A 72,089-nucleotide genomic window follows, 5' to 3' on the forward strand; every position below is an offset into this window, starting at 1 on the left:
CATCAAGGTTTTGTATGCAAGTAAACTTTGTCAGTATCTTTGATAGGACCACATGGAGTAAAAATTCCCATGTCTAGAACACATGAGATTACAATGATGACAACCACATGATTACTTATATGTTATTCTCATGTAACAAATGGAAAGTTAATGAAAAATGAGGTGTAGATTAGTACTTTGATAAAGTGCATGCCTTTACAATTCTTGTTTTCTGCATTATATATAATCATGCAATATGGAAGCTATAATGATTTGCATTTTTCTTTGGTTGTAGCTGGGCTTCAATTTTTAATGGAAGAAAAGAACTTGAAGAAAAAACAAGGATCTTGATCCCTTAAGAGTACAAGGATTGTTGCATTACTAAGGAAATAGAATTAAGTGTAATGCTTTCATGTAGAGCAAGAGTGAGGATAATAAAATACTAGCTTAAGGACTCAATTGTGGGAGACACTTTAGAGCCATTCTGTAAGCTATGCTCTTTATCTTGCATGATATCATGTGCGTTCACATGATGACAGTATTAAGTACACAATATATATGTAAAAAAAAGGGTTATGCCTCCCTTGAATTATTTATACTAGTAGGTGGATTCTATAAAAATGATATAAGTTCACTATACCCTTTTTAAGTCTAGTCCTATACATGAGAGCTATCATAAACTACATGAGGAGTATTGTAAGCCACCTAAAAAATGAAAAAGTGGCTTTTCAACAAAGCCTTGAATGCAAGCGATAGGAGAATTCACTAGTGAGTTACCATGAAGAGAGATGCTATAGGGAAGCTTAGATAATCGATGAAGATCGATTACTAGATGGTAATTTGGATATTTTTAAATGACATACATGCCAAGAAGAAGGGGGAAAGAGGTGCATGTGGATTTGGAAACATAAATACAATTGATGAATGCAAGTACATGTGGGTGAGAGTAAAGTGGTCACATCAATACCCCATAAATGATTTTGTTGATGTGGCCAGAAGTGCATTTGATCTGATGTGTGGAGGTAGGAAGGTGGCTTAGGCACATTTTATATTGAGGGACCACAAGAAGTTGCAAAGCACGAGGGCATGCATTTATATACTTTGTTGTAAATAGATTGGTTAATCATGTTGCTACATTGGACACCTTGGCCTATGCAAATAAACAAGATTCCAACTTTGAAATATGAGCTTTAAAAGTCATATATTTATGCTATGATTGAAAATGGTCAAAGATTTTAGAAGCATTAGATAAAGCTAAACTCATGTTAATGCATGCCCTAAACTATTAAAAGGCTTCTTGCACCATTAGGATGCAGATTTGCAATCACAAAAGTGAAATTTGCACGATAAGTGTATAATTGAACTTTACCCTTCAAGTTCATACCTTATACATTGTCCAATGAGTGAGTGGTAATAGAAATATGGTTGCACAACCCATGGTATGGATGGAGATTTGTCGCCTTATGCTAGTTGATCATTATAGTGTGCCCTTGGGGACCACCCCCTCACCTTTTGAACTCTAAAGGAATATGAGCACGTTCTTGAGTCGTTGAGATGTGTTCCATCATTTGAAAGCATTTTGGATGATGGAATAGGCCCTCACTTTTTGAGCTTCATTGGAGTTGCTAAGGTGTGTTCCATCATTTAAAAGTATTTTGGCACATGCCTCTCATGCACCTCACCATAAGAAAAAGTTCAAACACTTGGCCCCTTTCCTAGTGGCTATCTTTAATTTTAATAGTTTCATTAGAGTCACACATTCTTTGGCATGAAATCGTGTGTATTTGTGATTGGAGTATCTCTTCGTGTTTGAAGTAGAAGAAACTGTACTTGTGTTGACTAGAGTGGATATGTTTTAGTTTTGAGACTCAACTTGATCCTTGTTATCACCCTCACTCATTAGGAGAGAGGGGCTAAGATTGTCATCCCATGGTGGACAATTCCATTTGTTTTGCAGTGATAATAGAAGAAAAGAATTAGCTTCGCTATTAACCTAGGTATGTTTTGGCTTTGGAGCTCTTGCAATCTACCCTGTGCCTTGGAGCAAATGAGGACCTATGTAGTAGGTCAAAATGGTATAGATTGAAATGAGTTTAAGCTCAATGAGGAGGCCATGTTTAAGTTGGCGACAACTCATCATGCGCCTCATGTACGTGAGGATCCTTGACCCCTTCTCATCCTCAATGATCTCTAAATCTATGAGGAAAAGGAAGGCCTATCTCTTGAACTTAATTGATTTCAACCTTGAGTTGGTTGCTTAGATTAGTGAACAATCACATGAGGCTATCCACTATGTGCCATTGTGAGTATGTGATGACTAATTAACTCCACAAATTCCATCATGCTCAACACTACCATATGGCTTATAGGCTATAATATGCTTGTCTGTAGTGGAAGTCCCTTGTCTAAGTTGAGTCTTCATAGAGGAGCACATGATTTGTTAACAAAGGACAAATCTTGTCAATTAGCCAAGCCATACACAACTTTTAGTTATTGGCTTGAAGATTATGGTTCTAATTTGGAGTACATATCGACCTTGTCTCTTGGGTAGGGATGGTGTTACTATTAGGAGGGGACTGGTATGAGAAGCCTCTATACAAAATCGAAATTGCCTCCAAATCAAATGGATTGTGTGAATAGAAAGGATAGCAAGTGCACACCAGCCATGCACCAGAGGGTGGGTTTGGCTTGACTCAATAGATCATCTCTAATGTTGTAGAATACAACAATAAATGTTGAGTTTTGATATAAACGGCCAAGTCACACATACCAAGGTTAGCAACCTTGGTATCTAGCTAGTTACATAAAGTAACTAGCTATACAAGTTAAATAGCCAAGAAGAGAGAATGGCTTTGAAGGAAACCTCCTATGTGTTTAAAGATTGGCCTTGCATGCTTGCAATAATATGTACAAAGGCAATTGAAGCCCCTCAAATTTGAAGGGCTGTCCCATAATTTCTTTTGAAGGCCAATTTGACACCCCTACATTTGCAAAGATATGTTGAAAAAGATGCCTTAATAAAATTTGCATTTCTTTTGAAAAGTAAATGTTTGCCTCACTCTGCATTCAAGGGTAAAATGCCTCGTGATCAAATCCGTGGCACATAAGCATAGACGAGGGTCCTTAAAAAGATGAAGGGTTCGGGCTTTACAAGCGTTGAGACATGGAATGTGGTTCCAAATGCTTTGATGGTCTCATCAATGAGGAGATTAACTCCATAAACTTTGTTTTAGTGAATTACGTAATTTCCAATTCAATAAACTTTGTTTTCAATAGTGAATTAACTCCATAAACTGTGCCTTCTAAGATCTCACACATGCATCAGTTACAATTGATTGCAAGTTGTAACCTCTACAAGAACGTGTGTTCATTCGGAATAAGCAATTCAATTCTTTCTGCTTCCTTTCTCTCCTCATGCCCCCATTCTCTCTTCCTTTTTTCTTCCTCGTAGTTCATGCATCTTCACAACTTCACATGATTTTGTGAGCAAGTGGCTTGGAAGTTGGTCCTATGTGCCCGATGAGATTTGACCCAAGGGTTTGTGTCACACTGATCACGTAAAAATAGTTTAAACTTCAAATTTTCGCGTTTATTGGAGAGATTTTACTTTTTTACTTGGAAAATTTGTAAAACATTGGAAAACATTTCATGTTTTAGTTATATTTTGGCCTTGAAAATTGAAAAGTAATAGAAAAACATGTGAGGTGGAAAGTTGTAGGTTTCTTTAAAAACTTCTCTCTGAACTATCGCAGCCCCCAATGCCCCCGTTGAAAAATCGTATGTCACATGGGGAAGTTGTAGGTTTCTGTTTTTTTTTTTTCAACTCACGCACCCATTTGATCCTATGGAGGAGCATTCGTCTTGGGTCTATGTTGCACACAACGGGACTTGAATGTAGGATGCCGTCCTAGGAGGGAGGGATCCTTGGGCGAGTTATAGGTTTCTTTTAAAACTTCACCCTAAAAGGGGAAGCATTTAAAATTGTTTGTTCTTTCTTTAGTAATGGGAGTTTCAAAAGTGTAGCTTTGCCCCCTCATATTTATCCCCTTGGGCCTTTGACACAATTTCATCATCTAGCCACGCATGTATGCCAGTGCTAGAAAAAGCCGCCCTTTAGTGGATGTTGCACCGGCTAAATTTGAAAAAAACTGACTAAAAGTTTGGGGTGCGTTTAAAATCCGGGTGAGGTTTCGAATAAGTTAGTGTAAAAACCGGCAAATGTGTATGTGATGAGACTAAAAAACCGGGTGATGTGGAGGGTGCCCTGAATTGGAGTGATGGGAAAAGATAATTGTACTAGAAGTGATGATGCGATGCTGTGTTGCCATAATGGCCTCTCATGATCATAACGATGATGTATGATGAGTTGCCATAATGGCCTCTCATGATTATATCTATGGAGTTTGCTCTTTCCCTTAAAATTTCATCCTGCTTTCCTTACAATCCGTGACTTGATCCAATTCATATCTTGGCCAACAGCTCCCTTTCTTGCTGCTTTCCAAGCTTCGGCCTTCATCTTGCGTGATTGCTCGCAAAGCCTCTCCGTTGCCCAGTCTTTCTAGCTACAACACTTCGCATTCGTAGCTCCCTCCTGTCTAACAGTGATTCCTCGCTCTCCAATGCTGCACTCGTTCCCTATCGTCTTCCACCCGTGAGTGACAGTAACTTTACTGTTCAGTTCACTCAACAAATGAATTTTGAAACGCAAACTTAACTTTCCAATTTTAGTTCCCTGAAATTTTCTTTTGCACAGCAGGAGGCCACATTCCGGGGCTGCGCGACTGCGCGCGCGCTCTAACATTGGGTGTTTGTAGCGTGGTGCACTCGATGATCAAAATTCACGGAGTAGCGCACAATGCCTTACGTTCAAATGCGTTTGTGGAATGTCTCAATCGTCAGCGAGACGTTATCACGCTGCTGTTTACATGTTGAAATCCCATCTTCTATTCATCGAGCTCGAAGACGGCAATTGAGCTGTTTACTCGAGGAGTCACCGTTGGCTGTTCAACAATAACCACTACGCCGGGTGAAATTTGAATCTGGCAGGTTATCGTACGCGATCGCAATGGTTAATGTAGGTTGCCCAACTTGGCAGACTTCCATGAACGAATCTCACGCGAAACTGTAACATGGTTATTGTAGGGAAAACTAGTTTCAAAAAGTCTAGGAAACAATTTGTGCTAACTAAGAAAAATAAGGAGTGTCTAATCGCAAGTCCGGTGGATTTTTTACAAACGACAAACCAATTAGATCAGAGGCAATGCTCTCTCTCTCTCTTTCTGTCTTCATATAGGTAGCCTTATAAGTTGCTTTATGCACTCCTTGGGAGCTTCTCTGTGCCCTCCCTGAACGGATGTATTAGCTGGGTTTTGCTGTCCCATAGATCTGTTGGTTTCCCGTGGACATTAATAGTCTCTCTCTCTCTCTCTCTCTCTCTCTCCACATAAAGGTCGGTCTGTCTCCCCGCCACACACGCACGTGCGACCACGCATGCACTCATGCACGCACTGTTCTCATCTCCTTTTTAAGGAATGGCCAATTAGAAAGATGGTATATATATGGGGACGCAGGCCAAAAGTTAACACTTAAAGTACAGACGTTGAAGAGTTTGAATTGAGAAGATTCCATGTGCAGAGTTTCTCTTCCTTTGCAAAACGCCACCACAACTGTCCTTGTGTCCCTCTCCCTCCCATCTTCTCCCCTGCATTTTCTTCTTTTTGTGTTTTTTTTTTCTTGCTTCTGAAATTTCTGCTTGTAAATGGTTGCTTTTGTTGAGTTTCGTATCTTTTTGGGGCCGTTTCTTTTGCTTTTGTGTGTTTGTTTGGCTGATGCAGTCATTTTAGCTGCCTTCTGCTCCCATCTAGCTCTATTTTGCACAACTTTGAGTGTTGTACTTGTTTGTTAGTGCCCTCTTCCCGTCTATTTCAGTTCCAGAGTGCTTCTTTTGGTATGGCTGTCTCTGTGTTTATTCCAGCTGTTTGGTCTCTGTATTTTTGTTTACATTCTTGTGTCATGATTTTTTGTTTCTTTTGTTTTTTCTGATCAATTTTTGTTGCGAGTGGCATATACTAGTAATAAGCATTCTCCATTCAGATTTTTCCTCGTGTCTGCGGCACATTGAGATCTTGGGGCTACTAGGCATGCGACACTTAGCTCGTGACTGCAGGAGGGGTCTGGGCAGGGATCCCCCACGGCCACACCAGGAGCAGGGGGATGCTCAGGAAACAATCACAGGAGAGACTGAGGAGGGAGTGCTTGCTAGAGCAAACATCCGCCAAGCTATGACTGCTGAGTGTTAAATTGAATGGAGGGAGGGGGGTTTATGTAGGGCCCTAGACTAGGGGAGATCAAACTGCAATGCCCAAACATTTCTACTAGACAACATGTCTTGACCCACCATTGGAAGCTCAAAGCAGGAAGGAGAGAGAGCATGTTAAGAGGGGATCAATGTTCCTTTTCTCTGATCAAGCCCTTCTTTTCTTGCTGTACAATTTTAGGTAGGAGCAGCTGGTCCTTTTCTCCTTTTGTCTTAGCTTTGTCAGCCATCTGTATGTGCTCGTTTGGCACCTTTTTAGAGTTTTGCCCCTGGTTCTCTCGACAAGATTTGAAGCCTTGGACAATCAAGAAGTATGAAGAGATTATTACTGGTTCTGGAGTCCCTGGTTTTGTTAGATAATTAGCCTTTCCCTCGGAGAATCATTAGATTAGGATAGCTGTATAGTGCTCAAGGGTTCTTGCTTGTATGTTTTGTTCTTGCTTTCAATATGTTCAACACATAGGGCCTTGGGCTTTAAAGCATGTGAAGGCAGAAGAAAACCAAGAAACAAACTGGGTAAGATGTGAAACTTTTTGAGCTGCCTCTAGATTTCTCTATTAACATTTCTCTAGAAACAAGTTGGCTAAGAGGGGAAACGTTTTGGAATGCCTTTTGATTTCTAATAAAAATAGAGAAACGATTGTCCAAGGCTTCAAATCTTGTCGAGATAATATTTCATAATATGCAAATCACCTTATCTCCTACGGATAGGCTAATCTAACATTGCCACCAGTCGTATTAGTCTACAAACCCTATTAGGGTATTCACATATACACATTAAGGAAGCAATGCTTAATTTTAACGCTCCCAAACAATGCTTAATTGGAAAAAATCACCCATGTTTGGGTCTGAAGTATGAAAAATATTGTCCTTGCCTAGAGTCTTTTTGACACACCTTGCTCCTCTCCCTTAGTCACATGCCAGGTTGCTTTGCATATTGCTCCCAAATGCCAAGAAGGTAATGTCATATTTGGGAATGGACTATAGCTCTTGTCCAAATGGTTTCTTTATAGAAAAGAGTATGCAACGTGGTGTCCCAAATGTGAGACATTCCAATATAGGCAAGACACAAGGGGATAAGATACCAATAAAGGTCGTGTGACACATAACCATTATACCCCACGATGAAACACGTGTTCTACTATCCCTCATTGGCACAACTTATGGATTGGTATGCTCAAAATTGCTCGGCGGATGACACATTGTGGATTCCCACAATTGGGAAGTCTTGGAGGCATGTGGAGAGTTGGTAGACAGCTAGCTCTCATCCTTACAACTATACTAAGTCTCACCTCCTTGCTTTCAGCCTACTCATCATCTTACATCCTCTTCCTTCATATCCTGGTTTGTTGTCATAGCATACTCTACATATAGTAGCTTATACCATTATACCAATTCTTTATCAGTATTTAGCCTTAGCCTTACTTCCAGCCTCCCAGCTTTACTTCTAGCCACCATCACCTTATCTTTTCTCAATTGTATCTCAATCCATTGTCGGAGCATACTCTACATAGTAGGCAACATGCCTCCATTAACATTTACGTTAAAGTCACATTCTTGTATCCTTCTTTTTACCATGAAACTTGCATACTTGCATCCCATCTATCATGAAGATACACAAAAACCATGTACTTCAAGTATGCTAGGGCATTGAGTCAGACAGAAGACTCTATCAAATTTCAAAATACAGTATATGTACAAGCTGATGTAGGTCTTGCTTGGAGAAAGCTTAATATCCCGGGCTTCCTTGGAGGATGACTCGTAGAAAACTGTTGTGCAGTCTAGAAGAGAGTGTAGGAGAAGATTTGAGAATGGGAGAAAGGTTGAAGAGGAGAGCATGAGACAAATGGTTGCTGCAAGTGTTTAAGAATTGACGGTTAGATGCTCACCTGCACGGTCCCCAAATGAGAAGAAGCCATGAGCTAGCATAGGAGGGGGATGGATGCATCTGGCATCATTGTCCTATATATTATATAGGAGCTGATGTGTAGACGGCACCAGCCACAAAACAGGCTGACTTTCTTTGAAAAAAAAAAAACGGGCTGACTGCTGCTGTGGCTGCCCTGCATGTTGATGTAGCATGTATGGCTGCAGACCCACAGCAATGATGTCGCATTTTGACATGTGTCAGGTTGGCAATAGGTCAGCTGGCTGACCACGTGGCATGTTAACTGGCCACAGGGCAAGTTCGGTGATGATGTGGCAGCTATGGGCTGACTAGCTCACCTTTTGGTCGGTTTCTTCACTTGCCAGGTCGGCCAAAATGGGTCATGCAGTGGCCTTTGAGGGAGAGTTGTACTTGCCTCTCCACACAACATCTCAGCAACTTCACCCATGCAAGTCGGGAGAGCAGAAAGCAAGGAGCAGGTCTTATTTCCATCACGTGCGGCCCAGTTGCTCACTCAGGCTAGCTGGGAGGGTTTTTGAACAGAAAAAATATGGATTTGTACGTTTGGATATATTCTAGACTCTAGTCTTACAAAGGTATGTATAGCTGGGAGGGCTCCAGAGAGAGCTCAACAGAAAAAGAGGCCTCTAGAGGGATGTTCGAGAGCTTGTGCTCACTGCCAGCTTTTGTGGCCTAACTACCGAGGCTTTGCCATGTGTCATGCATGCACAGACCCACTACCTCACTCATTCTGGGTCAACCAATTAGATGCAATACTTACATCTATGCATGTGTGTTAGTGCATTCTGATTGGGGTTTTGAGTATAGTTCTTGATGTAGTTGAGGACTTGCCAGTAGGCATGAGGGTCTAAAGATACTCAAGATGAGGTAGAAGTTTGTGTAAAAATAATCAGCAAGCTGTATTAGTACAATCTTTTTGATAAAGCAAAGTATAAAGGTGCTTGCACAGGAACATGTGAGACAGACAGGGTAGGATCCTATAAAAAATGGGTGAGGTTGACAACCATTCAATAGTCATGTAGTGCAATCACCAAGTTGTAATGCCTGGCCTTTATGACAGGGGGACGGGGATCGGAATACTGAGTACGCAACATTATGAACGAAGCACACTTTAGTTTAACATTAGTACATTTGAGAATAGAGGACATAGGTCGCGCTAGTTTATTGTTCAAGCGTGAGCCATCTTCGAGCCCTTAGAAGATTGCTATAGATGATTCGCAATAATCCATACAAGGAGTTGTAGGTCATTGTTTATGTGTGATTTCCTTGTGGGTCTATGACATTTGGGTTCACAAGTTGGATCATGGATTGGTGTGTGAAGTGTTAAGTTCCTGGGGTCATCGGGTTGAGAGGACCGAGGCCTATTCTGAGACGTAAGACAGCCATTTACAAATAATGGCATGGGCATTTCCAGTGGCTTATAACTGCTATGGATCTTGAATGCCGCATGACTGTCAAAGATACCCACTGGCCTAAAACCCACGGTCTGCTTTGGGATGATAGTTGGATAGGCTCATGGGCTCCAAGGGTGAAGGGTGCCTCTATGTGATACATGTCTCTCGAGTTTGCTTACTTTGACGGACGCCTCCATGGGTTGTGGACCAATCAGTTTATTGTTCAAGTGTGGAGCCATCTTGGAGGCCTTGGGAGAGAGAAGCACAAGTACTTGCTATAGACGATTAGCAATAATTGGTAGATTGGACAGAGAGTGTTGTAGGTCATTGTTTATGTGTGTGATTTCGTTGAAGATGACATGTTTCTATGACATTTGGGTTCACAACATTGGATCATGGATTGGGTGTAATCTGTTAAGGTTCTGGATTTTTAGAGAATGAGTTTGGGCATGTTCCTCGAGTCACACACACACTCACACACACACACACACACACACACACACATACATACAATGTGTGTGTGTGTGTGTGTGTGTGTGTGTGTGTGTGTGTATGTATGTATGTATGTATGTGTGTGTGTGTGTGTGTGTGTGTGTGTGTGTGTGTGTGTGAAAGATACAGTACAGTGGGATTATGTCTCTCAAATCATGCAAAAACTTGGTTTTGGGCCAAAGCTATCTAATGCCATATATTGGCTTTATTCAAATTCTACTGCACAATGCTTTATAGGGAAACATTTGTCTGAGTCTTGGACTCTCGAACGTTCGGTTCGACAAGGATGTCCTCTCAGTGCCTTGCTTTATGCCATCGCTTCACATCCATTGCTTCTTTATATGGATCACATGGTTGATACTGGACAGCTAGAGGGGCTTCAGATTTCTGGTTCACGACCCTTCATAGCGCAGGCCTATGCAGATGATTCATTTTTCATGCTAAAGAACAGCCCATTGGAGATTCGACTATTGATGGATACCCTTTCAGATTTTGGGTTGGCAGCTGGTCTTAAAATTAATTTTCAGAAATCAAAACTCATGCCTCTCAAGCTTTGTGATTGGCATGCTATTCTGTGGCCAGGCCAGATTATTCAACCGGAAAATATAGTCAGACATTTGGGTTATCCTATTGGCTGGAAAATCAGTAATAAGCAACAAATGTTATGGGTATTCAACAAAATTCAGGACAAATTACAATATTGGAAGATTTCCACATGGCCTCTGCATGTACGGCTTCGAATTGTCCAGTCTATTGTTCTAGCTTATGTCCAGTTCTACCTTCCTCTATTACATTGGTCATCTCGAGATCTCTCATCCTTTATGTCTCAAGCCATGGAGATTTTTTGGAAAACCAAGCTTCATAAAAAAGCTTTACGGTTGCTCAAAATGGACTTGCTTTGCTCACCCAGAATGCATGGTGGTTTGAATATAATAAACATCAAATATCATGTGTTGGCAAGAAAGATCACTATGCTCAAAACATTCTTTCAACAAGAGCAGCCTTGGTCTATTATGCTAGCAATTTTGTGTGGTCAGATGCGCACACAAGCTTATGGACATTGGATAGTAGATCCATCGGAAGTAGTACTTGGAAAATTTCAAGGTAAAATCCCTGCTTGTCCATTTTCCAATTCCTTGATTCAGGATTGGAAGCAAGTACTCTCTCACATCAAATGGTCTCCTCATCCTGCTTCTCTAGCTTCATCACTCAGATTGGAGAGTATTCATTGGAGTGCTGTGTTTTCCTCTCCCCTTGCTGTTCAACAACCCATTAGAGCTTACAATCTTATGAAAATGGGTATTCGGTTCATTGATGATGTTGTAGATATGCAAGGAAATCTTCTCCTTTTTCCAGCAGCATGTAGACAATACAACCTGGCAATGCATCATAGATCTATTTGGAAAGCTATTGCTGATCTCCTACTTCCTCTGGTTCCGATTCCGACATTGAATGGCAGTGACAGGCTTCAAGATTGGCACCTTCAGTCTTCAAGTTCAAGCATTTCTTCTAAGCCTTTGCAGTCATTGACATCTATACAGGCTTATAGATTAATTTTACCTCCTCCTTGGATTGCCCATCATGCTAATTCTTTATGGCATCTGAACAAATCATCAGCCTGGTGGAAAGGAAGATTGCAAATGATATGGAAGTTGAAAATGCCATTGAAGCAAAGACTATTCTTATGGAGATGTATTGTTGGTATTCTCCCAGTGGGAGTGAAATTGGCTAAACGACGAATAGCTTCACCTCTCTGTCCAAGATGTCACCTTGCATCGGAGAGTATTCCGCATTTATTGTGGTTTTGCTCATATTCCAGAGACCTTCTAGATAGAATCTCCTATTTTTTATCTCTCAGATTTCCAGCACACAGATTCTACAGGTTTTTCTGGATGTATGGCAAACTATCAGCTTCTTTGTCACAGTATTCTCTCTTCTTCCACTGGATCAGATACTGGGCCTTATGGACCCTCTGGCTGCAGCGCATTCAAGCATACCTGAATTCTCCTCTTCAGCATCCTTATGAGTTTTTCAGAGCCTCATTAAGGCAGTCTTTATATGATGCCTTACATGAGGAAGATTTGGATGTTTCTTGTATTCAACTTTTCTTTTACTGCTTCTGATGGATAGGGCTGTAGCTCTATTTTGAGCATGGCCTTGATGTAAATGAATGTTTTATAATATAAGTATCTTGGTTTTACAAAAAAAAAAAAAAAAGTGTGTGTGTGTGAAAGAACTGCAATTTGGGATGCCATGCAACAATATCCATGGAGATATCATGCCTTTATATGTGGGGATTTCAATAATGCTCCACAACAGGGTGACAATACCTCCAGACATACTCATATGTTAACCCCTGAAAGGCATGCATGGTCTCAATTACTGATGCATCTGGATTTGGTTGACCTTTGGAAGGAATTGCAGCCTTTGTCACCTGGATACACCTTCCAACACAATGCCCTTTCTTCTTATCAGGCACGTCTGGATCGATGGTATAGTGTAGCTCCGTAACAAAATGGTGATTTTACATGCAAAATGTGGATTGACTATGCCTTTGTGCATTCAAATGATGCTCTATGGTTGCGGTTATCCTTTCATGCTATGCTAGATGATAGATTGCCACAAAGGCGACATTTGATCGTGAACAATAGCTATTTGCAACATGTTGCTTTCAAGACTATGGTTATTGAAGCATCTCTTTCTCTGTCTTCTCGCAGCCATATTCATATTGATGATGCCTGGGATTCTTTTGTTTCCAAAATGCAAGTTGTGATTAGAGGTTATAGCAAGTCTTACATGAAGACTCTGAGGGAAACTATTGCTCAGGCCAAATTCACTTGTTAGGACCTCACTGAACTTAGCCATCTTTGTTCGTTGTCCCTGCATGAGCAAACAACACTATGCCTGGCTAGACATTGTCTTAAACTCAACGATCACATGAAACTGGCTAAATGGGAGACTAGAGCAAGACAAAGAGCCTTTACAGATAAAGGTTGCTCTTCCAAACAATTTTTCAAAAGCTTGCATAAGAGGAGATTAAAACAGAAATTTGCAGGGTGCTCATGCCTGATGGATCATGGACCACCTTACTGTCACAGCTTGCTTCTGTTTGTATGCATTATTTCTCTCAGCAGTTTGGTTCTGCAGTTCCTCCCTCACAGCAGGTTTTGGTAGCACGAAATTTACTGTTACAGCATGTTTCTCTTATTATTTCCACTACTCAAGCTTTGGAATTGGAAGAACCTTTTATTGAGAGGGAATTGTCAGATGCAATCAAATCCTGTGGCAGATGGAAATCTCCAGGATGGGATGGTCTTACAGTCGAGTTTTTTCTAGAATATTGGCCTCTTTTGAAGCATACATTGCTACATATGGTGAATGCTGCGTGGCAAAATCAGAAAGTGCCAGACACATGGAAGAGAGGTCTTGTTAAACTCCTTCCAAAAAAGCAAATTTGTGAATCTTTGGCAGACTGGAGACCTATCACCCTTATGCCAGTCATTTACAAAGTCACTAACAAAATGATTGTCGATCGGCTAAAGGGGTTTTTACATGATGGGTTGCATCCTGCCCAATATGGCTTTGTCCCGCGTAGGCATATCACAGATAACATTGCTAATGCCTATGTTGGAATTGAATATGCCAAATACACGTAGTAGGATGTTTTGTTATTGCAAGTTGATATTGCCAAAGCCTTTGATACTGTTAAGTGGGATTTTATTTCATCGACTATGCACGCATTGGGATTTGGCACAAAAATGCAGCAAGTTATCACTTGGCTATATCAAGATAGTAGAGCTGCCTGCATACTTTCAGGGGATATTTCTACATCTTGGACTCTTGGTTGTTCTGTTAGGCAAGGATGTCCCCTAAGTGCTTTACTTTTTGCCATAGCCACTCATCCAATGCTTCAATATCTGGACCACCTTTTGGACACTGACCAGTTGCACGGTTTGGAGATTCCTGGCAGTCATAGCATGATCGCTCAAGCATATGTTGATGATTCATTCTTTACCCCAAAAAATACTTGGAGTGATCTGTCCATGATTATGTAGGCTCTTTCTACATATGGATTGGCTGCTGGTCTTTGGGTCAATTTTCAGAAATCAAAACTGTTGCCGTTGCATGCTCAGGAATGGCACAGTATTTTGTGGCCTGGGGAAATTGTCCCCGCTTCTCAATTGATTCGACATCTTGGCTATCTTCTAGGTTGGGGACTCACCCGTTCCCAACAAATTGATTGGGGGCTAACAAAGTTGAGGGTAAAACTTGAATATTGGAAGCTTGTAACTTGGCCATTACATGTTCGTTTGCGAATCACACAATCCATTTTGATAGCATACATACAATTTTATCTGCCTCTCATTATGTTCACTAAGGCAGATCTGGTTTTCTTTATGTCAGCTATCATGGAAATTTTCTGGTGTTTAAAAAATGGCAAGAAAAGTCTCAGATTACTCTCTATGCATCGTCTCTGTTCTCCAAAGATGCACGGGGGTCTGAACAATCTCAATATTCAAATGCATTTACTTGCTCACAGAGGGAAAATGATGTTGCAGTTTATGCAAGGAGATCAGCCTTGGGCTTTCATGATGCGCTCTCTCTTATTACATATTCATACTTCTGCCTTTGGGCATTGGCAGCCTACTCAGTGGGATCTCCTATTTGGCTCTATCCAAGGCAAGATCAGAGGCTGCCCTTTTGTCTCTCGCTTGCTTCTTGATTGGAAACATATTTTATCCCACTTGGAATGGCATGGCCGAGATTCTCTGTCGGGAAATTCTTTGAGGGCTGAGAATATTTATTGGTCTAAAGTATTCCACCCTTCTTTGGCCATACAAGAACCTAGACGTTCTTATTTTCTCTCCTTCAAAGGCATTTCATCTGTGGCGGATGTGCTTCAGGATGATGGCACACTTTTATCCTTTTCTATGGCTGCTAGCAAATACGGTTTGGGAGCTCATTATCGTCCTTTATGGCATAGGATTTCAGCAATGCTTCAACCGTTCTTGCTGGTACCTTGTTTGGAACTTCAGAATAGGCTTGAGGATTGGATTTTACACTCTTCTTCCTCTTCAGCCTGTCCCTTGAAGCTCTGACATATCACAGTGTCATCTCTGTATAAAGTGTTATTACTTACGCCTTGGATTTCTGACAGAGCAAATACTGTTTGGCATATGAATCGCCCACTAAAGTGGTGGAGAAAACGGTTGCGTCTCCTTTGGCATTATAAAGTCCCTCTTCGGCAACAACTTTTCCTTTGGCGAGTCCTGCTTGGCATTTTTCCATCTGGCCAGTTACTCGCACACAGACATATTGCTCCGGCTGTTTGTCACAGATGCCTGCACTCTACTGAATCTGTGCTTCACATCTTTTGGTTCTGTCCACATACTTGTGACTTCATCGCTCTCATCCGACAGAGGCTTCGAGTGAGATTTCCTACTGTTACTTTTGGCAGGTTTTTCTGGTTGTTTGGTTTTCATCCAGCGAGACAGGGTTTTGACTTATTTTTTGTATGGGTACGCTACTGGGCACTATGGACTTTATGGATGGACAGAAATCGTAGAGTCTTTGGTGATCCACTATTTTCATCTTTTTTTTTTTGTCAAACGATCTCTGCAGCAATCATTCTATGATTGTGTTCAGACTCGTTTGATTGATCAGAATGTGTATACAGCTTATACTGAGATCTTTAGTTGAGTAGTAGTTACTCCATTTTCGAAGTAACTATGAATGTAATTATTTTACAGCAATAAAAGATTTCTTCTCACCAAAAAAAAAAAAGTGTGTGTGTGTGTACATATACATATACATACACATTTTTTTTTTGGGTGAAATCACTAATTGTTAGGGGCAAAAGCAGCAACAGTAAAGAGGAGCTAGGGGGGGAGTCCTTAGATCATTAGTCCTTAGATTATTATTAATACGTTGTATCTAGTTTATTAATGAGATATGAAAAGACGGAAGTTCTAGGGGCAGGCGGAGAACTGAATAGGCACGGCAACCGTGAAGGAGTTATGTGTGCCGGTTAGATAAGAGAGAAGAGAGCGATCATTCAGAGAGATCAATTGAGGCTCATTGATGAGGATCGGAGCAAGGATCAGTGCTATGTATCAGAGAGTACGGTGTTGTACTGCTCGGAGAAATGTTATACAGAGATTCTATTGCATCTGCCTTATTGTTTTATCATGAATGATTCTGTCGATCACTGTTCTACTCTATGAATTTAAGTGTTAGGGGCAAAAGCAGCAACAGTAAAGAGGAGCTAGGGGGGGAGTCCTTAGATCATTAGTCCTTAGATTATTATTAATACGTTGTATCTAGTTTATTAATGAGATATGAAAAGACGGAAGTTCTAGGGGCAGGCGGAGAACTGAATAGGCACGGCAACCGTGAAGGAGTTATGTGTGCCGGTTAGATAAGAGAGAAGAGAGCGATCATTCAGAGAGATCAATTGAGGCTCATTGATGAGGATCGGAGCAAGGATCAGTGCTATGTATCAGAGAGTACGGTGTTGTACTGCTCGGAGAAATGTTATACAGAGATTCTATTGCATCTGCCTTATTGTTTTATCATGAATGATTCTGTCGATCACTGTTCTACTCTATGAATTTTCATACGCAGTTCTGAAGTACGATTACGCATGTAAATCTGTCGCAGTAGTGCGTTTCGAGTTAGTCTTCAGAGTAGAGAGGGCTAACACTTTGGCGACCACGGAAGATTTCCATGTTCGTCGCGGTGGATTCCCCCGAAGAGGTTGGATGCTCCCCATCTGTAACACTCTGATTCCTCGGTGCGAGGCCTAGCGCATGAATGACGCTGGGAGTGAGCCAGGGGGAACATCGCGCTCTCCGGAACGGCCTCGGGAGCCTGCAACTCCAGTATCGGCACGTACAACCCGCGAGGAACGGCATGACAGATATGTGGCTCAACGTGATCTTCTCTTCGGCTTCTTCACGGATAGTGAGAGTAGTAGCCGCTCTGACACACCTCCGCTGATCCCAGGAGAGGAAGGTCCAGTCGTTTCCGGTGTTCAGGAGGAAGGCGAATCCTCCGGACGCAGTAGCCCGTTCGATTTAACAGGTACTCCTCCGGAAGACGAAGCGTCACCGTTGCGGAATTCCCCACCACCGAGTCCCAGGAGACGGGAGGGTGGTGTGCCTGCAGGAAGCGGAGCCCCAGGTCCGTCACCAGATCCCGGTAGGGGAGGTGGAGGCGGTGGAGGCGGAGGCGGGGGTGGAGTTCCGGCGGTAAGCAGCGCGGCTATTCCACCACTGGTATCCAGGATGACGGTGAAGTACCCCAAGTTTTCGGGACGGGATAAGGAGGATGCGGATGCACATATACTGTCATTTGAGATGGCATGGATGGTGAATACGGCTCCACCAGTGCAGGCGACAGATCTTATGAAGATGGCGACTTTCATCCCGACACTGCAGAAGCAGGCGGCAGTATGGATCGCGCAATATGGAGCTACCCATTTTGCCACGTTTGATCTACTGCGGGATGCCTTTTTGCTCCGGTTTCGGGAGGACAAGACCCGTGTTCATGTCCTGGCCAAACTGGGGAAACTGGAACAGAAGAACCAAGAAGTGGAGGCGTATGCGGCCAGGTTTCGGTCGTTGATCCGCCGCCTCGATGCAGCAACTACTCCAGCAGTCCCCATCCAAAATGCTTACTTCATGGAGGGGCTGAATAAAGGATTGAAAAGGTCCCTGGCATCGTTGGATCTGGAAGCTCTTTCATTGGAAGAAGTCGTCCAAGCAGCGGTGAGGGCGGAACAAGTCCTGTTTACTTCCAAGGGAAGGAAAGGAAAAGTGAAGTATGAGGAGGCTGAGGGAGACTCCGATACTGATACTGAGGAGGAGTCGGATCAGTCCGATGAGGAGGAGGACAAACGTTCCATGAGGCGGAAGGCTGGAAAAGCGGCAGGGAAGTTATTTCCGGAAGGATCTGCTGCCGGAGCCAAAAGCCGGGATAGTGGAATAGGGTCCTCTTCAAAAGTTCGCAAGGATACTTGGTGTAATCGGTGCCGGAATGCAGGACACTTAGCAGAGGAATGCGGTTTGAATGAGCGGTGGTGTGCGATTTGCCAAACAGCGACGCATACCACGGAGATCTGCCGCTATAACGCACGAATAGCCCCGACACCAGCGGTGGCGGCGGTAGTTGCGGCACCAGCCGCAGCACCAGCCGCGGTACCAGCCGCACCGGCGAAAAGACCTTGGCGGCCGAGAACGGCTGGAACAGGTGCAGATGAACCAGCAGGGGAACGGACGTTCCTATGTTTTTATTGCAATCAACCCGGACATCGAAAGGTAGATTGCGAATTATTCAAGCGCCACAAGGCGGAAAGGGAAGCAACCCGGGGATCCGGAGAAGGCAAGTCCGCACCAGCAGTGAATGCGGTTCTGATTATCGAATGCGATGATGACAGTCCGCAACAGGAGAGCAAGGAGCCTAGTCCGCAGTCCGAAGAAGTACCGGAAGTACCGGCGGGTGTCCCTGTTGAAGACAACGTGGGAGGAAGGGCGAGCGGAGATGTGCTCGTGGTCACACGATCCCAGGAAAAGGTGCGGGACTACAAGGCCCCGCAAGAGAAGGGGAGACCTCCGGCGTTGGATTGGCAGGCACAACAAAAGGTGCGGTCGACGGTCGGTGACTGGGTCCAGAAAACCCCAACGGTGTTACCTAGGCCTAGCGCGGAAAAGGCAGTCTCGGTGACGGAGAATGGTGCGACGGTGGCAAGGCGCCTGCAAGGAGACCAGCCAGAAGCGACTTGTCTACCTACCCGTCAGAAGGACAGCCTGATGACCGGCAAGGAGGGTGTTGAACCATATGATTTATGGCAAGATTTGCGGAAACAGCAAATACACATGACAATGGAGCAATTGTTAGCATTGGTACCCAACTTCCGGAATTCTCTCATCAAACAATTGACGGAACCAGTCAGGGCGATGGAGTCGGAGATGGAAGCGGTAACAATGGAAGTGTCGCCTGACGGATCTGCAAAGCCTGAAGCGGAAGAACAGCCTCCTGTTTTTGATGAAGCGGTCCCGGTAATTTCCGTAACGCTGGAGAACAGCCGTGTGGGAGGGGTGTTGCTGGACGGAGGGTCTGGGGTCAACATCCTGTCCGAACAAATGCTGGTGCCGTTGGGTATCACAAAATGGGAATCCGCACCCTTCGCCGTTCGGATGGCGGACCAACGGAGAGTGCAGCCGTTAGGATTGCTCCGTGGATTGAAAATGGAGGTTTGCGGCGTGAAGTTCGAAATCGCTGCGGTGATTCTCCGGATGGAGGATATTAGCGGGTCATACCCGTTATTGCTCGGAAGACCGTGGTTGCGGCAGGCCCGTGTGAAACAAGACTGGCAATCCGACCGCATCACCATTCGGAAAGGAAAAAAGAAGCTGAAGCTCTCGGTACATACCAAACAAGGGCTGAGGACGCCATTCCGACCGACGATGGCGGAAGGTATCCATATGATGGACGGAATGGGGGTCGAAGAGGAGGATGACTACTTCAGTAGGAATACGGAGCTGGTAAGCTTGTTCGAGGTAGATGTGGTTGCCGTTTTAAAGCAATATCAGCATCAGCTTCCCTCGGCTACGCAGGAGTCATCCAGTTCCACGGAAGAACCAGTCGAAGGGAGTCTACCGGAAGGCACAGGAGACATGCCGGACGAAGCGGGAGTGGCGGAGGCGGAAAGAGTTTTCGAGCAGGAACTCCGTCGCTCGCGGAGGGTCAAAGAAGACGAGTTGCTGGATCTTAACCTCGGAACGGAGGGGGAGCCAAAGAACGTCCGTGTCAGTGCAAAGCTCGACAAAGGATTTCGGGGAAAATTGGAGACATTGCTGAAATCCTTCAAAGACGTGTTCGCCTGGGACTACACAGATTTGCTCGGCATCGATCCCAAATTCTATCAGCACAGGATCAATCTGCAGAAGGATGCGATACCGGTTCGGCAACAACGGTATAGAATGAATCCGCACTATGCCCAGAGGGTGAAGGAGGAGCTAGACAGGTTGCTAAAGGTCGGGTTTATCTGTCCGGTTGACCGTGCAACGTGGCTTTCGCCAATCGTGATTGTTCCGAAAAAGAATTTGAAGTTGCGGGTCTGTGTTGACTACAGAAAGCTTAACGCGGCGACAATCACGGATCCGTTTCCATTGCCGTTTAATGATACTATGCTGGATACAGTGGCAGGTCACGAGATGTATTCTTTTCTGGATGGCTTCAGTGGGTATAACCAGGTGCAGATGGCACCAGAAGATCGAGAGAAAACAGCCTTCATCACGGAGTGGGGAGCATTTGTTTTCCTGGTGATGGCATTTGGGCTAAAGAATGCTCCGGCAACATTTCAACGCATGGTCCAAGAGATATTTCATGATTATTTACTAATCTTTATGCAGGTATTTCTGGACGATTTCAGTGTTTTTGGGAGTCGCGAGCAGCACCTTGAGCATCTGAAGAAATGCTTAACCCGGTGTAGGGAGGCACGGTTGTGTCTGAACCCTATGAAATGTGCATTCGCCGTGGGCAGCGGTATGCTGCTAGGTTGCATTGTCTCGGCGGAAGGCATTGCGGTGGATCCGGCGAAGGTCGAAGCGATTCGGCAGGCAAAGGTTCCTGGCAACGGTAAGCAGCTCGGGAGATTCCTAGGGCAGGTTAAATGGCACAGCCGAATGCTGCGGTATCTGGCGGATGTGGCGACACCACTGTATGACCAACTCAACAAAGTACCGTTAGTCTGGTCTTCTGCTTGTGACTTAGCTTTTCGACGGCTCAAACTGATGTTGGCGACAGCACCGGTGGTTCAGCCGCCAGATTGGGCGAAGATGTTTCATGTCTTCGTGGATGCCTCGGACGTGGCTATTGGTAGTGTCCTCATGCAGGAAGCGACAAGCAAGTGGTTCCGACCGGTGTATTATGCAAGTCGCAGGTTGTCAAAAGCCGAACGGAATTACTCTACTACGGAGCGGGAAGCATTGGGGATGATTTATTCCGTAACCAAGTTTCGTCACTACCTGTTGGGGAATCGGTTCACGTTTCATGTGGATCATTCCGCCTTGTTGTATTTGGTACACAAGCCCGAGCTCACTGGAAAGTTGGCCCGGTGGATGCTGCTTTTACAGGAGTTCGACTTCACGGTGGTCCATCGACCAGGAAGTACACATGCCGTAGCGGATTACCTTTCGCGGTTGGAATCTGGCGAAGACCCGATGGGTGTGGAAGACGATTTTCCGGATGCCCAGCTGTTCGAACTGGAGGCGGTGGTACCGGTAGCTCCAAAGACTTGGTACGACGACATGTTTCACTTTGTCGACACGGGCCAGATGCGCGACGGAATGTCGCGAGACCAGCGGAAACGGCTCGCGCTCAAGAGCAGAGACTTCCGGATCATTGCTGACCAATTGTATAAAAAGGGGCTGGATGGTGTGTTGCGACGGTGTGTGTACCCACATGAGCAGGAGGTCATCCTGGAAGAGGCTCACCAAGGAATCAGCGGTGGACACTTCGCAGGAGAAGTAACCGGACGGAAGGTACTCCAAGGAGGTCTGTGGTGGCCAACATTAATGGGGGATGCGCATAGGTTCGTCAAAAGATGCGATGTGTGCCAGAGGTTGGGCCAGCCATCAGGTCGGGACCGGATGCCGCACAATCCCATACTGGCCCTCGAACCGTTCATGAAGTGGGGGCTGGACTTTGTAGGTCCGTTTTCGCCGCCGGCGCGGAGGACAGGTAACCGGTATATCCTGGTGGCGACGGATTACTGTACCAAATGGGTGGAGGCCAGAGCACTGAAGGATAATTCGGCAAAGGCTGTGGCCAGATTCCTTTATGAAGCCATTATGACACGGTACGGATGTCCGGTTGAGCTCGTCACGGATCAAGGTGGGCATTTTCTTAATGCGGTGTTACGGGAACTGGTTACCCGGCACCTAATCATTCATAAGAAGTCCACAGTGTATTACCCTCAGGCAAACGGACAGGCGGAGTCCTCGAATAAGGTGTTGCTAGTCATTCTGAAAAAGCTGGTCAATGAAAATCGGACAGATTGGGATGAAAAACTTTACTCCGCATTATGGGCGTTCCGGACTTCCTATAAGGTTGCGACGGGGTTCACGCCATTCAAGTTGGTTTACGGAGTTGAAGCAGTGGTCCCCATGGAATTCCTAGTACCGAGTCTGCGGATTGCAGCGGCAGAGAAATTGGGCTGGGACGAGTCCGTAGACCGGAGGATTGAACAGCTGGATCGGCTGGGTGAGGAGCGGTTCTACAGTGCGTATCTTGCACAGGTAGTCCAGGACAGACGGAAGGTCTGGGTGGACCGTCATTCAAAGAAGAAGACCTTCAAACGGAGAGATGCCGTGATATTGTTTAATACTCGGATGGGTCCGCATCCGGGTAAGCTGAAGTTACGGTGGGGAGGTCCGTATTGGGTGGTGGAGCGTTATGGTGACGGCACGTTCCGATTAGGAACACTACAGGGGGAGCTGTTGCAGAAGCCGGTAAATGGATTTCGTCTCCGACCATATACAGGGCCCATGCCACCTTACCCATTTCCGGAGAAACCACCTGTGAAGATCATTTCAAATGCATTTGTAGCCATTTCGGTGGAGAAACCGATGATGGGGGCTATTAATACGCACGTGTGGTCTCACTCACTTTATTCCGAGAAACGGTGGGAGCAAAGCTTCGTGTTGCGGGGCGCGGACGCCGCCATGCAATCTACTGAATCTTCGAAGTGGGGCTTTTATCAGAATGATGGGACACTTGATCGTTGCATGCAAACAAGGAGTTCACCAGGGCATCCAAAAGGCACTTTGGAAGCAAAAGGGGGCTTATTTCCAACTCTTTGTTTTCCAGAACTCTTCTCCCTCGCATCCCAGCTTTTCGCCGCTATGGTGGTCTTCCATCTGATCAATCCGTTACCTGTTGGGGATGAGGCTGTGCAGTCTTGGCTGACACGAGCTCGTCTGGTGGAGTTCGCGGGTTTGCCATGGGCTACGACACCAGTTCATCCATTGGCGCAAGATATCTTGGCGCAGCTTGCACGCGGGCGCAAGGTCGTGGTGTATGGCAAAACTTTCACCTTGTGCAAGGAGCTGGTAGCGGCCCGTTTGCACTTGCCGGTGGATGGCCCATGCAAAGTCACGAAGCTTACCAGCAGTGCCATGGAGGCAGCTCTCGGCGCAGGTTGCAAGGGGGAGTACAATATGAAGAAGCTGGATGCTTCGAAGAAGATATGCTACAAGTTTATTGCAGAGGCACTCTGGCAGAAGGTGAAAGCAGAGTTACTGGGACAGACCCAGTTTACCTATTTCCAGAGGGCGGAGCAAGGGAAACCGGTTCCCTGGGCGAAGCTGCTGGCGGACAGAATTCTGGAGGTGGCCAAGAAGCTCTTGAAGCCCACGGCAACATCCCGGATGGGGCAGGTCTTATTCTTTTTGTTCGGACCAGATGCGGAACCGGTCATCCCAGGATCGTATGTGGAGGTGGAGGAGTCCACAGACGAGGGTTCGGACAAGGAGTCCAAGGAGGTGGAACCAGCGCGATCAACAACGGAGAGAGTTCTGACGCTGATGCCAAGGAACCAGGTGACTCCGGTAGTACCTGCGGTGGAGGTTCCGGCGGTAGTACCTGCGGTGGTGGTTCCGGCCGAAGTTCCACAGGGCAGCCAGCGGAGTAGGCCAGCGGTTCCGGCAGAAGTTCCACAGGGTAGCCAGAGGAGTAGGCCAGCGGTCTCAACAACATCGAGCCGCATGGCCAGTTTATTGAAAAGAAAGTTGGCTCTCGCGCCGGAAGGAGGCATGTTGAAGAAAACCCGCCCGGAAGCGGAGGCCTTGCAAGGGGAAAGCTCAGTCCACACTCGGGAGGACAATTCGGGGAGACAGGCAGGTCAGGAGGAAGCCCGTGTAGTCCCAAGGGGGAGTGGTGAGCTGCAGCTATCTCCGCCGGTGGAGACCTATGATCTGGTCACGGCACGACGGTTGGCGGAGCGCTTGCTCCAATGTTTTCAGAAGGGGCAGCTGGAGGAGAATGAGGCGAGGTTGCGCCAGGAAAATGCCAGGCTGCTCGAACGCAATCAACAGCTGCAGGAGCAGTTGGTACGACTCCAACAGGTGGATGCACGGCGACAGCAGGATATGGAGGAAGCAAGGATGGCGATTGTCGCCCAAACTCAAGAACACCTGCGGCTGACGGAACAATTGACGGAGAAGGCTACAGCTGCGACCGCCAGGGTGCAGTTGTTGGAAGCAGAAGTGATGGCGTACCGGCAACCCTCTAGCTCTACACGCATGCTGGACGAGGCACTTTTGTTGGATTTATCGGAAGCCTTCGTCGCAGAGATGCAGGGTATTTTTCTTGATCATCAACATCAATTGCGAGTAGAGCTGGAGCGGGCTTGCAGGCCTCTCGACCGACGGTTGGCCTGGAGGGATGAGGATGATCCGGCGGGAGGGGGCGCAGGAACAGCATTTTTACCACCAGCACCGGTGACGAAAACTGCGGCACAACCGGAGGGTGGAAGTTCTACATCGGCAAATACTCTCGGGAAGCAGACAGCGGCGGGACCGGTGGATTCTGCCGAAGGCTATGTCAAACGGATCGCCGAGCTGGAAGAAGCCCTCCGAAGAGCGAAGGCCAGAGGAAAAAGACCCGCGATCGCACTGACGCCTCGACCCCAAGCAGACGCAGCGGCCGCTTTTGTGGCAGCTTTTCCGGCGCCAGCGGACGGGGAATCCTTGGACGCAAGGCACTTTTTGCAGCTGAAAGAACACGTCGCGGTGGTGCAACAGCAGTGTGACGATGCTAGATCTCAGCTGTTGGCACTCAAGCTCGCCCGGAAAGAAGAGCACCAGCAACATGAAGTTGAGGTGAAGAGCCTCATGGCCGATTTGCTGCAGCTCCGAGCTACTACGCCAGACCAATCAACAGGTGCCCAAACCAAGGAATTGGGGCGGGTAATGAAACGACTGGATAGTGTGGCGAAGAAAGCAGATCGCACTATGCGGGTAACCGATCTCGAACTCGCTTTATCTGAAAAGACCCGACTGCATGCAGAGGAACTACAACAGCTGCGGAGAACGCGTCATGTTGAGAGAGCAGCTATGTTGGTCGACCTGCGGACGGCATGCCGCTATATTCATCGGATGGCGGCAGTAGCTCAGCAGGCGGGGGCGGCGGCACCACCTTTCTATGGACAGCTCCAAATTTTTGTGGATGCCCATGCTCTCAACCCGCAGCAGCTACCTTTACTTCGACCGGCGCAAGCGGCTCCGGCAGTACCAGTACCGGCGCCGGCGGCTCCAGCAGTTCCAGCAGTTCCGGTGGCAGCGGCAGCAGCGGCGGCGGCGGACGATGACGGTGGCGACGTCGAGGATGAACCGTAGCGGAGAACCGGTGGGTTCGGATGCGGATCCAGAATCCGATTCCCCGGGAGTGCCAAGTGTTAGGGGCAAAAGCAGCAACAGTAAAGAGGAGCTAGGGGGGGAGTCCTTAGATCATTAGTCCTTAGATTATTATTAATACGTTGTATCTAGTTTATTAATGAGATATGAAAAGACGGAAGTTCTAGGGGCAGGCGGAGAACTGAATAGGCACGGCAACCGTGAAGGAGTTATGTGTGCCGGTTAGATAAGAGAGAAGAGAGCGATCATTCAGAGAGATCAATTGAGGCTCATTGATGAGGATCGGAGCAAGGATCAGTGCTATGTATCAGAGAGTACGGTGTTGTACTGCTCGGAGAAATGTTATACAGAGATTCTATTGCATCTGCCTTATTGTTTTATCATGAATGATTCTGTCGATCACTGTTCTACTCTATGAATTTTCATACGCAGTTCTGAAGTACGATTACGCATGTAAATCTGTCGCAGTAGTGCGTTTCGAGTTAGTCTTCAGAGTAGAGAGGGCTAACACTAATTGATTATATTATATCAGTAGCAACCTCAAAAAAAGGTGCTACAATTACATCAACTGAAAATTTCAGTATATGCCAAAAAGACCTCATGATCTATGCAGCGGGTCTGCAAGCAATCAAAGAAAGATTGCTGCAGAGAACGCCTAAAAAAGCCAAATAGAGAGAAAGTAGGATCACCAAAGACTTTACAATTCCTATATGTCCATAAAGTCCATAGTGCCCAGTAGCGAACCCAAACGAAGAAAAGATGAAACTCCGGTCTGGATGGATGAAACCCAAATAGCCAGAAGAACTTCCCAAAAGGAACAGATGGGAATCTCGCTCGCAGGTGTTGTCAAAGTAGATCAAAAAACTCACGAGAGCACGGACAATGCCAAAACAAGTGAGGCACAGTCTCCGAAGAAGCAGAACATCTATGGCAAAGTGCAGGAGCAATGTGTCGATGAGCTAATAGCTGTCCAGATGGAAACACTCCCAAAAGAACTCGCCAAAAGAAAACTTGTTGCCGAAGCGGTACTTTATGGGCCCAAAGTTGCTGTAATCTTTTCTTCCACCACTTGGCTGGGCGATGCATTCGCCAAACAGAATCACCTCTCTCTGAAACCCAAGGTTGAGGCAAAAGGATTTTATACAATGCAGGTATAGTAATCTGAGATAGCCTCAAAGGACGAGAAGAGGACCCTGGAGAAGTCAAAGTCCAATCTTCCAGTCGGTCCTGGAGTTCCAAAGGAGGAATCGGAACAAAGGGCGAAAGCATAGAAGTAATTTGTCGCCACAAAGGACGATAATGAGAGCCCAATCCATATGTAGTGGCTGCTAAAGAAAAATACATATACGTACACACACACACACACACACACACACACACATATATATAAAAGGTCCTGGGGTCATTGGGTTGAGAGGACCTAGGCCTGTTCTGAGGCCTAAGGCAGCCGTTTACATTGGCTTATAATTGCTATGGATCCTGAATGCTGCATGGCTGTCACAGACACCCACTGGCCTAAAACCCGACAATCTGCTTTGGGATGATAGTTGGATGGGCTCATGGGCTGTGGACCAAATAGTTTATTGTTCAAGTGTGGAGCTATCTTTGAGACCTTGGAGAGAGAATCACACATAGTTGCTATAGACAGTCAGCAATAATCTGTAGATTGGACAGGGAGTGTTGTAGGTCATTGTTTGTGTGTGATTTCCTTGAAGTTGGCATGTGTCTATGACATTTGGGGTCCACAACATTTGATCATGGATTGGTGTGTAATGTGGTAAGGTCCTGGGGTCATTTGGTTTATAGGACTGAGCCTATTCTGAGACTTAAGACACAGTTTACATCGCCAGTGGCTTATAACTGCTATGGATGCATGACTGTCAAAGACCCGACGGTCTGCTTTGGGGTGACAGATGATAGGCTCATGGGCTGTGGACCAAATAGATCTAGGTGGGCTCCAAGGGTGAAGGGTGATGACTCTATGTGACAGATGCCTTTGCAGTTTGCTTACTTTGAATGACGGCTCTGGCCCAAATAGATCATGGTGGGGTATATGGGTGAAGGATGCTTCATGTGATGGATGCCACTCAAAAGTTGCCTATTACTGCCAACTATACTTGGTTCTTGGAAGGATATTTTAAGATTAGCTTTATATGGGTGCTAGGGCTATGATTTGATGCCAGTCTTTTATTGGTAGAGATGTAGAATATCTTGATGTGGGATTTACAAATTTACAAAATGGAAAAGGTCTGCATGCGTGCGCAGAGAGGCCAAGGGACTCTTTACGTCTCTTGGCTGTTCCTATTTACAATAGCTAACCAGTTCCACTCACTTTTCGTAGAGGTGGTTTGTGTTGTGGGTGATTGTTCCTCCTGTTTTTCATTGAATATACTATCTCTTCTTTGTGTGCATGAAAAGTATCAGCAAATTTCCTATGGTGACAATTTCAGCCATATTAAGAAAATTGTACATGTTTCACATTTGTTACCTGAATAATGATCATAAGTACAGGAGGTGCTAGTTGAAGGAACATATAGCTATCATGACTGACAGTCAGAAGGATATATGTAAGAAAAAATTATGCAAAATATGAAACAAAGATAAGCGCATAATGCTAAAAGTTTGTGCGAAGGCAAAGTAAGTGCATATAAATAGTTGGATGTTTTGTTGGATTTTGTGAGGGGAATGGAAGGTTTAGCTGTCTTTTCTTGGCCTCTAATGCAGGTTACCCTGTGGCTTCAATGGAGGAAATGTGACTGCAGGATTCTTATGTTTCCTCTTCCTTGTTAGCAGAAAGGATGGAGAAGTTGCTGGGGTGGATTTCAACATTTTGCAGCCCGAAAACGGGAGAAGTATCATAGGCGAGCAACACGGCTTGTTTCTAGACCAGCCACCACACAAAATGGAAGCCTTCCACTGGATGTAATTCAAATGGCTACTCTATCCCCAGCGACGCATGCCCCTCCCTGTTCTCCAATCTCAATGCAATTCCCAGACAATGCATCTCCTGCAGCCTTGCGTACATTGTTTCCTTTACAATTAGGAATTGAGGACAGCCAATCAGGCTTACAAATCGATTATGTTCCCACAAATAATGGAGCAGGGCCCTTTACAGTTGATACTGTACTAGCAACTCCTCCAACTTACTCTGCTTTTACTACTGCTCCTACCACTCCTCCCTCAACAGCTCCATTTACGCCACCTCCAGAGCTTGCACATCTCACCACACCTCCATCCCCAGACGTCCCTTTCGCAGAGCTTCTTGCTTCCTCTTTGAGCATTAAATGCTCCCTTCCTGAGCAAGCTTCTGAACACTACACTTTAAGATTTTTGCCGCCTCCTAACTTAGAACTCACATTCCAGGTCTATCCCGGCAGCCCCATTGGCCAGTTATTATCACCCAGGTCTGGAGCTTCTAGTTCAGGGATTTGCTCACCGTTACCAGAAAGGGTTCCTTTCTTGGAAAGGGATGCTACTGCAGCAGGCAGCTTACCATCTGCATTTGTGTTGGAGAGTGCCGCCTGTTTTGGAAGGAATAGTGGAACTTCAGGGAACACTAGCCATGTAAAGGATGTTGATGTGTTACAACATGACACAGATCGGATACAAGAAGATGAGCATCTCCAAACTGAATGTATCATTCTTAGAAGAAATGACGAATGCCACAAGGAATCAGAGTATAGTCACTCACATTTGACTGAAGAAAACTTGGGATGGAGCTCATTGATTCTGGCACCAGGACTTCAAACAACCGAGGTTGAAAGAAGAGGAAAACCATCAAATTGTAAAGAGAATTTCTTGAGCTCGTCTCAAGGATTATTACTTAACTCTGTGTTTGTGACGTCACAGCTCTCTACAGACGCAATGACTAGAAGGGTTGATGAAGGATCACATAATTTTACCAATATTCGAGCAGAGAATAATGATACTGATAAATTTGATAAACAGAAGGAAGAGTCAAATGCTAGCCAAATAAATGCACAATGCTTCAGATGTCCAGGTCCAAACAGCTCTTTTAAACAGCCAAGCAGTGCCATTAAGTATCAGTATGAAAAACAAGATAGTCGAGAATGCTCTACATGTGCAGAACTTACATTTAAGTGTGAGGCCCTTTCTGAAGCTTTGCAGCAGACGAAGGAGAAGCTGATTCTTATTGAGAGAAGGGTAAACTCTTTTGATGACCGAGAAAGAAAATGGAAGCAGTTATTACGATGGATGCAACTGGGGGTAAGTATTTTGCCAGAATCTTCAAATTAGTAATCTTCCTTATCACCCTCCATTTGCAAGCCTTTCCTTCGTCTCTGCCTGCATATCATCCTTGTGAATCAAAGAAATGAAAACTCTCTCTCTCTAAGATAGTACTAGTATTTAGTTATGGGTCTGACCTGCCTTGAGCGCTCCCTCAACTCTCTGGGTATCCAGATGTATTTGCAACTTTTTGGTGTGCACATTGTCCCATAGGCCCATGAGATTTTCCGAGGACGTTAATCTCTCTCTCTCTCTATCTCTCTCTCGCTCTCGCTCTTGCTCTCTCATAAAGGTTACACATGCGCACGTGCACGCACACGCGTGCACACACACACACACACACACACGATCTTGTAGATCGAAGTCCTTCATCTCCATCTCCTTTTCTTTTGAAACCCTCTATAATGGTCAAATCTGAAATCATAAGATTTCTCAGGCTTGCACTTCAACATTATGTTTCAACAGTACGTTTCAACACTATCTTTACAGCTCACTAATTGCCATCAGGCAGGTTTTGCCTATAATGGAAGTAGAAATAACACAAAACTTTGCAATCTCATTAATGTGCTGCTCGACCATGTGCAATATAGCGGACAATCTGATTAGGCGAAATGCAAACCCCTCGCTTCCAGTTTCCACCCAACCTGAAATTCGACATCAGCTACGCTTTCCTTATAGCCGCCTCCACCTTGCACCATAAAGACCTTGTGGCTGGACAACGCCAATAAACGTGAAGGGCATGTTCCACTGCATTCCCACAAAGGGGGCAAAGAGGATTGACCACAAATCTTTTCATAAGTTTTGCTCACAGGGGCAGCCAGTTATGCATCATCTTCCATAAGAAGAAACTGCTCTGCCTCACTTTACAGTCCTTCCATACACTATTAAGTGTTAGAATTATTATTATATTCTAGCAGTGACCAGTCACCAATGTAATGTAATAAGTAAGTTAGGGGCACTTTTCCCTCTTTAGAGGTTTTTCCCCCTAACCATAGTTAGTTCACTAACTACGGTTAGTGAAGGATAAGGTTTTATTACTTAGACAAAACCTTTCCCTCTTCTTGTATTACTCACTTCATCTATTGAAAACTTACGTTCAACACTCTCTTGCTCTCTCACTCTTCTCTATCTCCAACATTTGGTATCAGAGCAGCAAGACCCTGCTCCTAGCTTTCTGCCTAGCTCCTTGCTCAACAGCTCCCTGCTCCTTGCCCGCAAGCTCTTCTTGCTCCCAGCACCTTGCTCGCAGCTCCCATCTGTACAATTTGTATGGACTGATTCCGTATAGCCGTACAGCCCATGCTTCAACTCATGAAGCTCACGCTCCTGCTGTCCGTACAGTACCTACGCCACAATTCCGTACAGTGTCGCCAACATTCCGTACAACATCTGTTGGAGCATCGTACTGTCTGCACCACCGTACATTCGCTGTACAACCATACGTGCAGTCCGTACCTGCCATTCGTAGCAGGCGGGGGGAGAGAGGGGAGCGGGTGAGGGGAAAGGAGGTGGCGGGGGATGGGGAGGGAGGGGGTGGGTGGGGGAGGGGTGGGGAGGGCAGGGGCAGTAGGCGGGGGGGGGGGGGGGGGAGGGGAGCTGGTGAGGGGAAAGGAGGGGGCGGAAGGGGGAGGGAGGAGGTGGGGGGGGAGGAGAGGGGCGGGGAGGGCAGGGGCGGGGGTAAAGGAGGGGGTGGGGGAAGGGAGGGAGGGGGGCGGGGGAGAGGGAGGGGGCGGGGAAGGCAAGGGCAGCAAGCGGGGGAGGGAGAGGGCGGCGAGGGGGGGGAGGGAGAGGGCAGCGAGGGGAGGGGGCAGGGAGGGCAGCGAGGGGAGGGGGCAGCGAGGGGAGGGAGGGGAGAGGGCAGCGAGGGAGAGGAGGGTGGTGAGGGAGGGGCTGACGGAGGGGGCAAGAGGCTTCACGGGGAGGAGCAGCAGCTCTCTACTCTTGAAAGGAATTAAGTTTCAAGCTAGTGATGTGCTTTGAAGCACCACTATCAAAATACCAAGTATGAAGTGTCTCATCAACGCTAAAAGGGCATTCATCCTTTGAAGGATCATAACTGCAAGTTAATAAAGCATATGGGTCATCATCATTAGTGGCTGTAATATCAGAATTACCCACTGAAAAATCTGAAGTGCAAGACAGAAAGTTGGATGCCAGTGATTGCTCTAAATCGGGCAAACTGCTTTCAGGACATACCTTCTGGTCGCCTGCTATGGGCACAAGGGGAGGTACTTGCATTTCGATCTCTCCCTCTATTCTCCCCTGGGTTGCTGGTCATGGTATTATTTCCCCCTCTAGAGCTCAATGGATCATTATTTTGATTGGAGGGTGTAAGATTGGTCTTCTCAATCTTTATGCTCCCAACAACAGAGGGGAGTAGATCTCCTTTTGGAAGGAGTTACTCTCTTGGGCCCCCATTGCAGATTCTTGGATCATTGGTGGCGATTTCAACATGGTTGAGTTGCCATCAGACAAAAAGGGAGGCAAACAGGGTGGAATTTATTCTTTGGAGAGGGAAGCCTAGGATGCCTTTCTTTTTCAGGTACAGTGGCATGGACACTTGGTTGGATGATGCCTTTCATGTTATGCCACAGTCACTCCTGTATTCTTGGTCGAATAGGAGAATACACATGCCCATCCATGCACGTATTGACAGATTTTATGTAGACGATTGGGCACTTGACAGAGGAGGATATGTATACATTTCTATTGGGGTTTCCACCTCAGATCATTTTCCAGTGGTGTTGCAGATCCTTGAGCCTCATCGGAGAGGATGTTCTGCCAATGTCAGGGTTCCGGATGCCTTTTATGCAGAGGAGAGCCTCACGGAGGATATTTTACAGATTTGGGTTTCTCACATACAGGGTGGAGCTGTCCGCCCATCTCAGGTAGCTGCAGCCTTATCTGGAATTAGTGACTATTATCATACAGTCGCTGATTCCAGGAGACGTGAGATTCTCAGACGTGAGATTGGTATACGCCAGCAGTTAGCGTCCCTTCAGAGGAAAGAGCAGAAGAGGCCCACAGATGCTTGGATTCAGGAGCGCCTTGCTGCAGCAAGGGCTCAGTTGCAGACATTGTTGGATCAGAGAGCAGAATATGTCTTTCATGCACGGGAATCCTTTTGGATTCAGATGGGTGGTAGGGTCAACAAACACTTTTTCTCTACTCATGGGCCCAGACATAGTAGAGATAGTGTCTCACAGCTTGTTGACTCAGACGGGGTGTTATAGTCAGATCTTAATGCTGTCATGCGTGTAGCTTCAGATTATTTTGCATCCCTTCTTACTGTAGATGCGGGCACACAGGCTATAGATGTTGCCAGAGAGGTTATTTGGCAGTGTATCCTGTATTGGTGAATGAGATGTATGTTTCTCTGGATGCACCTTTCACCAATGCAGAATTCAAGACTGCATTACTTGCCCTCCACAAGGGCAAATGCCCAGGTTCGGATAGACTTACCCCTTCATTTTTATTACTTTTTGGGAGCAGATTGGTGATCACATTACATTAGCCCTGCAGGGCATGTGGGACTCTGTGTGTAGCTTCAGATTATTTTGCATCCCTTCTTACTGCAGATCCGGGTACACAGGCTATAGATGTTGCCAGAGAGGTTATTTGGCAGTGTATCCCTGTATTGGTGAAGGATGAGATGTATGTTTCTCTGGATGCACCTTTCACCAATGCAGAATTCAAGATTACATTACTTGCCCTCCACAAGGGCAAATGCCCAGGTTCGGATGGACTTACCCCTTCATTTTTATTACTTTTTGGGAGCAGATTGGTGATCACATTACATTAGCCTTGCAGGGCGTGTGGGACTCTGGTGAGATGCGGGACTCACTTACAGATGGTCTCATTCATCTCATCCCAAAGAAGGGTAATAGGAATCTAGTGTCTCAATGGAGACCCATCACTCTATTGGGCACTTTTTACAAGATTTTGGCGAAAGCCATCAATCTGTGGCTACAGGTTTTTCTTCCAGATTTGATTCATGACACGCAGACAGGGTTTGTGCATGGCAGAAGTATATTTGATAATATTTTCTCATTCTGGGAGGCCTCAGAATGGGCCATGCAGAGCCACCAGAGATTGGCCATTCTATTCTTGGACTTTGAGAAAGCTTACGACAGAGTGGACTAGGATTTTTTAGAGGGTACTCTATCTCGCTTTGGTTTTTCAGATGCATGGATTAGAGGAGCATCCTCTCTCTACAGATCAGCCCATGGCCAGGTGCTCATTGGGGGGATAAGAGGGGACAGATTTCAGATTTCCAGATCAGTCCGCTAGGGATGTCCTCTTGCCCCTTTTCTTTTTCTGTTTGTGGCAGAAGCTATGAGTATCTACCTTAGATCTCAAGCTGATATTTATGGGTTGAGGCTTCCTATCCGCCGGGAAGAAGAGCTCCTGAATAATGAGCTGGTAGATGACACGGCTGTTTCTTTGGATGCCACCCCTAGGACACTCACTTCCTTCCGGACAGCCTTGGATTTATTTTGCACGGCTGCAGGTGCACACATTAATTGGCATAAATCCAATGGTTTTTGGATTTGTGATGATGACACCCCGGATTGGGGTAATGATATTGCCTTCACTTGGGTACAGAGGGACGTCTCCGTCAGATATTTGGGCTGCTAGGTTGGGGTGGGCATCTCTCCCTCACAACAGTTTGCGCCGGTGTTAGAGAGCATCTGAAGAAAGCTCCTTTTCTGGAGCTCAGTCAAACTTGACTTGGCTTCCAGGGTGGTGGTGGTTAACCAGGTTCTTCTAGCCATAGCATGGTTTGTATGCTCTTGTTGGTGCCACTCTAGGGATTGTATCACTCAGCTTAAGAGGCCCATACAAAACTTTTTATGGAGTGGTCTAGATGGCACAACTGATGTTACAGCCAGGGTGGCTTGGGAGACCTTGATTCTTCCTACAAGAGAAGGGTTTTGAATATCATCGACCCGGATCTACAGTGTAGAGCCTTACTCTGCAAGGTCGTTGTGAGAGGACTTATGCCAGGGCAAGAGCCTTGGAAGGATTTTTTTATCAGATGCATACAGTCTCGCACGCCCTCTTCAGGAGAGGATTGGACACACAGTACCAGATGGGTTTTCACCATAGCCCACCTCAGATCTCCCTCTTCGCCTCTTATGGTTGCTGTCCTGAAAGCATGGGCCAGCTTCAGGAGTACACTTCGCAGGATTCCCCCTTCGACCCGTGAAGAGATTGAAAGGCATCCTATCATGTGGAATGACAGTATTTTGGATGAGCATGGCAGACTACTTGGAGCTTCTCCTTACATGCAGTGGCCAAGATGGGAGAGGGGCCCTGCATCTACCGTGGGAGCATGGAAAGCATTAAGGAAGCTTCCTGCAAACCGACAGGCCCAGATGGTTCTTAATCTCAGAGAAAGTGCAGGGAGAGTCCAGCAAATTGATGCAGCCTTGCCCTTGGATTGGGTGGACACAGATGACATGCCTATTACTTGCTCCACCTGGATGGGGGCATTTTCCAGATTGGGAGTTCCTTTACAGGTGATTGCTTTTCATGACACACATGAGGATGCCTTAGTCTTTGATGTTTCTTCGGGGGGCAGGCTGTCCAGATGCACAGACAATATCTTGTTGGAGGTACCGTTTCAGCCAGTCAGGATAGTGGGCTTCATGGAGCATGGCTCTCTTTCACAGTGGTATTTGGATCCTGACCCGCTTCTCATCGCCCTAGGCTCATGGAGGTTGTGGCTCTATAGAGGTGTCCAATTAAGTTTTTGCAGTGGGACCCTGGGGAATGGGAATGGATAGATGAAGGGCACCGAGAGAAGGGCATCTTCTTCTTTCGTTACACGGTCAGTAATGCTAGGAAATTCCAGCTCATTTGTAGGGGTTGGAGGCCTACTAGAGCTCCTCATTGGGAGAACTTTCAGATTTCTGCTGACTTGCAGAAATTTTTTTGGCAAAGGCTATGGAAATCCCACTGGAATAGAAAAATCACTCTCTTCTTTTGGCTTTCTATTCATGGTGGGATAGCAGTGAACCAATGGAGATCCAGGTTCGGAGCTAACCCTTCTTGCCCTCGTTGCCTTTCTTCTTTGGAGACAATACAACACTGCCTTTTGGATTACAGACAGGCGAGAATCATATGGAAGGGGATGGTAAGACTTTTCTGTTGGAATATGGAAAAAGAACTAGAACTAGAAACTGGAAATGGAAATGAAATGACAAGACTAGAAGACAAGAAATACCTTGAGAAAAGTGTAGACAAGACACAAGCTAGACTGATAGATTAGAATGATGTGACCCATTGAATATATGGGCCAAAGTACAAGACATAATGCAAGAGTGTTTATGGGATAATTGTAGAAGTGCCACATGGCACACACTCAAGACATAAAGACTAGACTTAGACTTAGACTAGGAAATAGTACACTTAGTGTGCACTTATCTCCAACACCCTCCTTAAGTGGACACTAGGAGTAAGACAGAAAGACAAGACTAGAGGACAGACATAAAGACTGATAGACTGAGAGACAAGATAGAAGACATGACAGACAAAAGATCCTGAGACACCCCTCCTCAAGTGATATCCTCATATGGGTCCACAAGGGTAGGGACAAGATGGATCTAAAACAAGACACAGTCAGATTGATAGACAGATAGACAGACAGACAAGACTAGATAGACAGAAGACTGACTGTAGATAGAAAGACCAAGACACTAGAACCCCTTGACCTACATCATCGGTGGTCAAGGTGGTAGACAAAACATAGAAGTAATCAGAAAGCCCACTTTTCATCATGTAAGGAAGGAACAGCAGGATCAGCTGATGGAGATGTTGCAGCAACATGGGCTGAGGTAGATGCAGGAGCTGATGTAGAGGTTTTGGAGTAGCAGTCCCTCTCCCGGTGATTATCACGGCCACAAATGGTGCATGGATGAGCCTTGAAACAGTCCTTCTCCACATGATTAGTCTTGCCACAATGGGTGCAAGGCTTTCTTACCTTAGAACTGCCTTTCTTTGCTAAAAATGCAGTGTCAGTTACCTTGCGTTGTTGAGTTCTTTCTTCCTCTTGGAGAGCATTGATGATTCCCTCAAGAGAAGGATTATTATGATACTTGAAGGTAGTGACAAGAGTAGCATAGGAGTCAGGTAAGCTTTTGAGAAGCACAGCAATAGCAATATCTTCGGAGATGGGAGACTTGACTGACGCAAGCTGAACCATAAGACTGCGAAGATAATTGACATGAGAGGCTATAGTAGCTCCTTCCTGCATATGTAGATCAAAAAATGAGATCATAAGTGCAATCTTAGAGTTTTTAGATCGGGCTCCAAAAAGAGTGTCCAAAGTGATCCATGCTTGAGGAGCAGACTGTATGTCGGAGATGTGATGAATGTAATCATCTCCAAGGCCGAGCAATATGATAGCATAGGCTTTGTCGTTCTTGGCAGCAACAACTTGCTCAGATGGACCTTCGGGAGCATCACGGTGAACAATGTCCCAAAGGCCTTCCTTCATAAGATGGCACTTGATTTTGATCTGCCAAGTATGAAAGTTGGACCCATTGAATTTGTCGATAGATATGAGAGAATGAGAGGAAGATGCCATGTGGGAAGGTCTTACCTCTTGCTAGGATGCAAGGGCAGTGTCTATTCCCTTACAATATAGCAGAAAATAAATGAGAGGAAGAGATCCCAGAAGCCGGTTCTCTCACCACTTTGTCAGGGCCATAGCATATGACAGCCCATCGAAGTAGGAGGAACCAGCAAAAAAGGAGACTGTTCAGCAAACTGAAAGAGGCAGATGAAGTCGAAGAAGTCTTCAGCCTGTACAGGTACGGATTCCGTACAGTCGTACGGACTGTACGGATGTACGGACGATGGTACAGAGTACTGACGACGGAGTACGGACGAGGACGAACGAAGTACGGCGGCGTACAGCGGCGGTCGTACGGAGAGCAGAGATGGATGCTGCGCAGATTTGTCGGTGGCAGCAGATCTGGCGCTCAGATCTGGCTGAGCGACAGCAGGAGCGGAAGCTACAGCAGCGCCAGATCTGCGCAGATCTGACGTGCAGATCTGGTAGAGAATGGAACTGCGCAACAGATCTGGCAGCGCAATGGCGTGCAGATCTGGCGCGCAGATCTGGAAGAGAGATGGCGGGCAGATTTACAGCAGCAGCAGGGACGGCAGCAGCGTGGAGAAGACGGGCAGAAGAGGAAGATGGCGACCAGCTGAGCGGGGGAGAAATCTGAGAAGAGGCAGCTATGGCTACAGCAGACTGAGGGGGGAGAAGAGGGATCAATCTAGCTCTGATACCATGTTGGAATATGGAAAAAGAACTAGAACTAGAAACTGGAAATGGAAATGAAATGACAAGACTAGAAGACAAGAAATACCTTGAGAAAAGTGTAGACAAGACACAAGCTAGACTGATAGATTAGAATGATGTGACCCATTGAATATATGGGCCAAAGTACAAGACATAATGCAAGAGTGTTTATGGGATAATTGTAGAAGTGCCACATGGCACACACCCAAGACATAAAGACTAGACTTAGACTTAGACTAGGAAATAGTACACTTAGTGTGCACTTATCTCCAACATTTTCAGCACTTTTGTTCACCTACCTTTCTACATGACCTGGGGATCAGTGGCTTGGCTCACCATTTCAGGGCCCCAGGTCTTCTTTGAGAGACTTGACTCCTCTTGGGCTCTTCACATCCGACGACACCTTGTGGTGTCGTGCTCTCTAGAGGATGTTCCGGCCACTCTCTTCAGGGCTGCTCATTCCTCGGTTGACTCTCCATGGGAGGTCTTAGCTAGCATTGCAGCATGGCATATTTGGAGAGCCAGATGCGCTGAGGCTTTGGAGGGTTCTCAGGTTCACCCTTCTCAGATCTTGGTCAGTACTTGGACAGATACGGTACACACTTTGATGGCCATTTGGGCGACCATGCAGGGATCATCTCGTGCAGCCTCCTCCAGGAGAGTTACTTTTCTCAGAGATTGGAGAGACTTTCCCTTCTTTGATGAGACTTCTATAGGGTTGAGTTGGCATTTTCAGCCTCAGCCTTGGTTTCTTTCTACCTCATTCCTCTAAGGTGTTTTTATTACATGCTTAGCATGTTGTATTTTCGCACAGAGCTTGCTCTAGCGAGTTTCTTTCTTACTTAATAGAAGTCTCTTTTTTGCAAAAAAGAAAAAAAGCACATCACTTCCAAGAAGAGTCTGTTTGTATCTCTGCATTCTTCACCCACCAAGAAGAAGGTAACTTGTGCAAACAATTCTTCTTATTCCATGTGTGGAGTGGGAGACATTATTCTCACATCCACTGATGGCACAGATTTCAGAATTTCAGATGTACTTTATGTGCCAGGGATAAAGTAGAATTTGCTTTCAGTGTCCTCACTCAATAGAGAGGATTTCAGGTTGTTTTTGATGATGACAAGTGTGCAGTCAGAGACAAAGAAAATGACTATGCTTTGATGTTGTCTGGCACTTTGTATCGGGGCCTTTTTCAGCTTGATCTATATGAAAAAAGATCCCATCTTGCATTATCAGTTAGCACTCCCACTGCTGCGATGCAGAATGCGGAGTTATGGCATGCCAGGTATGGGCACATGAGCTATGGCAGCTTAATGACACTTCAGAGGCATGATATGGTTGATGCATTGCCTCCTTTGGAGTCGCCTCCTCCTCATGCATGTGAAGGCTGCATTCTTGGTAAAATGCATAGACTTCCCTTCAAAAAGGATGGTGCAGTGAAAGCTACACGGAAATTACAGCTTACAGCTTATTCACAGTGATGTCTGCGGTCATATGAGGACACCTGCTTTTGGGGGTTATCTCTATTTTGTTACATTCATAGATGACTTTACCAACTACACTTGGGTCTGATCTCAAGGCAAAATCAGAAGTGTTTATGTATTTCAAACACTTTGTGGCTATGATTGAGAATGAGACAGGACTCAAGGTGCAGACACTTCGAATAGATAGAGGGGGGGAGTATATGTCTCATGAATTGAGACATTTTTGAAAGAAAAAGGTGTCATGCATCAGCTTACAGTGAGGCTTACACCTCAACAGAATGGCAAAGCTGAGCGGAAGAATTGAATTGCCATGGAAATGGATAGATGCATGCTCACAAGTAAGAAGTTGCCTCACAGATTTTGGCTAGAAGGCCTCATGTGTGCCAACTATATTTTAAATCAGACTCCTACAAAGGCTTTGAAGACAATCACTCCCTATGAGGCATGGCATGGGAGAAAGCCTTCAATGGACCATTTCAGAGTTTTTGGTTTTGTTGCATATGGGCGCCCACGTGCCTGTGGAGTTCAGACACAAGTTGTGAGATAAGGCACTCAAATGCATTTTTGTGGGATATAGTTCACAAAGCAAAGGCTATCGTCTCTATAATCTTGCTACACGCAAAATTTTTGTTAGTAGAGATGTTATATTCTCTGAAAATTCTGCACATACACATGCTGAATTTCAGATTCCAGCCTCTTCAGATAATGTGTTTGAGGGGATGCTTCCTATGGCATTTGGTTCCCCCACTGAAACTCAGAATTTACAGCAATCTCCGCCAGATCCACGTGTATAGATTCAGCCCCCAGCTGAATTAGTACAACCTCAGGGTGTGGATGAAGTTGTCAGGCAAGAAATTCAAGAGATACACGCAGCCAAAACAGTCCCGAATTGGTTGCTTCAGACTCTCAGGGAGAGTAAGCTTGAGGGTCCATTGCCTAGCAGGACTCGTAGTGCAGTAAGGCACATAGGGGGGGCTCTTTCAGTTGAAACAGCTTATGCAGGTACTCTTCTTGATGAGGAAGAACCTGAGACATTTGAAGAAGCAAAGGATAATGTGCATTGGATGAATGCCATGCACGATGAATTGTAGTCCATTCATAAAAATCAGACTTGGGATGTCGTGGATTTGCCACCAGGTAAGAATGCCATAGGTACACGTTGGGTTTTCAAAGTCAAAAGAAAGCCAGATGGGTCCATTGATTGATACAAGGCAAGGCTGGTTGCAAAAGGATATGCTCAGAAAAAGGGATTATGAGGAGACTTTTGCTCCTACATCCAGGATGACCACCATCAGGTCAGTTATAGCAATGGTTGCAAATTTTGAATGGAATGTTCATCAGTTAGACATTAAAACAGCTTTCCTTAATGGAGACTTGTTGGAAGAGGTTTATGTCAAACAACCTCCGGGCTTTGAAATTTCAAGAAATGCACATCAGGTATGCAAGCTGAATAAAGCTTTGTATGGGCTGAAACAAGCCCATCATTCTTTATGTAGATGACATGCTGCTCACTGAATCAAATGAGTAAGTAATTGCATATTTCAAAGTCCAATTGAAAGCTACATTTGATATCCAGACTTGGGCTTGTTATATTTCTTTTTGGGGATCGAGTTTATTCAAGAGAAACGTGACATTGTTATGTCTCAGTCCAAGTATGTTCAAAAGCTCTTGGACAGATTCAACATGCATGATTGCAAGCCTATGTCCACTCCCATGGAGCCGGGGCTGAAGCTTACAATGCATGATGCAGGTGAATCAATTGATGTCACACTCTATAGCCAGGCTATTGGATGTCTCATTTATCTCTGTAATACACGACCTGATATTCAGTTTTCAGTTTCTCAGGTGAGCAGGTATATGCACAGCCCAAAGATTATGCATTGGCAGGTTGTAAAACGCATCTTCTGTTACTTGCAAGATACAAAGTGTTTTGGCTTGATGTTTCCAAGGGGGGGTGACTTGCAAATGCATGCTTACAGTGACTCAGATTGGGCTGGAAACTATGATACTAGGCAGTCCACCAGTGGGAATTGTTTCTTTCTAGGACATGCTTGCATTTCTTGGTTGAGCAAGAAACAATCTACAGTGGCTACCTCCTCATGTGAAGCTGAGTACAGGGCAGCTTTCACAGCGACAGTTGAATGTGTTTGGCTGTGTCATTTGTTTGCTGATCTTCATCTTTCATTGGAGAGTCCTTCTCCGATTCTCACTGATAGTCAGAGTGCTATAGCAGTGGCAAAGAATCCTGTGTTTCATGCTCGCACGAAGCACATTGAGGTTCACTATCACTACATGAGAGAGAAGTTGCATGCAGGAGAGATCAGTATGATCTGTGTGAACACATGACAATGTTGCAGACATCTTCACCAAAGCACTTCCACGTGAAAAGTTTGAGGCATTTCGCAGTGCCCTAAACTTATCTCCTTTTGGTGATTGATCATTTGCTTGTACATGACATTGGCATTGCAGAGGGGTGTTAGAATTATTATTATATTCTAGCAGTGACCAATGTAATGTAATAAGTAAGTTAGGGGCACTTTTTCCTCTTTAGAGGTTTTTTCCCCTAACCACAGTTAGTTCACTAACTACGGTTAGTGAAGGATAAGGTTTTGTCACTTAGACAAAACCTTTCCCTCTTCTTGTATTACTCACTTCATCTATTGAAAACTTACGTTCAGCACTCTCTTGCTCTCTCACTCTTCTCTATCTCCAACAGTAAGGGCACTCATCCACCATCTAGGGAACCTACGCATGCCCCAAACTTTGTTCAGATCTAGTGCCACTCCAGTATTACTCATCAATCCTCTGTAGATTACTCTCGCTGCCAGTTTATTTAAGCAGGTCCTAACTATAAACCACTGCTTTGGTCTCAATCCAGCATATTCAACACAGTTTGTTGGCCAGGATTGTGGAACTCTATCCAATACCATGCGAAGGAGATTCTCTTCACGCTGACTCAGCCTAAACTGTTCACGAATCAGCTCCAATGGCATCCAATCCCCTTTAGCTCGATCCCACAAGTGAGACCAAGATCTTAAACCCTTCTTGAAAAGATTTCGAGCATAGGCTACATTCAGTCAAGCAAATGGAACATCCGCAGCATTGACCGCCTTACCCCACCAAATACCTTCACTAAGGTTACCATCACCCCGTAGGCCTCCACGGCCTTTCCACTCAAGCAACTCAACGCACCAGGCCTGAAACCATGTCAGATCCCGTGATCTTAATGGGAAAATAAGAAAATAGCCTCTCATACCATGAGAGTCCCACCCACATTCCAACCGCCTTGCCCTTACCTCGCTCAATAAACCACCTGGTCATCTCTACCCATGGAATAGAAAGCTTGAACAGCTTAGGCAACCATTTCCCAATCAAGGATGTGTTCTTGGATGCTATATCAATGAGACCCAGCCCCCCCTGCACCTTTGATAGCTTCAGTGGGGACCAGGGAATGTAATGCATCCTATGCTTTCCTCCTTCCTCTGCCCAGAGAAAGGCTCATAACATCCTCTCAACCTATGCCCAGTGAGATTTCCTGAACTTCCAAACTGTAGAAACATATGTGGTGGCTGCAGACAAAACATGATTAATTACAATGACCCGAGCATTCCAGCCCAATGATAGCCCATGCCAATGCCTAAGTTTCTGCAACAGCTTGTCCTTGAACCAGCAAAATCTATGCTTGATAGAGATACCCAGCTCGATAGGCGCTCCCAAGTATCTGACAACCTGGCCACGAGGGATCCATTCGATCGGTAGCGCCTTTGCAACTTCCACACCCTCCAACTCTCTCAATTGAATCTCAGCGCACAGCTCTGTATCTAGAGTGGCCAAAATCTGGTCCTGGGACGAAGCTTTCAACGCCTCTCATTGAACTCAGAGTCAGCTTCAGATCCTGCATTTAGCACATTGCAGATTGCATGTTGCATGTTGCATTTAGCACATTGTAGATTGCATTTCAAATATGGTACATAGCACTTTGCACTTATCACAGAACCACACATTCGTGTGGGGAGACAGTTGGCACACTTCCTCTCCAAAAATTATAAGACCAAGGAATGTGCCCTTCCTTGGGTGGATTGCACGTTGTGCTTAGCACATTGCCTTTCGCATAATGCAAATAAGATAATTGGCTTGTATTACATCAATTTAAGACTGAGAGTCCTTGGGTTTGGATTTGAAGTCTTTGATAAGTGCTTTTCCATCTCTGTAGACAGCCCATTTTCCTTCTTGGCGAGCGTCCTTCATTTTGTTCAGTTCTGTGGACTTCATCTTGAGCTGAATTGGGGTGAGCTCCTCTGATATCCATACCTTGGTACCTCTCAACTTATTTGTTTGCATAAGAATCTTGGTTCTTGCCTTCCTGTCATTGAGCACCACTTTAGCTTGTATCCCAATAGGAGCCAAATGGTTATGTTCTTTAAATCCACCCAATCTGAGGGATTGTTGCTATGATACTATCAATTTTTTTCAGGCTCCCTTCATGCCAATCTTTAGGTAGTCCTCCAATGCGTAGACATCGAGCATTTGCAGCCCTTTTTTCTTGTTCTTGTACCTCTTCATATACTTCACTTTTGTTGATTTTATTGTCCATTGTTGCTGAGATTTCCTCTTTGATCGTCTTGACCGGATTGGTAACCATATCCTGAACAACTGTGGTACAGGTGGTGCTTTCCTGTGTATCTGTAGTACTTCCTGTATGATTTCTTGCTTGCCATTGTTCTCCATTTCCTTTACTTTCTTCCCGAGAGCTGCAACCATAAGTCTGAGCTCCTTTACTTCCTGTTTTAGAAAGTATATCTGCTCCTGTGAGTCTGAGGTAATCCTCAGCTTGGAATGCAATGCGGGGTGTTACTGCGAGGTCGGAGCAGGAAGGGTTACTGATAGGGGTTGTGGAAAAAGTCCATCTTTGGAAGCTCCATGGCGGCCTGTGAATAACTTGGGTGCCCTTTTGCTGTATCTAACAACCCAGACTGAGCCAGGGGCTCAGCTCAATCTGGGGTTAGGGTTTGCTGCTGTTGCTACGACCCCCCCGGGGCTTGGTTTGTGTAGGCTTAGGCGGATGGCGTCCCTTCTCTCCCAACCTAGGAGACTTGTTGGTGACTCGACCTGTTGGCGGCTGGTGGCTGACGGCGAGCTGAGGCTAGCGGCATCCCTCCTTTGTTCGCAGCACTCCTCGCTCCCCTTTGCTGGCATAGGAGATACGAGGGATGAAAGGGTGGGAGAGGGAGGGGCCAAGATGACAGGAGCTAACTGGCTGAACGACGAGAAGACTGAGAGAGAGAGAGAGAGAGAGAGAGAGAGAGAGAGAGAGAGAGAGATGCACAAAGCAGGGAGATGGGAGTTAGCAGTGGCAAGGAGCTGTGGGGGGAGACAGAAGTAGGCAGTTACCAGCAGCAAGATAGATAGATAGATAGAGAGAGAGAGAGAGATGCGCACACAATATAACTACCTATACACGATGTTGTATTGAACATAATCATGAATATATACATGAGAATCCCTTAGGTTAGGATTAGGGTTTGTCCGCAATGCCCTTAAGGGATTAGGCTCAAGGTCGATCTGATAGAATAAAGGCCTAGAAGCATGAAATACAAGTGAGAAAACATAAGATATCCCTGAGGTGATGTACGCATGAGAACACTGTGTGGCAGTTGCCACTAGGGTCCTATGCTCGAGCTGCGGTTGGGGGCTTACGCTAAACAGTCAAAACCAAGTCATGTGAGAGCATGTATATGCCAAAGATCAAGCCTGTAAAATGAAGATGACAACTGTGTGTCAAGAGTAGCTAAGAGTATGTGCAAGGCTGATGTATGTGCAGGAACCAATGCTAAAAATAGTCAATAAGTATGACTGTACATGGGTGGCATATGTGTGTGCAAGATGTCTGCAGCGATCTTGAATCTGAGGAAGATTACTCTGCCAAGTATCAATGATGAACGAAACTGCCAAATGCCAAGAGTCTGAGCTGGTGTGAGATGTGTGAATGCCTGATCAATCGGTCTAGGCCCCTCTCTCCCTCTGTAGTTTCTAGGAGGTAGCTCATCGTCTAACAAGTGCTACCATCACTCAAATGGTCTATCTCGCCCAAGTCAGAGTATAGAGGAGGTGTCTGCAATCCTCATATGAGGTTCCACTCGAGGGCGAATTTGTTGTGTCATGCTCTCCAGGTCCATGCTACATCGCGTCCCTTGCTGCCTCTGGCTCGAGTCACTAGAAAAGAAGTCTATGATCGTCCTCTGGTTGGACTCTGACAGGCCCTCCTGGTGTCTCCTTTGGGCTTGTAGGAGTCAGTACGTTCTGCATTCTCTCCATGGCATCCGTTGTAAAGTCGTGGTATCAAGAAATAAAGAAAACCAAACGAGCTCTTGCTCCACCAGTTCTTGAGTGGTGTCCAAGGAGCTAAGCTGGAGTAGACAAACCCCCTTCCCATAGATGGTGATGTCCTAGATCTGGTCATCTTCTAGGGCCAAACACACCTAGATCCAATCTTGAACCTATCGTCACGTAGGGTTATAGCGAGATAAGAAGGCCAGTCAAGTCATGTGCAACGATTTTTTGGTGGAATGGAATACTTTTTTGGTAGTTTGCTTCTTGTTCTATTCCCTTCTAAGTTTAAGAATGTAAGGGCATTGTTGAGCTGAGAAATGATAGTCGCTAGGAGACACTGAACTCTCCATTTTGTAGTGCTATGGTGATGGTTCTTTCACCTTGGCGCCTAACGCTGTTCTTTCCGATTGGGTAGGATGTAATTCAAACATAGTATGTCAGTCTGTATAAGGAAATGGATCTATGGCACTGAATTGCCCAACATAGGTCACTCATCAAGACACCGTGGCAGTAGAATATCTAGGAGTTTCTTGCGTTTGCTAATCTGAATGAAAATTTCAGTCTGACAGATGTTGTAGATTTGTTATGCTGCCATGCAAGATTATCGATATAAGATTTTGACTCAGATGTTTGAGTAACATCTTGAACTTTGCTTCTGAGCGATTCTTTCATCTGCAAATCATGCTGAAGCCATTAGTTGATAGTACGGTCCTGACATATTTATACATAAGTTCATTAGGGAAACGGGATCTCGTATAAAGGCAACCATGTGAGAAATGATTTTTAGATAGTTGTGTTACTTGACATACATACTTAACTGAACTAATAATCTGATATTGTCATGAAAATAATATTGCCCTCAGCTGGTGTTCTATGAAAGAACTAACAATGCTTCAACCCCAAAAGCTGTTCCACGCTTCCATGTTTAATGAAACTGAATTTTTTCCTATTGAGAAGCAGGAAAGATTAAAGATAGTTTGTTTTTTGAACATTTCAGTACTCATCTGTGGACCTCAAGGTCAGCAGAACAAGGAATCTTCTAGATTGCTGGTTTGCTGCTTGCTTGTTGGCTCAGTCTTTTACCTCCTTTGAGGGATAATCCTGTGACGACTGTGTTTGTTGCAGTCTGGTGATGTCTTCTATATCTCTGTAGCGTCAATGTGGACCTGTCAGCACGTTGTCTCCGTCATTTAAATTTGCCGATTCTAATATCTGGAGAAATGACGTAAATTATATGATAAGGACATCTTTTCCAGTAGTGTCTAAACAGACCTCATCATCCTTTGGTTCAGGCGAAGTTACAGCAAGAGAGCATCTTCCGGTTGTCGGAGGAGTTGACATGGCAAGAAGAATCCCTTTTTGATTTGCATGCTCACTGTCCAAATGAACTAGATGTTGATGTACCTGATGTGAGTAGGGAGTCGTGACACAGAAATCCAGGAAAAATGGCCAAGGGAATCTTTTGAGCATTCCGATAGTTCTGAACATGAGGTAATGACGTGTTCAAAGGCTTGGTTCTCCAACAGCATCAATATCATCGAGACTGTCACGTCTATGCATTTTGTCATGTGTAAAGGAAGAAATTTGTCACTTCATTTCCCAATTGAAGGCACTTTCAGTGTGAAGGTGGGAAAGCTATAGTTGGCATGAAGTTGAAAGGGTGAACTCATTAGGATTCAACCGAGCAATAATCAAGTTGTTATTTCACAGTACGGTTCTAAGTTTTGTTTGGTGTCTCTTTGAAGAAGATAATGATCCACTGCTGTTATTTCACAGTACGGTTCTAAGTTTTGTTTGGTGTCTCTTTGAAGAAGATAATGATCCACTGCTGTCCATTCATTTAAGAGAATCAATGGGATATTTCACTGTCTCCATCAGATTTTGCAGAAGTCTTTCATCATTTAGAATGCCAAGCTTAACTGATTATGTAACTGCCAATATACCTACAAGCCTGACCTTTCAAAACTGTGCATGTGCATGCGTGCACGTGTATCACACAGTGAGTTACTCAAGCTTAACCTTTTATGTGCGCATGCTTTTGCACACACCCATGCACGCATGCTGACATGCATGCACGTGTCCATGTGTTCATGCGTGAGTATGCAAGCATGTGTGCATGTATATATGTTTGTATTTTTGGGATGTGAGGAGGAATATACCTTTGGGTATATGATGCATGTATGTAAATATAAATATAAATATACAAGGTGCGTGCACACAACTCCAAATGGCAAGTCTGATTCAAACTATGATTGCTTTGGTTTAAAGAATACTGAAGAACATAAAAAATACATGAAGGACAGTAAGCTACAGAACCAAACTTCCAAATTAGTTTTTATGGCACCAAGGACATGAAATAGACTGCTAAATTGAAAATTTTTAGCTATAATGAAGAGTTTTTTGACACGTATCCCTATGGGGAATTCATTCTTGCCATAACAAACAATTATATCATTTGAAGATAGAAGTTGGTTTAAAGTGGGCAGAAGATGGAAGGTTGTTTGTGAAAGCATTGGATGTTCTGTGGAAACAGAGAAGAAGTCTTAAAAGGGGGTTGCAGAAATATAACACCCAACTAGCATTTAGCATAACATAAGGAGAAGCATTTAGCATAACATAAGGTTTCGGTATAATGCATTATATTATATGGAAAAGAGAAGCTAAGGAGATTGCACATGGACGGTAAAAGGCATGTGGTAGTGTAATGCTCTTGGAGAACCATAACTCACTCTCGAACTAGTATTAGCATTGTTCACCTCAGTTTGAATAGTTTACTTAATTCCCTCAATTGCTCAATTTTCCACTCATTCAGCTCACATCCACTCTCTTAGAACACTCAAAGTAAGTTCTCATCTACAATCTTCTTTCGACACTCATTCTACTTGTGCCCTGCCTTGTTGCAATAGAAGCACTTGATCTTCTTCTTTCTCTTTTTATCATCAGAAGAAGATGGGTTACCAGAGTCTTTACCTTGACCTTTCTTTGATCTGGTCCAGAAAGCCGAATCTTCTCTAGTCCTCGTCTTTTGACGCATCTCCTCCTCCAAAAGCATTAATTGAAATCCTTAAAGTTGAGGGGCGGATTTCTGTTCTGCGTATTCAGCGCTATAATAAGACCGTCGTACTTTCGTGGGAGAATTCGTATGCACCTTCATGCTAGATTCTTGCTGGTGTTGGTGATGCCAATCACAGTCATTTGGTCGCGCAGATTCACCCTAGTGATGAACTTCTCTGTCGCTTCAGACTCGGACAACTTCTCGTTTGCGAGTTGAGTCTCCAGATTCTGAATTCGCGTCTGATTCGTGGTCTCGTACTAATTTTTCAAGATCGTCCATGCCTCCTCTGCTGTCGTGAGATGTTGAATTAACGCCATGACGGAATCACTAACACTGCAGACAATAGAACACAGCGCATCTGCATTTCTTCTTGTCCATGCGAGAATCTCATCTGCAGTTGGTACTATCTATTGTCCTGTATTGGCTGGATCCGGTCTCGCAACCGGCCTCATGTCTACCCCAGTAGCAGTGTCCCAAAGCTCATATGCGCTTAGAATGGTCTTCATCTTGAACTTCCAAAGTGGAAAGTTAGAGCCGTCCAACTTTTCGCTTTCACCGAACGGTGGGATTCACAGTCTTGCAGGCTGGGCCATCTCTCACAATCTGCTCGTAAACAGAAAACACACTATCAAATCTTCTTGCTAGAGTCCAGGCTCTGATATCATGTAAGAAAATAACGTCTATGCTCAATAGATAACAGGATCTTGTACACAAAAGAGAAAACAAGATAGTATGGAGAATCAAAAATTTGATTACTATAGAACTGATACAATAGATGGTGCTGCCTCCCAACCGTGCGCTCCTGTGAAAGAAGCTTTGATGGCATGCTAGAAACAGTAGAAGACGGAGGCTGGATGCTAAGGAATAAGGGTTGCTGTAGCTAGTGATGAAATGGACTTCACAGGCTTGCTCTTATATAGCCACCAGTCATAGTCGGTTAGGCTCAATTGGGTGACCGACCCAATCCGCCCAAAACGATCGACTGGGGGTCGGTCCCGAAATAGGCCATTGACCATACAATAGAACCGGTGCACAAAACAGAGCCATCCGGAACCTATGGTTTCCGTTCGGCCCAGAGCCATCCGGGATCATCTAAGGCTCCAAATGGGCCCTGCAACTAGAGAGTGGACTGCCCCGGGAAATGCTCCATCTACCCTCAGTGCGGTCAGTCAAGGGATGCCTTCTCGCACTTGCATGTAGCCTAGTTGATGGTGTGCTAACTCTATATGAAGCCGTCAAGCCATCAGGCCACACATGGCCCCCATCTGGTGTCCAAACCAGGACCTACCGAATAACTGAGCTACTCAAATGCCTTCTCCTCATATGGGGGGCTTACAAGTAGAGTTAGCCGGTTCTTGCGTAGTTACATGAGAGTGGAGCATTGATATCTAACAGTAAGTGATGTGGAGTAGTGTCTTTTGGCTTCATGATGACACCTAGACTCGTATTTAGATGGGTCCATGGAGAGTGGTTCCCGCGTAGTTACATGAGAGTGGAGCATTGATATCTAATAGTAAGTGATGTGGAGTAGTGTCTTTTCGCTTTATGATGGTACCTAGACTCGTATTACTTCCATGGATACCATCTTTCCATCTTAACAACTAGATCACGCTCATTGGAATTGTCAAAAATTAATATTTGACATTACCATGATTTCATAACCTTAATATCATATGTAATATGGGTATAAGTCCATGGAGGATTTGGCTCTATGGAGGTGTCCCCATATATTATTTACAGTGGGACCTCAGGAGGGGGAATTGGATTGATGTAGGGCACCAAGAGAAGAGCCTCCCTTTCTTTTGTTACAGAATTAGTCATACTCGGAAGTTTTCACTCAGCCTTAGAGATTGGAAGGCCACCAAAGCTCCTCCTCGGGAGAATTTTCATATTTTTGCTGACTTGTAGAAATTCTTTTGGAAGAGACTCTGGAAATCTATAAAGAAGAAAAATGGAAGACTCTGGAAATCTATAAAGAATAAAAATCACTCTTTCTTTTGGATTTCTATTCATGGAGGGATTTAAAGTGAACCAGTGGAGGTCTGTGTTTGGCAGAGACTCTACTTGTATTCATTGCCTTCTTGTTGAGGTGTCTACTGGGACTGTAGACAAGCGAGGCATTACGAAAAAAGGGAACTCATTTTGGGGGACTTTTGGCCAAAATGAGAAATCCCTCTCAACCAATCACAAGAGGGCCAATGTAACATAAGAAAATACCAAATAATTTTAGATAATGATAAAAAGAAACAAAACTTTACGGATGTACAACTGTATATGAACCTGACAAGTAGTCATTTTCAAAAAAGATCAAAGGACTCAAATGTGATTTACCTCCTAAACTAGTTTTCCTGCTTTGTATGAACCAAAGATTCAGATGTGCTTTCTTGAGCCTAGGATTCTCCTTTTTTTCCCCCTAGTTGTCCTTCTTGCACTTCACCCATTTGCAAGTTTGGCTCCATCCATGGTAATAGGCAACCCAGGGTGTCTTCTTGCCTAAACGAGCTTTGTTGCTTGTGTTCCTGCTTTTCCTCCTAGTTCTCTCACTTGCATTTCACCCATTTACAAGTTTGATTCTCTTTCATGAATCATCCATCATGAATGATCCATGACAACAGGCAACCCAAGGCGTCCCAATGTGAAGCGGTGTGTAACCCAAAATGCATAAGAGCTTGACATAGAGGTGAGAGTTGTTTCTTGGTGACCTACAACATGCATATCATCTATAGAGCTCACTAATAGGGTGAATGCAGATGGTCACTGAAAAAAGATGGTTGTGTCAAAAGGAAGTTGGGTGCTAATGTAGCTAATGACGAGGAGGAAAAGACCACGGTCAAATAATATATTTATGGCCTCTTGGAAAGGTAGGGTCAAAGATTTCAGAACAATAGATGGTAAGAAAGGTATTAAGGATATACTAGTCGATCATTTTTATATGCACAATGAACTTGTGCTACGTGATTATCCAGATTATCTTCCACGGCACAGGCCCAATTATGAGTTTTTAAACCTTTGAGTTTCAAAATGGTAGTTTGAAACATTGCTATTTCGTGTGTAAACTAAATCGTGTTTTGGTTTTCAGATCTGTATCCATCATCATATGAAGAATGGCAGTCGCCGCTGGAGTGCATTTTGGGACTCTTGGATGTCTTGCAAGGAGCAATATGAGAATTACAATATCAAGGTAGATCTGCAACTCAATTAGCTAAGATAGGCATCTTCCTCTATTACCATTTTTATGAATTGTTGGACAAAGCAAACACTCATGGTGTATTGAGGAAGCAAGATCTTCTACCATGGAATACGATAGCGTGGCCAGTGCCTCCTAGTAGTGTGATAAAGACACATAGGGCCAAGCTATTTGCGAAAGTTCAATGATCTTTAGATCCAAGCATTGCTACAACAATTATAAAAATCAATCTATGCATGTTAATCACTGTGTTTGTTGACCTGTTTAACAAGTGTCCAGTCAAGGTGTGCAAAACAATGCTCATCTATAGAGCAATTGGAAATGAAAAGAACCTTGACTTATTGGATGATGGTTGGGATAAATCAATATTCAACAAGGTCTACTATGAGGTGGCACCAAGTATAGCTACCACCATTAAGTATATATTGCAAGACATAATTGTATATTTTCTTTTTATTACAAACGCAGTAGTTCCAATGGACCAATGCCTTAACACGTTTGGCCTTGAAAACGAAGTATTCGAGATCAAGGTCTATAAAGATGGAATACTAATAAGTGTAATCTCAATAAGATACAGCGCTGTATGCACTACCCAATTGCATCATGACATTCATGTGGAGAGAGAGGATAATTTTTTAAAAGAATTCTCATTCATTGTCAACAACAAAAAGGTATCTAGAACGTTTACAAATAAGTTCTTTATTATCATGATCTCTTATATTTACATGATGAACATTGTCTTTATTTTTTTTACACATGACTAACAAAGCATTGCACTAGCTATTGCATAGGAGAGAGAGCACAATTTAATGCAAAAGCATCACTGGAGAGATTGTTTACATTTCTTCTAAAAAATACAATGTATAGGACTTCTCATGATTTCTATATGTGTATAGTACTCTTCAATGATTTAGTAACCAATAGCCACACTAATCTTAGTAACTATGTACATGTGTAGATATCTACTACTATTCAACTCATAGAGGAGGTTGCTTGTCATTCACAAGCTGCTGCTGCTTTTCTCGATTTTGATTGAATGCAATTTGTTTTTGCTATTTTGGTGGATACTTTCATCTTTTGTTGTACCTAGATGCTCCTCAAGAGGACTCTGAGCATGTGATACAATTGCATGATCCTCTATCTTTTCCTCATGCACCAGCTCCTCCTATACTTTTTGCTCCTCTAATGTCCATTCCAACTCCTCATCATCATCTCTTCTTGAACTTTCTACTTCTATACTCTGAATTATTGGAGAAGCATACTAGAGAATCTCTACTTATAGTCTATCTCTATACTCTGAATTATCGGGAAAATGTACTAGAGGAGCTATGCTACTAGTCTAGCTCTAAAGCTATATACATATTTTGAATTGTAATAATCCTCCTTCAGTTGTAACAAATAATAATGCAATTTTTTTTTTTTTGATCCTATATGAACTTTTGTGCATGAATTATCCATAATGGAAAGTTTATGGTTCTTACAATTGATAAGGTCTTGACTTTTGCTAATTTTACTGATTTTCCATATGCCATCTTTAAAGCCTTGTAAGAAGGTACCCTTGAGTTCTAATTTCTACCATTGACTAACACCAAATGTTATATGTCCTACAAAGAAGAGAGAATAATTCTTTGTAAAGACATCCCAAATGGGACGAATTATTGAGAGAAATCAAAACCCATATTACAAGTCAATTATATCAATACAAAAATCAGTGAGTCATAAGCAAAGAGATAAATCAAAACTCATATTGCAGGTATTTATTATCAATGCAATGAGTGATTCATAATCGAAATCTAAAGTACAACTCTGATGACAATATCTACTTCTATGGAGATGAAGTCGGAGGCTGTTGTGAAGGCTGCTATCAGGTAGAGGCTATTGTGAAGGCTTCTCATCAGGTAGAGGCTACTGTGAAGGCTGCTCATCAGGTAGACACTACTTGTGAGGTTGTTATGGATCCTCCTCATGTGGATGTTGGCCCTCCAAGGGAAGCTTCTCCTCCACTTTGAGACTATCCTCAGCTAGAATGGTTTCCTCACCCCCCCACCCCTTTGTACCTAGATTTGTCTAACAAAGAGTAGCAGAGGATGGGTGGTGGTTTTGAAGGCATATGGCAGCTGTGAAAAATCTATATTTATTTGGCGCACCTGGTTAGAATTGCTAAGGCATCAACTGCAAAATGGATGGCCTTCTTATATAGAGATACTAGTAACACAACGGGGGTCAAAAGCTACTCGTAACACAACCATTGGCATTATTAGTGCATCAGGTGGCATGTAGATGCGGTCCTTAAACCAGTGTCATCACGTTATCAAAACATTGCATTAGGTGTAAAGAAGCGGCCATTGCTATATCGCAACATCGCAACAAGACAGGAGTCATTGCACTATCCTTAAAGCAGCGAGTTTAGCGTTAGTAGTCAAGGCATTAGTAGTCATCGCTATGTTAACAGTCATTATGTTAGCCTTAGAGAAGCAAATTAACTTCTTTTTTTACATGTTTAGAGATTTGATTGGCATGTGCACCTTCTTGGACTTCACCTATGGACTTGTGAGTGCACGGGGAAGGTGTGCTAACACTTTGATTGACATTTGTGAAAAAATTTGATGACAAAACCTAGAGTGATGGGGTGGTCTAGGGACCCTAGAGCTTGAACTTACTAATCACTTAAGTTGACCTGTAAGGTGCCAACCCACTTGGTATGGACTTGAAGTGCTTGCATTAGCCTACAACCAATAGAGGGTGCTATTTTCACTTAACGGTTAGGACTCCGTTGTGGAGACACCCTATTTTCACCTATCTCATGGACCTCCTATTTTCACCTAGACCCAATAATATGATAAATACAATCATACATGCGGGTGCTCAAGTTTCCTGGCCTCTTTCCAAGCTACGTGTTTTTTGAGTATGCATGTAAGGAGGGTGGACGGCTAGGCCTTGGGGTTGTGAGAACGAATAGTGCTATCAACTTGTCCATGTTGACTTGGATGGTCCTGATGCCTGGGTTCGCTCCCGTTTATTATTGGGTTGAATTGGACTCCATCCAATGTTTCCAGTAGCACAGCTCCAATGGGATTCATATTTTTGACTGTATAATGTCCTTGACCTAGATATTTGAGTTTGCCCTTGTGGACTTTGGCATTGTAGAGCAAAACTAGGTCATGTTCCTTAATCTCTTTATCTTTAATGTTTGTGTCAAACCATGCCTTCCTTCATGGTAGGAAACTAACCTTACCTTTATATGCTTTTCCAATTGATATAGTCTTTCCTTGAGGGACTCATGGTCGCCCATGTGTTCTTGCACTGCTATGCGTAGGCTTGGTATGACAAATTCCAATGGGACCACTACTTCAAGGCTGTACACTAATTGAAAAGGCGTAAATCTTGTACTGGCCTTTAGTGTGGTCTGATATGCCCATAAGGCTGCATTGAGCTTTTCTTTCCAGTCAGATCTCTTGGGCTCCACTATTTTAGTGAGGACAATGCATAGTAGCTTGTTGGTGGCCTCTACTTGTCAATTGCCTTGGGGATAGTAAGGTGTGCTTTTTTTGTACCAGGAAATCTTTACCTTCATCAAGTGGCAAAAATAGCTCCACAATAATCACCCTCTAAAATGGAGGTAGCCCCACAAGAGCCTATTGCTCACCTATCATAGGAAAAACCACTCCAACAAAGTCATGGGCAACTCCTTTTACCTGCGAATTACAACAAAGTCATAGATAACTCCAACAAAGTCATGGGCAACTCCCTTTCACCTATGAATTCTTACGTTGTAAGGAAAAATATCATCAATGCAACCCTAGAAGCCCCACAAGAACCTACTCCTAAAAGGGGGCGGTATCAGAAGAACTTGCTGCACCAAAAAAGAAAAGTCAAAGGCCAAGGTAGCTGGTGAAGAGCAATCCACTAAGCGCTACCTCTACTTGCTCTTTGACATAAACAGCTAGCACGGTAGCAGCACAAGAGCCTGCTCCCAAAAAAGGAGTATTGCCACAAGAACTACCACTATTGTTACTCTACAGATACCAGCATAAAGAACCTAGCACTGTTCTTACTCTACAAGGACCGGCTCAAAGATAGCCATCTAGACAGGTATCATAAGAGATCAAGTTGAGCCACGTCTACCAAGACCTCAATGCCATGCTACTTTGAAGTGCTACTACATCAACACACAAGCCATCCCCAATAACAATGAAGATTTGGGAGCCCTAAGTCTTCCATAGTTAGCATTAGATTGTATTAGAAGCACTCAATACTGGCATATGTACATCTTCGCATATATAGGTATCATCAAACAATTTCAACCTAGGGCTCAGAGGTGATGACTGAGTCCTAGTTGCCCTTTGAAATTCTAGAAAAATAAGCATATGGTTAGTCCTACCTAGTTATAAGGTCATGTGCACTCAGATGCTTTTGCATAGGCACATAGTAGTAGATTGCATCAATAATTGTGTCACACACTTTCATTCCACACTCTCAAAGCATGTGCTAAATTCACATCTCTCACAATACTACATGCATAATTGCCATACCTGCATACCAACCAATCTAGAACCTTAATGACCAATAGTACACCCTATCCAAAATGGATACAGGATCAAAAGCAATGCCACTGCGAAAGAGATTTTGCCAAAAGAGCCCACAACCTCAACTACGAGATACCCCGCCAAAGTTTGTAGCCATCTACCTCCTCTCAACCAAGGTGACCATAGGCATTTGTGGTTCAGATTGATAGCTCCAATGATGATTCTATGCATGACATGGAGACAGAAGAGGTACCAATGCCACGCCAGCCACCACTTGCCTACACAACCATTGATGAGGCCCAATCCTTGGAGCTTGTGTGTCCACCTCCATTGACTTAAGCACTTATTGAGAGTGCTCTCAACGAAAGCAAGAATGGAAGAGGGAGAGAGAGAAATAGAGAGCCACACAAGTTTTGGTGGGTGCAGAACACCCTAATCTTCTTTTTCATTCATTTATATATGCATTTGAGTATTGTATATAACCGGGGTAAAGGCACAGTGACCTTTAACCCCCACAACCTCCCACTTAAAGGACAATGTGCCTTTAAGGGAGAACAATTAGTGAGCATACTATCCAATGCCCATCAATACATGACAATACTCAAACTGCTGACTAGGTAGACTCTTCGTCAGCATATCTGCAGGGTTATCATCTGTATGAACCTTGACAAGCTCTATGTGCTTGTCCTTAAGTACCTCCTTGATGAAATGGTACTTGACCTCAATGTGTTTGGTCTTTGCATGAAAGACCGGATTCCATGCTAGCTGAATGCTAGCTGAATAGCACTCATGGAATCACTATGCACCTGTATAAATCCCCAAATCTCCCACTAGCTGATCAAGCCATATAGCCTCCTTGCAACTCTCTGTGGATGCAACATACTCGGCCTCTGTTGTAGACAAAGCAATGCACTTCTATGCGTGAGACATCCACGACACTGCACCACCTGCAAAGGTCAACACATAACCAGAAGTGGATCTCCTACTATCCACATGCCCTGCATAGTCTGAATCTATGTACCCAAGTACATGCATGTCTCCTTCACCAAAGCAGATGCACATCTCCTTGGTACCCTTCATGTACCTCATGATGCACTTAACTGCCTCCCAATGCCTCTTTCGTGAATTAGCCATATACTGGCTAACAACTCCCACTGCAAATACAATGTCTGGTCTAGTAGCTATCATAGCATACATAAGACTCCCAACTGCTGATGCATAAGGAACCTTGGCCATCATGGCCCTCTGCTCATTTGATTTGGGACTATCTGTATGACTCAGTTTCACATATGGAGGCAATGGAGTACTCACTGCCTTCCCCCCCTCCATATGGAAACACTGCAATACTTTTGTAACATACTCCTTCTGTGAAAGCCAAAGGAGTTTCCTACTCTAACCATGCGTGATGCGCATACCAAGAATATGACCTACAAGTCCCAAATCCTTCATATCAAAGGCTTCATGCAACTTGGCCTTTAATGCATCTAGCTCATAAATATTCTTGCTAGCCAATAGCATATCATCTATTAAACTTTTGATACCATTCTCCAGGCGCTTGCTTAAGACCATAGAGACTCTTCTTCAGCTTACAAACTAAATGCTCTTTGCCCTTTTCTTCAAAGCCTTCCGACTACACCATCTAAATTTCCTCATGCAAATCCCCATGCAAGAAAGCTGTCTTGACCATCTGCATAAGCTCCATATCCTCTGATGCCACTAGTCCAAGCATGCATCTAAGTGTGGTCATCTTCACAACCGGAGAGAATATCTCATCAAATTCCACACCCTTCTCTTGCTTGAACCCTTTAGCGACCAATGGGCCTTGTACCTCGGCACATCATCACCTGTGACCTTCATCTTGTAGACCCATTTACATGACAATGCTTTCTTTCCATGTGGCAAAGAAACCAAGTCCCAAGTCTTATTCTTCATAAGTGAACTCATCTCTGATTGCATTGCATACTCCCACTTGCGTTGATCCTCGTGCATCATAGCCTCTCTGTAGCAAGAAGGTTCCCCGCAATCAGTAAACATCACATAGTCTACCCCTAGAACAAACCTATCAGGTGGTCTAGACACTCTAGATGATTTTCTCAAGGGCATTTCAGCTTGCTGTCCCACCTGCATATTAGCCACATTTGGCTCATCATTTCCACCAATAGATGATCCATCATCTACCCTTGATTGTATACATGTGGGAGTACTTGGTGGTACCATTTCTTGCACATTTGGTGCATGGATAGCTTGCTATCTATCAACATATGCAGGCGGATTCACATCCTAGAAAGTGATTCTCCTCATTTCAACATCCCTCATGAGTGCCTTATGCATCTTCTTCTCATTGAAGACTACATTATGGCTACGTATGATCTTCTTTGCTTCTAGATCCTAGAGATGATAGCCCATCTCTCCACTTTCACCATAACCCAAAAAGATGCATTTCCCAGACTTAGGATCTAGCTTCTTTCGAAGCTCTTTCGGCACATGTGCATATACCTCACACCCAAATATACGCAAATGAGAGTAAGAGGGCTTCTTGCCACTCCATGCCTCTTCAGGAATACCACCATCCAAACTCTTACTAGGTGATCTATTGATCACATGCACTGCAATCTTGATTGCCTCATCCCAAAAACCACCAGAAAGGCTTGCATTCGAAAGTATGCATTGCAACCTTTCTTGAATGGTATGGTTCATCTTTTTTGCAACTGGATTTTGCTCTGGAGTACGAGGGGATGTGAGCTCCCTCTTAATCCCACGTGTATCATAGAAGAAAGTCATGAGAGAGATACTCTCCACCATTGTCAGTCCGTAGGCATTTAAGCATTCTACCTGACTAATTCTCAACCAAGGCCAGCCATTTCTGAAATACCTGGAACACATCACTCTTCTGAGCTATAGCATAAGCCCACACTTTCCTAGTTCCATCATCAATGAATGTCACATAGTATTCAGTCCCGCCTAATGACCATCGCCTAATGACCATGTAGGCATGGGACCACATATGTCTGAATGCACCAAATCAAGCTTTTCAAAGTCTTTCTTTCCCCTTATTTTATGGGCTAATTTAGTCTGCTTCCCATAGAGACAGTGCTCACAAAATTCAAAATCAGAGAAACTCAAATGCGGTACATAACCCAAACGGCATAAGAGTTTCATTCCATTCTGGCTCATGTGCCCCAACTTGCAATGCCACAAAGATGTGCTTGGTTGCTCGATTATGGCAACAACATGATCAAATACCCCTGATACATGTAAGGGATACAAAGTCCCACACTTGGCACCCCTGGCCAAAAGCATAGAGCCCTTCTGAATTTTCCAACTCTGAAAGCCAAAAGCGGTGTGAAAACCAGCATCATCTAGCTGACCCACTAAAATAAGACTCTTGGTCAACTTAGGCACATGTCTCACATGTATGAAAATAAATGCAGACCCATTTGCAAAAGAAAACTTTATGTCACCTACTCCCACTATGTCACATGCATAGCCATTTCCAAGATGCACACAACCTGTCTTTCCACTGTCATAAGTGGAGAACCATTCACTATGGAGAGTAACATGGAATGAAGCACCAGAATCCAAAATCCAATCTTGGGAATATGCAGATAATGTAGACATGAAGAGAACGTCATTGTCACTATCATGTGTGACTGCATTGATCTCCTCGATCTTCACTTTTCCTTTGTCCTCCCTTGGACTCTCTTCCTTTTTATTTGCACCCCAATTTGCATTCTTTTTCTTATCCTTTTACTCTCTTTTCAGCTAGTAGCAATCCTTTTTCATATGGCCCTTCTTGCCACAGTGGTAACACTCAATGTTCCGTGCCCTAGATTTGCTATGAGACTTCCCTCTTTCTTGGGAATTCCCCCTGAACTATGATCTACCCCTTTGCACATTTAAGACTGCATCCTGCTTGTTGCCGTCCATAGACTTCCATCTAATCTCCTCGACCAACAAGGTACCCACACTTCCGCTATAGTTAAGTGCAGGCATTGGAAGGCAGTTAAGTGCATCATGAGGTACATGAAGGGTACCAAGGAGATGTGCATCTGCTTTGGTAAAGGAGACATGCATGTACTTGGGTACACAAATTCAGACTATGCAGGGCATGTGGATAGTAGGAGATCCACATCTGGTTATGTGTTCACCTTTGCAGGTTGCTTTGTCTACCACAGAGGCTGAGTATGTTGCAGCCACAAAGAGTTGCAAGGAGGCTTTATGGCTTGATCGGCTAGTGGGAGATTTAGAGATTCATACAGGTGTACCGACAACATCACTTCTTTTTCATTCATTTATATATGCATTTGAGTATTGTATATAACCGAGGTAAAGGCACAGTGACCTTTAATCCCCACACTTATATGTTTGTTTGAGTGCCTACAATCCCTGAAGGACAATCCTACCATGACCACATACATCTAGGAATTTCTCCATTCTCACCACTCCATGGATGCACAGGTTGGTAGATATGGGACCATCACTATAAATCAGAGTCAAATCAATATTACACTCGAAAGTACAATGATCCAAAGGGCCTCCTCACTCCCAACCAAAGGGGCAAAATACCCACAAATCTTGCCAATGCCAAATTTCTCAAAATTTAGCCTCTCCTCACCAAGGGCATCAAGTTCCATAGGGATGGGATACTACTTTGCATGATCAATAGTCTTGGGGAACTAATGCAAGACTGGATCCAGCATTTGGTCATATCTTCACAAAGAAACTCAATGTTTCATCTGCTAAAAAATGTAAGATTCCCCACTTATTGGCAGTAATCATCAGTAAGGAGATACAAGAAAAAGAAATGACTCTCCCCCTATCACCACAAACTATTGGGAGCCATCACCATTTTCTCCTCCTATCACAATGCCAAATGCAGATGTCTCAAAAGAAATGACTATGCTAGAGGTCATAAATGAGGAATTGCCCCAAGAGATTCTACATCTCAACTTATGGTTGCAACCAATATATCTCCATCAACAACATCAACAAGAGCCAGAGACTACATCGATACCAGTCTCATCCATTGGCATCATGCCAGTCAAGAATGAGCCACAAGGTGATCTAGCACCAGATTAGCAACATGGCTACTATACCCAAGTGTTTGACCTACCAATGGAGGAACCCCCCACCAATACTACATTGGTATTAGTCCTGCCCATCAACATCATGCCAATCACTGAGCCACAAGGAGATCTAGTACCAGATCAACAACATGACTACTAGTATATACAATACCCAAGTGCCTAACCTACCAATGGAGAAACCCCCCACCAATACTATAGAGTTGTCAAGATGGATACATGGGCACCAATTGTATCAAAAATTTCTCCAATCCTCATCACTGTTACCATCCTCCATCATCAAGCGAACTAGATGCTTCAAATCTCAGAACTATTCACTAGCTTTTGGCCAAGGAGGAGCATGCTTGCCGAGAATTGGAAAGACAAATTGTCTCACAGACATCCAAGACCAATTCCATGGAATGACAATAAAGGTCACGAGAATTTGGGCCCAAATAGATGAGAAAGAGGTTGAAGAAGTGCGCATGAACCAAGCTCTACTTATATGTAGTACAAACCATACCCTCCCCTTATGAGCTTTTGAAAGACATTGTGTTGTTCAATGGAAAATTCAAAGTGTTGATCAACCAAATCTGAATAACTCATCCCTTTGTTCAACATTTCATAGAAAATGTGGAAATCATACTGGTGCATTGCACTTATGTAAGGAAGTCAAAAAGCAGTTCATCGCATGATTTGCTTTCTCCCTACTTGGAACCTTCTAGGGCATGTGATGATGTCCTTCCATTTAGGGTAGTTAATGCTCATTTTGAAGTCCTTTTCCTTTTTCCTTCATCATTTAAAACTCTTCATCAATATCTACATGTAGACATCAACAGAAAAAAATCAAGACACATAGGATGAAGTCTAATAGGTTTAGAATCCTCCATAAGGGCAACAACAAAAGTGAAGTCCATAGTCCTACTATAGAAAACCCTACCCTTATCTTTCGGATCTGATAAAGAAAACATATTTTGAGAGAGAGAAAACCTACAAATTGTGCTTAAGAGAAATACAAATTGAACTTGGTGTGAGGCCTCCTACAACCTAGATATTCTATTTGAGTTCACTTTGAGAATTGGGCCTAAGAAAGAGATTTTGGATGTTGGAGGCTTTCCGAATAGGCCAAATCACTTTGTTGAGAACAGTTTAAAAAATGTACTTAATAAAGCAATTTGGCTTGTTGAAGGCTTGCCCAACAGGTCAAATCACTTTCTTAAGTACATTTAATAGATGTTTACTCAAGAGATTGTGACATGTTGAACAATTCTAAGACAACCAAAATCACATTCTTAAGCATCACTTCAATAAGTGGGCTCAAATAAACCACCCCCATTGTGGAAGGCCTCCCAACATAGAGAGTGATAATTCTACCTAGTTTAGGATGGTGGTCCCTGAACCCAACATAAAAAGTTAATTCCATTGTCTTTTCTTGGGAGCTCTTACCATTATTTGTTGATTTGACAAAGCATACATATTTCCAAAGCATGACCAACCAAAAGTGGAGCTGAATCCAGAGCAAAAATTGTGTTTAAGATATTAATTTGGCACACACCAAATAGTAACTAGAGTACTTTTGAGACCTTCTGCATCCAAGATACTCTATTGAGCTCTTTACATAGAAAAAATGCTTAAGAAAGAAATTTTGGATGTTGGAGGATGCAATAGGATAAATTGCTTTCTTTAGCACACTTTCTAGAACTCTGCCCAAGAAGGCGATTTGACTTGTTGGCTAGCTTTCCACAAGCAAAATTGCCTTCTTGAGCACACTTAGAGGCCCCCACAGTAGAAGGCCTCCCAACATAGAAAAAACATAAAAAACACATAGAATGATGATTCTACGTGGACTAGGATGGTCCTTGACCCCAACCCCAGAAGTTAAAGTCTTTTCTTGGGAGCTCTTACCCTTGTCTTTTGGATCTGATAAAGAAAAAAAATTTCCAAAGCATGAACAACCAAAAGTGGAGCAGAACTAAAGCAAAAACTATTCTTAAGAAAGTAATTTGGCACACATTGAACAACAATTAGAGTTTTATTTAGGCCTTCTACATCCAAGATAATCTATTGGACTTTTTAAATTGAAGATGCTTAAGAAAGTAATTTTGGCTGTTGGAGGTCTGTCTAACAGATGAAAACGCTTCCTTGAGCAGCAGACTTTCTAGAAATGTGCTCAAGGAATCATTTTCATCTGTTGGACAGACCTCCAACAGGCAAAATCACTTTCTTAAGCACACTTTTACATTGCCTAGTATATACATTCAATTGAAATTAAAGCACTAGAAGAAGAGGACTCCTGACACATAGAGTGATGATTCTACTTGGTATAGGATGGTGTGTGAACAAATTTTAAGAGGTGAAGTGTAGCCTCCTTTTTTGGGATCCCCATTATCCCTTGGATCTAAAAGAAAATACAATATTTTGGAGTGTTGAATCTAAGAAATGATAAAAGTAGAGCAATCCTAAAAAATGAGTTGAAGAAAGTGATTTGGCCTGTTGGCCAGAACTCTACAAGCTAAATCACTTTCTTATGCACATTTCTAGGACTGTGCTTAAGAAAGAAATTTGGCCTATTGGACAGGCCTCCACAAGCCAAAATCACTTTCTAGCATATATCAAGATTGTGGTTAAGAAAATAATCTGGCATGTTGGCTAGGTCCTACAAGTCAAAATTGCTTTCTTAAGCACATTTTCCAACATTGTTCTTAAGAAAGCAATTTGGAGAGTTGGCCATGCCTCCACAAGCCCAAATTGCATTCTTGGATCATTTCGTGACTACATACCTCTTGCATGCTGATCCATTTCCTATCCAGCCGGTGTTGTTGCTGCTACAACCTCAGAGTGGAGGAGGATGAACGTATGTTGTGGAGGAGAATGAAAGTATGGTAGTATTGTAGGAGGTTAGAAGTGAGAACAGACAAAGAGAAGTGAGAGGCGAAGAGTCAGAGGCCAAAAGTGAGTCGTTGCACCTTTGTATACCCATGGGCATGACTAGTGAGGTCCGTAGCATACCTGTACATGGGGCTCAAGTCTCAAGGTTGGTGTCATTATGGTGACATGCTTCTATTTATGAAAGGTACCATACCCATATGTGGGGTCTAAATGTGGCATGCTTCTATTTATAACACACAGGTGGGCATGCTTTTCAAGGGCCACAATACCATTTCTGGATGTAGTTGTATATCTCTCTCGTGGGACATCATTTGTCCAGTTTGCATGAGCTTTTTGCCTCTCCTTTTGGTTGAATCCATTGCTCACACTCAAGACTCCGTCTCCCATGCTCCAAAAGTCAACCTATAAATAGACTCTAGCACACACAAAATTTTGTATTATGGAATCTAGTCTTTTTCTAGATCTAGTTTTTTTTTGTAAACCTCTCATATTTAAATATGCTTAAGAAAGTGATTTGGGCTATTAAGCCCATCCCCAACACTGTAAATCAACTTCTTAAGCACATTTCCTAAGTTGATCTTGCTTCTTGCTTTTGGGATGCTAGTTTAGACAAAATTTGTTCGAATGTGCTTTAAAAAGAGATTTAAGCTATTGGGACTTTATAAACCTCAAAATTTTTTTCTTAAGCACATTTCTACAGTTGCTCTTGTTTCTTGGTTTTTGGGGGCTGGGCTTTTTCTCTAAGCTTCAAAAGGTACTTATTAACTATGGAAAGAACACAAAATACACTCATGTTTGAAATCTAAGAAGCATATTTGAAAGGTGCTTAAGAAAGAGATTTCGTCTATTGGACCTGTCACCAACACTGCAAATCACTTTCTTAGGCATATTTCTATAGTTGCTCTCGAGTTTGTTATAGATATGATAGACTCCATCTGTGCGATTGGGTGGATGTGAAAAATGAGGAATACACTGAGTGCCACCAACAAGGAAATTGTTGGGGAGTTGGAGAGAAGATGGACATCATGGAGGAGAGTGTGGGAACCAAATGGCAAAATGTTCCATTGAGTTGAGAGGAAGTCCTCTCTTTTATAGAATGGGAGAGAGGGTGGCCTAAATCAATGGCACCTCTCCTACACAAAGGAGGTAACTCCTAAATCATAGGAACTCCACAATCATAGGTATCACCCCATGTTGGGGGGGCCTTGCATTACATCATCACCTGTGTCATGGCCTATGGCACTAAGTGTGCCTCTTCTACACACACACACACACACACACACACACACAACCATATGACTGCTAGTGTATGCACACATGCACCTAGCAAGCCCTTGATCACACATATCCCAACATACCCCCCTTGAAGGGTTTGCCTCTTACTAGGTCAACGATACATCTAGTCACATAGTTTCACAAGCCTTCTCATGGTGGTCAAGAATAAATCTATGGCTAGGATCTCATGCTAGCAAAGGTGCCCAAGGGTCAAGGTTTACAAAAATGGGATAGACCCCCCCAAATGGTTATCTCCTTTGCATGTACAAGGATTAATCTTAGGCCCTTGTGTGAACCTAGTTTCTCATGTCTGCAAGAGGTACCATGGGGGCAAATACATATCACATGGCCTACATCATCTGGTGACCAGAGGTGATTTAAAAAACACAAAACACATAACATTATTTTTGTAGTACTATTCTAGGTAGAGAACCTCAATAATTGACCAAGTGATGATAAATAAAGCTCAAAAGACAAAGTGCTCAAAAGGCAAAGTTATCTTCTACCACAAAGTTTGATTCTTCATTTGTTGATGAAGTTCTCTCTTCAACCAGATTTGCCATGTTTTTCTTCTTCTCATTGCAAAACTTCTCTGAATGATTGTTCTTACCACAATAAGTGCAAGGATTGATCTTGTAGCAATGTTTTTCAAGATGATTGGTCTTTCCACAATGCTTGCATTCCTTGTACTTGCTCTTTGATGTAAACTTTACTACAAGTGCTTGTGTGTGCACTTCACCCATTCTTGAAGTGTTCTTTCTCTCTTCCTCTTGTAGATCACTGATGATGCCCTCTAGTGTGGGTTGGGGAAGATTCTTCAAGAAGGTAGTCACAACATAATCATAGTCTTGAGGCATACTCTTCAAGAGCATAGCCATAGCATCATCTTCAGTAACTAGAGAGTTGATTGAGGCCAATTGTGTCATAGGACTCCTCAAAGTATTAACATGAGTTGCAATATTGTCTCCATCCATCTTAAGTTCAAAGAACTTAATTTTCAAATTCAACTTAGAAGTATGAGAGCTAGCACCAAATAACATATCTAACTTATGCCAGGCCTCAGAAGGGGATTCCAAATCTAAAATATGATGCACATAATCATCTCCCAAATCTAATGCAATAATTGCGTAAGCTTCCTCTAGCCTTTTAGCATCTGCAGGTGTAATTGAAGAAGAGTCACTTGCCTTCCCTTTACCTTTGGTTGTGGTGGATTCACCTTCTTGTGATGATTGATTCTCTTTTTTTTTTTCAAGAAAGAGACTTCTATTAAGTAAGAGAAAAAACCTGCGAGAGCAAGCCCAAAGCGGAATACATCATGAAATCATGAGGATAAATAAAACCCCCTTAGAGTGAGGTGGAAAACAACCAAGGCTGAGGCTGAAAGTGCCACCTCAACCCTGTAGTAGTCTCAGAGAAGAAAGGAGAATCCTTCCATTCCCTGAAGAAAGAAGCCCTCCTACCTGAGGTTGCACAGGAGTCTCCCTACATACTCATCCATACTGCCATCAAAGTATGTACGATGTCTGTCCAAATACTAGCCAATGTGTGCGAGGGATGAACTTGAGTACCCTCCAAAGCCTCTGTGCATCTGGTTCTCCAGATATGCCAAGATGCTATGCAAGATTGACCAGTTGGCCCTAGGTCAGGTTAGGCTGACCTATGGCAGCTCATCGGATCTCTTATATATATGATGAGGTGTCATGTTGAAGCTAGAATGGGCTAGGGGCTCAAGGAGGCTCTGGTACCACATGTTGGGGAGTGGGAGAGAAGATGGACATCATGGAGAAGAGTGTGGGAACCAAATGGCAAAATATTCCATTGAGATGAGAGGAAGTCCTCTCTTTTATAGAATGGGAGAGAGGGTGGCCTAAATCAGTGGCACCTCTCCAGCATCGAAGGAGGTAACCCCGAAATCAAAGGAACTCCACAATCATAGGTACCTCCCCATGTGGGGGGAGCCTTGCATTACATTATCACCTGTGTGATGGCCTATGGCACTAAGTGTGCCTCTTCTACACACACACACAACTGTATGACTACTAGTGGAGGTAACACACATCAATGATACAAGGGGCAATCCTACTTACGTACAAGTCATGAGAGAGCAAAGGGATGCTTACAATAGGCAATTCATTCAAGAGACTATCCTAAGGGACCTTAGAAATGATAAAAGGCTAATTGTGAGCTAGGGTCAGAGTTAGGATCAAATGTTGTCACATCAAGCTGAAAGATGCCACTTTTGTAAGAGATATGAAACTGACCCAAGACTTTTTGCTAGCTTTGAGGTCTCACAAGGAGAGTGGGTGATTGACACAATTTTTTTGTTTGTTCTCAAGTAAGTGATCTTCATGCTTAATTGATGAATATGGATTGAGTTTCTTAATTAATTGACTATATGGACGAAGTTTCTTATACAATTCACAGGTAACATTATTTTTACCAGCATGTACGGAGTAAGGTTAAAAGAGCAGCATCAAATTGAGGTTCATGTATTTGATCCCTACATCTCTCCCTTACTAAGAATTCCAAATATTTCTACACATGATCTTGTCAAGTCATTTAAACATTGTGACTTCACCATGATCATTGTCATCCTTTGTTGAGATATCAAGCTCTACCCCCGATATATCTCCTGGATGACTATCATTTATGTCACCGCCTATGTTAGTTGTACTCGTGGTGTAGTTAGACTACCACGTATGTTTTTGGTTTGGGTTCACATATGAACCATGTATTCTAGGGTTTGACATATAGGCTATTTCCCTCTTCTATTGTATTGTTGTTGTGTGCAAAAGTGAAGAAAGGCTTCACCCTCCAACCTTGTGTCCTCTCTCTTTTGTGTGTTGTGAAGAAAGCTGAACTTGAGTCTCCTATCTCTCTCCCTTATTCTTTACATGGTATCAGAGCCTTGTTCGTGGTAAGGAGCTCAAGAAAGCAAGCCAAGTTTGTGGTGTCCTGGTAAGAGGACCAGTGTTGCTTTCCTATTTCGAGTTTGGGAGCAAATCTCTGCAGGTAGCACAGCCAGAAGTGCAGGAGTGCACTGTTTCAGATTGAGAGGCCCTTCGCGGTGTGGCGAGAGCGCAGTATATGCTGCGGGACAAGGGCAAAGCCCTTGGTGACTTTATTTTTTTGATTTGAGGCCGTTTCGGGGCCCGTTTTGAAGGCGCAAGTTCTTCGCAGGCACTCAGAAAAAGGCCCTATTTTTCGCTGTGCGACCACTGCGCGGCCAGTCGGTGGAAAAGTGCCACAGAAATTGCATCGTATGCCTGTGTGCAGAGATATTGGGAGTTGCAGATTCATGCCTGTTGCCTGTTGATGCAAAATCGTCACTAGGAAGTGACTGTGTGGTGAAATACCACTTTCGTCAGTGTTGCAGATCTGCCCCTGTGAGGTTTTTTGCAGAAGTTTTGCTATTTGCCCTTGTGAGGCATTTGCTGTGTTTACAGGTTGCTGTTGCAATTCGTGATTTGTAAAATGTCTGAGAATCTGTCTACCATTGTCAGTGAGAAGCTTGACAAGAACAACTTCCAAGCATGGAAGTTCAGGATGACAAACTTCCTTATGGGAAAGGGAGTTTGGGAGTACATCAGTGGTGAAACTGCAGAACCAGTTTTGGGTGCTGCTCCCACTCCTGCTGAATTGAAGGCCTTTAAAGAATGGCATGAAAAAGCCAAAAAATGCCTGTATTGGCTGTCTGTTAGCATTTCAGATTCTATGATTGTGCATATACAGGATGTAGAGACGCCTAAGGAGGCATGGGATACATTGGTGAAGCTGTATAGCACAAATACCAAAGCACGAAAGATGCAGCTAAAGCAGGAGTTGCACAATGTGCAAAGGAAAAATCTGAATATAAATGAGTATTCCCTGAAGGTGAAAGGCCTTGCAAATTCTCTTGCCTCCATTGGAGCACCTGTTGATGATGAGGACTTAGTGTCCGTGACCTTGAATGGTCTTGGGAAAGATTATGCACAGTTTCGGACATCCATTGGAGTCCGTGAAACATTTCGTGATTTTCAGGAACTTATTGCTCTCTTGCTGAGTGAAGAGCAAAGGAATGGTGGTTCAGCCACCTCAACTTCTCAAGAGACTGCTTTCTACTCGAATACAGGTAGAGGCAGGGGTAGAGGAAGAGGCCGTTTTGGTGGCCGTGCAGGAAATCAGAACCAACAGCAACAACAGGAAAACCAGTCCTATGGAGGAGGACGTGGTAGTTCTAGAGGCAGGGGGAGCCAAAGAGGCCGTGGTTCATGGCAAAGGAACCAGTAAGTAAATAGCAGCACAGAATGCTATTATTGTGGAAAGCCTGGACACAAGGAGAATACATGCTATAAAAAGCAGAATGACATCAAAAGTGGGAAGTTGCAGCAAAGCAACTATGCATCATCAAGTGGGCATGGTGACGACAGAAATGAGCACCTTTTTGTGATGCAGCATATGGTTAACTCCATGTCAGGAGATGCTGTAGCTTGCAATGATGTTTGGTATGTTGATTCAGGTGCCTCTAACCACATGACCAGTCATGGTGAGTGGTTTCATGATGTTAGAAATTTGGATAAGCCAGGTTATGTTGAAATAGGTGATGATACTGCGCACCCAATTACGCAGGTTGGTAAAGTGCCATTGGCTATGCAGGATGGCAAAACGAAGTACTTGGCAGATGTACTTCATGTTCCAAAAATCACTAAGAACCTGGTTTCAGTAGGCCAGATGGTTGTTGAGCAAGGTCTGCAGGTTAGATTTAATCCTGATGGATGCTTTGTTGAGGACTTGAAAAATAAGTGCCGCTTGGTTGCGAAAGGCAACAAAAATGGCATAATGTTCACCTTGGATGTTGATATGCCTGAGGTGAAAGCTGCTATGTTTGCGCATGGGAGAGGTGTCATTGCAGATATTGAGATATGGCACAAGCGCATTGGGCACGTGAATATACAAAGGCTGAAATCTATGCAAACAAAAAACATTGTTGCAGGTTTGCCTAAATTCAGAGTTGAAGGTATGTGAAGCATGCCAAATGGGTAAGCAGGCCAGACATGCATTTCCCAAAAATGCTAAGGTGAGCAGAAGACCTTTGGAAGTGATCCATTCAGATGTTTGGACAACCAAAACTGCTTCTATTGGTGGATGCCATTATTATGTGACGTTTATTGATGACTACACTAGGAAGGTGTGGATTTATTTTATGAAGCAAAAAGTGAAGTGTTCAGCCATTTCAAGGCTTTTAAGGCCATGGTTGAAAAAGAGAAAGGTGTGCATATTAAAGTGCTAAGATCTGATGGAGGGGGAGAGTACTTTTCAGAAGAATTTTGTGAATATCTGAAAGAACAGGGAATTCAAAGGAAGTACTCATGTACGTCTACCCCTCAGCAGAATGGGGTTGCAGAAAGGAAGAACAGGCATATTGCAGAAGTAGGACGGGCGATCCTAAATGAGAAAAACATGCCTGATTATTTTTGGGCTGAAGCAGTAGCAACTGCTGTTTATATTATGAACAGAACCCCCACTGCAGTTGTCCATGGCATGACGCCTGAAGAAATGTATACAGGCCAAAAACCAGATATTTCTCACTTGAAGGTATTTGGTTGCATAGCTTATGTTCATGTTCCTGATGAGAAGAGAACAAAGCTGGATCCAAAGGCAGAAAAATGCATCTTTATTGGATATGCTCTGCACCAGAAAGGGTATCGCTGTTATAACCCTTCCACCCGCAAAATGCAAGTGAGCAGAGATGTTGTTTTTGATGAAATGAGCAGCTGGTATGCACCAACTGTTATGGTAGGAGATGCAGATGCAGGAAATGGGAATGCTACAATAAATGTAGAGCAGCAATCTCAAGCCTTGAGTGGACCCAAAGAGTCCTCTACTAGTGGATCTAATGCATGGACAGGGAGATTGAGATTTAGTGAATTGTCACATGGCAGCCCTGATAGTGTTGTGCAGGTATCACATAAGGGAAAAGAAAAAGTAGACCATGCTCCAGTGTTTGATGTGTCTGCTGTGGTAGCTCTCATGTTGATGGAGAGTCAAGCGGCTCTGAAATGAGCCTTGATGAGGAACTTGGGATTCCTTCTGTTGTTACACCTGGTGCAAGGAAAAGCAGGCATGATTTAAAGATGCCTGCAACTGATCCAGTTGTACGGAGGTCCACTCGTATTAAGTATCCAGTTGACAGGCTGAGATATGATGGGTATACAGCACATCACCATGCTTAT

At 44.1% G+C, this 72,089-nt stretch overlaps 1 protein-coding gene across 4 annotated transcripts; it reads left to right on the top strand.

Moving 5' to 3' along the window:
* Positions 1-4,386: 4,386 nt before the first annotated feature.
* Positions 4,387-47,584, top strand: LOC147896283 (uncharacterized). Of its 4 annotated transcripts, none has more exons than XM_087382594.1 (4): positions 4,387-4,630; positions 4,733-5,053; positions 28,234-29,736; positions 47,175-47,584. In XM_087382594.1, exons 3-4 carry the CDS (start codon positions 28,441-28,443, stop codon positions 47,307-47,309), a joined length of 1,431 nt encoding a protein of 476 aa, XP_087238720.1. In that variant the 5' UTR covers positions 4,387-4,630; positions 4,733-5,053; positions 28,234-28,440; the 3' UTR covers positions 47,310-47,584. The 4 variants fall into 4 exon arrangements, with proteins under 4 accessions (XP_087238720.1, XP_087238717.1, XP_087238721.1 ...); XM_087382591.1 differs by having other exon boundaries at positions 28,303-29,736; XM_087382595.1 differs by having other exon boundaries at positions 4,733-5,025; positions 28,303-29,736.
* The last annotated feature ends 24,505 nt before the right edge of the window (positions 47,585-72,089 follow it).

This window comes from Dipteris shenzhenensis, chromosome 12 (genome assembly GCF_047967505.1).
Source record: "Dipteris shenzhenensis isolate YYH24624 ecotype China chromosome 12, Dip_SZ_1.0, whole genome shotgun sequence".
Taxonomy (NCBI): Eukaryota; Viridiplantae; Streptophyta; class Polypodiopsida; order Gleicheniales; family Dipteridaceae; genus Dipteris; species Dipteris shenzhenensis.

Excerpts from the sequence above, each read along its gene's own strand:
- LOC147896283 (XM_087382591.1), top strand. Across the intron at positions 29,737-47,174 it reads TACGATGGATGCAACTGGGG|GCGAAGTTACAGCAAGAGAG; the intron begins GTAAGTATTTTG and ends CCTTTGGTTCAG.